This window comes from Cynocephalus volans, chromosome 11, assembly GCF_027409185.1.
Source record: "Cynocephalus volans isolate mCynVol1 chromosome 11, mCynVol1.pri, whole genome shotgun sequence".
Taxonomy (NCBI): Eukaryota; Metazoa; Chordata; class Mammalia; order Dermoptera; family Cynocephalidae; genus Cynocephalus; species Cynocephalus volans.
In genome coordinates, this window is record NC_084470.1 from 124,588,631 (window position 1) to 124,660,238 (window position 71,608).

At 50.9% G+C, this 71,608-nt stretch overlaps 1 protein-coding gene across 1 annotated transcript; it reads left to right on the forward strand.

Annotated features, from left to right (window-relative positions):
• Positions 1-23,357: 23,357 nt before the first annotated feature.
• On the forward strand, positions 23,358-52,102 carry LOC134390262 (immunoglobulin-like and fibronectin type III domain-containing protein 1). The gene is made up of 21 exons (XM_063113476.1): positions 23,358-23,465; positions 26,780-26,905; positions 28,831-28,951; positions 29,186-29,231; positions 29,800-29,977; positions 30,974-31,087; positions 32,616-32,784; positions 33,975-34,247; positions 34,994-35,045; positions 40,172-40,287; positions 40,758-40,882; positions 41,539-41,680; positions 42,026-42,379; positions 42,970-43,269; positions 43,808-43,981; positions 45,031-45,156; positions 46,774-47,076; positions 48,036-48,124; positions 49,655-49,850; positions 50,507-50,806; positions 51,557-52,102. The coding sequence occupies exons 1-21, from the start codon at positions 23,358-23,360 to the stop codon at positions 52,039-52,041; spliced, it is 3,897 nt and encodes a 1,298-aa protein (XP_062969546.1). The 3' UTR covers positions 52,042-52,102.
• The last annotated feature ends 19,506 nt before the right edge of the window (positions 52,103-71,608 follow it).

The window sequence follows — 71,608 nt, forward strand, 5'->3', positions numbered from 1 at the left end:
GGGGCGTCGCGGGGCGGGGCCCGCAGGGGGCACTGGCTCGGGCCTGGAGAGGCGCCTCCAGCGTTGCTAGGAGACGGGGGCGGGGCCTGCCGGGATGAGCAGGAGCCTGGGGAGAAAGAAAAAGAAAACGTGATCAAAAACTGGTAGAGGGGGGCCGACCTCCCGTGGCTCACTCGGGAGAGTGCGGCGCTGGGAGCCCAGCGACCCCGTGTTCGGATCCTATACAGGGACGGCCTGTGCACTCACTGCCTCAGCGCGGTGCGGGCGACAGCAGGCCAACGCTTGCCATCCCCTGGTGGCGATCCCCTTACCGGCGGTCATCTTAAAAATAAATAAATAAAAATAAATACAGAGTGGCTGAGGGCTGGCCCGTGGCTCACTCTGGAGAGTGTGGTGCTGATAACACCAAGGCTGCGGGTTTGGATCCTGTATGGGGATGGCCGGTTCGCTCACTGGCTGATCGTGGTGCTGACAACAGAAAGTCAAGGGTTAAGATCCCCTTACCGGTCATCTTTAACAAAAAAGAAAAGTCTTTGAAATGGTAAACTTTCTATAACAGAAAAAAATAGAATGCTCTTGGATTGGAAGAATCAACACAGTGAAAATGTCCATACTACCCAAAGTGATATACATATTCAATGCAATCCCCATCAAAATTCCAAAGACATTTTTCTCAGAAATGGAAAGAACTATCCAGACATTTATATGGAATAATAAAAGACCACGCATAGCCAAAGCAATGCTGAGCAAAAAAAATAAAGCTGGAGGCATAACACTACCTGACTTTAAGCTATACTACAAAGAACAATAACCAAAACAGTATGGTACTGGCATAAAAACAGACACACTGATCAATGGGATAGAATCCAGAATCCAGAAATCAACCCACACACTTACTGCCATCTCATCTTTGACAAAGGCACCACGCCTATTCACTGGGGAAGGGACTGCCTCTTCAGTAAATGGTGCTGGGATAACTAGATATCCGTATGCAGGAGAATGAAACTAGATCCATACCTCTCACCATATAGTAAAATCAACTCAAAATGGATTAAGGATTGAAATATACACCCTGAAACAATAAAACTTCTTAAAGAAAACATAGGAGAAACACTTCAGGAAATAGCACTGGACACAGACTTCATGAATACGACCCCAAAAGCACGGGCAACCAAAGGAAAAATAAACAAATGGGATTATATCAAACTAAACAGCTTCTGCACAGCAAAAGAAACAATTAACAGAGTTAAAAGACAACCAACAGAATGGGAGAAAATATTTGCAAAATATACATCTGACAAAGGATTAATATCCAGAATATATAAGGAACTCAAACAACTTTACAAGAAAAAACAAGCAACCCAATTAAAAAATGGGCAAAAGAACCAAGTAGGCATTTCTCTCAGGAAGATATACAAATGGCCAACAGACATATGAAAAAGTGCTCAACATCACTCAGCATCCGGGAAATGCAAATCAAAACCACACTGAGATACCATCTCACCCCAGTTAGGATGGCTAAAATCCAAAAGACTCTGAACGATAAATGCTGGCGAGGTTGCGCAGAAAAAGGAACTCTCATACATTGTTGGTGGGACTGCAAAATGGTGCAGCCTCTATGGAAAATGGTACAGAGGTTACTCAAACAATTGCAGATAGATCTACCATACGACCCAGCTATCCCACTGTTGGGAATATACCCAGAGGAATGGAAATCATCAAGTCGAAGGTATACCTGTTCCCCAATGTTCATCGCAGCACTCTTTACAATAGCCAAGAGTTGGAACCAGCCCAAATGTCCATCACTGGATGAGTGGATACGGAAAATGTGGTACATCTACACGATGGAATCCTACTCAGCTATAAAAACGAATGAAATACTGCCATTTGCAACAACATGGATGGACCTTGAGAGAATTATATTAAGTGAAACAAGTCAGGCAGAGAAAGAGAAATACCACATGTTCTCACTTATTGCTGGGAGATAAAAATTAATATATAAATTCACACACACACACACACACACACACACACACACACACACACACACACACACACACACACACAAAATAACGGAGAGGGGAAGAAGATATAACAACCACAATTACTAGAAGTTGATACGACAAGCAAACAGAGGGGACATTGGTGGGGGGAGGGGGGAGGGGGGGAAGTTTTGGTGATGGGGAACAATAATCAGCCACAATGTATATCGACAAAATAAAATTAAAAAAAAAAAAATGAAGTCAGGAGCGAAGGATCTAATAAAAATACCTGGACGGCAGTTAGATTCAGAGAACGAGGAAGTGTCATGGGATGAGCATCCCGTGCAATGTTAGGACAACACCGAGGTCAAGGGTTCGGGTTCGGGTTCCCTACTGGCCAGCAGCCAAAATAATAATAATAACATTAAAAACATATGTAGCGCCCCGTGTCACATCAGTGATGCCCACGGCAAGAAGCCGCTCGGCACGCTGGCAGCTCTGCTCCGCATCGTGTCGGGATCTTCTACCAGGGCTTCGAAGAAGTCTATGGCCTGCACCGGGATGGCCCCCCTGCCTCAGGGGTGACGCACGAGTCCATCTCACTGCTCGGGGCTGGGAAGGCCGGGCTGGCAGGTCGGCTTCCTGGGCCACCTCTTCCTGGCCTTGACCAGGACCTGGCCCGTGGGATCGCACATCTGCCTGTATCGGTACGGCCAGGAGTTCGAGCAGCATCTGCTCAACTCTCTACTGAACTCGCTTCATTCTCGCTTTGGAGTTAGACCTCATGTCTCTACTGAACTTGCATGTGCGTTACACTTGGCGCGAGCCCGGCTTGGGTCTCTGGAGCTAGGCTGCACTCTCTCGATGGAACCTATATTTCTCCTCTGTTCTATTAAACTGGTTCTTTCTACCTGGAGTCTGCCCTTGAATTCCTTCCTGTGGCGGAGTCAAGAACCTGACAAGAGGACTGGGCCGGCTAAAAAGGACTATCTGGCCACCGCCACCCCCCCCCCACCACCCCGCTCAGACCCTACCTCCGACATCAGCTTCACTTAGTCTCATAGCTTAAAGTACCCGCTATATGACAGTGAACCCAAATTTACATCAATGGTCTTAACCCAGACCCCCACCAAAGTGCACCCACAGGCCAAGCCCCCACTGAACTGCACCCACGGGGCCAGTCCCCACCAAACTACCCCACAGGACAAGCCTCCCTCAAAGTAAACCAAAGGACACGTCCTCCCCAAAGTACACCCAAGGGCTCAGCCCCTACACGACTGCACCCACGGCCAGTGCCTCCCCCACTGCACCCACAAGCCCCACCTCCCACCAACTGCACTCACGGGACAAGCCCCCAACAAAGTGAACCCACGGGCCCCGTCCACACACAACTGCGTCAACAGGTCCAGGCCCCAACAACTGCAGCCACATTTCCAGCCCCCACCAAAGTGCACCCATGGGCCCAGCTCCCACCAAAGTGCATCCACAAACCCAACCCACACCAAAATGCACCCAGTACCCAGGCCCCAACCAACTGCACCCATGGGCAACGGCACCATCGGAGCTAGCCTCCGCCATAGAAACCCCACGGGCCCAGCCCCTCCCAACGTGACCCCATGGGTCCAAGCCCCACCAACTACCCGCACGCACCTAGCCCCCTCCCAGGTGCACGCAGGAGACCAGGAGCCCCGCCACCCCCCAGCTACACACCTGAGTCCAACCATCCTAACGGCACCCACGGGCCCAACCTCAGCAGAGTATACCCACTGGCCCGGTCCCCCACAATTACATCCTTGGTCACAGGCCCCTCACTGCCCAGCCTTCTCCAACTGCACCCAAGGTCCCGGCCCCCACCAACTGCACACACGGGAAATGCGCACAGCAAAGGGCCCCCTCCCACCCATCGCACACCCAACTTGCCCGCACGGCCCAAAGCCCCACCAACTGCTCCCACAGGCCCAGCCCCCACCGACTGTCCCCATGGGCCCTGACCCCACCATGGGGCTGACCCTCCACCAACTGCATCCAAGGCCCCCACCCCCCATTAACCGCACTCACGGACTTCGCCCCCAACAAAACCGCACGTACGGCCCACTTCCCAAACCAAAGGGCACCCATGGGCTCACCTCCCCACAACGGTGCCCTCGAGCACAGCCGCCCCCCCAACTCCACCCAAGGGCCTGGCCGGCCCCCAACTCCAACCACGGGCCCAACCCCACAAAACTACACCCACCGCACCAGCCCACCACCCACTGCACCCACGGGTCCAGCCTCCTCAAAGTACCCCCAAGGACAAAACCCCCTGGAGGGGATGGAGTTATGTTCCCCCCAAAACTCCCTGAAGCTTGAATTGTGTCCCCCAAGTTTCATGTATTCGCCCCTCAGCCCCCACTATGACTCTTAAGAGGGTGGGAAATCCTATTTTGGTCATTGAAACGTGGAGCCCTGAACAGGGGATTGGATTGCTGGACCTCGAAGTAGTGAACGAATTAAAGACGGTGCTCAGGGCCTGACTCGAAGGGCGTTCCAAGAAGACGAGAGTCTGCCTTTTGTTCTCTCTGCTCTCTCTGTTTCCATCACCGTCCAGTGTGAGAGCCCTGGGTCACTGTCACCAACACCAGATGGACTTTAGACTTCGCAGCCTCAGAAACGGCAAGCGATAACTTTCGTTTCCTTTAGAAATTACGCAATTCCGAGGATTTTCTGCGAAGCCACGAAAACGGACTAATTCACCACCCTCCAAACTACACCCAAGGGCCCAGGCACCACCCAACAGCACACACGGGCCAGCCAGCCGCAACGGGAACCACGGGCACAGAACCCTCTGGCCCAACCCTCCCCAAAATGCACCCATGGACCCAGCACCCGCCAAACTACCCCCATGGGCCCAGCCCCTCCCAAGGTACCTCCATGGGCTCAGCAACCCAAAAAGGACACCCACAGGCCCAGGCCTAACCAACTACACCCATGGCCTTTACCCCCACACAACTGCACCCACGGGCCCAGCCCCACCCAACTGCACCCTCGGGCCAGCCAGCCACATCTGCAACCACGGGCACAGAACCCTCTGGCCCAACCCACCCCAAAATGCACCCATGGACCCAGCACCCGCCAAACTACCCCCATGGGCCCAGCCCCTCCCAAGGTACCTCCATGGGCTCAGCAACCCAAAAAGGACACCCACAGGCCCAGGCCTAACCAACTACACCCATGGCCTTTACCCCCACACAACTGCACCCACGGGCCCAGCCCCACCCAAATGCACACTCGGGCCAGCCAGCCCCATCTGCAACCACGGGCACAGAACCCTCTGGGGCCCATCCCTCCCCCAAAGGCACCCATGGACCTAGCACCCGCCAACCTACCCCCACGGGCCCAGCCCCTCCCAAGGTACTCCCACAGACCAAGCACCCCCAAAGGTACACCCATGAACCTAAGCCTACTGAAACGCACATACGGTCCCAGACCCCACCCAAATGCCCCCACCGGCCCGGCCCCCACCAACTGTCCCCAAGGGCCCAGCCCTCCCAACTAACCACATGGGCCCAGCCTCCACCCAGCTGCATGTATCTGACCAGGAAGCACCCGAGCTACACACATGAGCCCAACCATCCTAACCACACCCACGGGCCCAGACCCCAGCAAGTACACCCACGGTCAGCCATCCCCAGCTGCACCCAAAGCCACAGAACCCTCTGGCCTAGCCCTCCCTCAAATGCACCCATGGATCCAGCACCCGCCAAACTGCCCCCACGGGTCCAGCCCCTCCCAAGGTACCTCAATGGGCCCGGCAACCGAGAAAGGACACCCACAGGCCCAGGCCTAACCAACTACTCCCATGGCCTTTACCCCCACACAACTGCACCCACGGGCCCAGCCCCCACCCAACGGCATCTGTGGCGACCTCCCCCCACCGAAAGCACCCCATCGGCCTAGACACCCCCAAAGCACACCCACGTTCCCAACCCACACCCAACTGCACCCACTGGCCCAGCCCCCATTGAACTGCACCCATGGGGCCACTCCCCACCAAAGTACCCTCACAGGCCAAGCCTCCCTCAAAGTAAACCCAAGGACACATCCTCCTCAAAGTACAGCCAATGGCTTAGCCCCTATACGTCTGCACCCATGGCCAGGGCCTCCCCCACTGCACCCGCTGGCCCTACCTGCCACCAACTGCACTCACGGGACAAGCCTCCACAGAAGCGCAGCCACAGGCCCAGCCCCACCCAGAGCACACCCATGCGCCTGGCCCCCACTCGAGTGCACGCAGGGGCCCAGCTCCCACCCGACTCTACCTACGTGTCCAGCCCCCACAAAGTACACCTGCGGGTCCAGCACCCCGCAAGTGCTCTCGCGAATCCACCCCGCACCAACTGCACCCACAGGTCCAGACCCCCTCAATGCACGCACACGGGCCCTGCCCCGGCAAAGCACTACCGTGGGCTCAGCCCCCACCAAAGCACTACCACCGGCCCAGCTGCCCCCAACTGCAACCACGGGCCTAGCCCTCAGAAAGGTTCACCAATGGGCCCAGCTCCCACCAAACTGTACCCACAGACTCATATCGCTGAAAATGGAGCCATGGGTCCAGGCCCCCTGAAAATGCACCCATCAACCCAGCCCCACCCTATCTGCACCGACAACATGAGCCAACATCACCTACACCCACCGGTCCTGCACTCACCTCGCCAGGGCTTCTGTGTCTTTCAGAGAGCTGCCTGGCTGCTGGGCAAATGCCCTGCTTGAGAGGCATTTCAGAAAGGACCACTCGAATTACAAGGAAGAGGAGATGGACGTGGCGAAGCTCCTACAAGACGCGGCCCTTCCCTGGTCCTGCGGTTCCCTGCTCAGGACAGCCGACCCGGCTTAGGCCACTCCTACCTCTCCAAGAGCCCCCAGACCTCTGCTTCTACACGTGACTCCCTATGTGTCTGTCCCTAGGAATCTGTAACCAAGAACCAAACTGGGGTCTCAAGAAAGGAAAAAAGTTTCTATCAAGCAGAAGAGACGCTGTCTTACTTTTCGCCTGGGAAAATATACCCCAGTCCATTTTCCCACAACCAGTCTCTATACCACGTGTGCCCTCCCTCAAAACATGGTCCAGTCCTGTGCACAGCACTGAGACCCGGAGGCCATGGGAGTCTGCTAAAAACAGCCCTCCACATTCCCTGCTCTGAACTGGGTGCCCAAGGCGACCTCACTCTGACCTTGAAAAACCTCAACTCCCCTCCCGGGACTCTGTTTCCCCACTTGAAAAAGGATGAGGGTGGACTAGATGCCATCTTACCCTGTGCCCCCAAATGAGACAAAAACAGAGAGAGCAATATGCACCAAACTCTGGGATCTCCCGCCTGCCCGCGCAGCCAGGGCCCTTCACTGGAGCCTAACAAGGGCTTCGCGTTGTGGAGGGAACACAGGGGGCACGTGCATACTGGGGCAAGACGCTAGAGCTGAATCCTCCAAAGGATGATAATCCGGTCCAAGCCCCAGCCAGGCCTGACCCTTTCGGAGGCTGTTTACACACTTGGTCCCAGTCCCAGTGCCCAGTGGAGGACAACGGCCCACTCTTCAAACAGGACCAACCATGCAGGACCCCAGGGAGTCCTGGGGTTGGGGAAGAGTCTCTTGCCCTTACACCCCACAGGCAGGGCGTGCCACCCCTCTTTATCCCTTTCTCGGGTCTCCTCCCCAGGCTATGCAGGACCCAGTCCCCAGGAGGGTGGGTTGAGCAGGTGCTAGACAGGCCTCTGACCCCTGGCTCCAGGCCAAAAGGAAAGTCCAAGGACCCAGGCATGGGGCCTCCCTCCCACCGGCCGCCAAGACAGGCAGGTGGGCCGCCTCCATATGGCCTCACTCAGGGGTCAGGTTAGTTCCTCGACCTCCACCTCAGCCAGGGACCCACACCCCACCAGCAAACCCAGGGCTTCACACTTACAGACACCAAGATAGAAGCACCTCCGGGACACCTGGGGGACAGCTCTGCATGACAACCCACAGAGCCCTCCGACTCTTCGGGGACTTCACTCCCAAGCACTGCCACCAACACCACCAACTCCAGGCTTTCCTCTCACCTCCAGCGCCGTCCCTGCCAAGAAGGCCCCCCCTGGTCAGGGACTGCTCACCCCCAGGATCCTCCAAGTCCAGGCCTTCCATCCCACGGCCTTTGCTCCAGACTCTACGAACCGAACCGTGGCCTCAACCCCTCCTCCCCCGACACCCTGCTCCCCGGCTCCCGGCTCCCAGTCCACCTGGGCCCTGGCTCCCCGGTCCCCCAGACCTCCGGCTACCCGGCTCCCGGCTCCCCGGTGCCCCTAAGCCCCTGCTCCCTGGCTCCCGACTCCCCCCGACACTCGGCTCCGCGGTCCCCGGACCCACGGCTCCCGGCTCCTCTTTCCCCCGAACTCCGTCTACCTGGCTCCCGGCTCCCCGGTACCCCGACCCCCGGCTCCCTGGTGCCCCCCGACCCCCGGCCCCTCCTCACCGGTCGCGGAGTCTCCTCACACACCGGCACCGCAAGCGCCAGCATCACGACCAGTGCAGCCGCCATACCGCCGTCCACGTTCGGCAGCCAGCAGCCGCTGCAAATCTCCGTCCTCCCGCCGCACTGCTGGAAGCATCGGCGGGGGCGCGGCAGGGAGCGCGCACGCAGGGGGGCGTCGCGGGGCGGGGCCCGCAGGGGGCACTGGCTCCCGCCTGGAGGGGCGCCTCCAGCGTTGCTAGGAGACGGGGGGCGGGGCCTGCCGGGATGGGCGGGAGCCTGGGGAGAAAGAAAAAGAAAACGTGATCAAAAAGTGGTAGAGGGGGGCCGACCTCCCGTGGCTCACTCGGGAGAGTGCGGCGCTGGGAGCCCAGCGACCCCGTGTTCGGATCCTATACAGGGATGGCCTGTGCACTCCCTGCCTCAGCGCGGTGCGGGCGACAGCAGGCCAACGCTTGCCATCCCCTGGTGGCGATCCCCTTACCGGCGGTCATCTTAAAAATAAATAAATAAAAATAAATACAGAGTGGCTGAGGGCTGGCCCGTGGCTCACTCTGGAGAGTGCGGTGCTGATAACACCAAGGCTGCGGGTTTGGATCCTGTATAGGGATGGCCGGTTCGCTCACTGGCTGATCGTGGTGCTGACAACAGAAAGTCAAGGGTTAAGATCCCCTTACCGGTCATCTTTAACAACAAAGAAAAGTCTTTGAAATGGTAAACTTTCTATAACAGAAAAAAATACAATGCTCTTGGATTGGAAGAATCAACACAGTGAAAATGTCCATACTACCCAAAGTGATATACATATTCAATGCAATCCCCATCAAAATTCCAAAGACATTTTTCTCAGAAATGGAAAGAACTATCCAGACATTTATATGGAATAATAAAAGACCACGCATAGCCAAAGCAATGCTGAGCAAAAAAAATAAAGCTGGAGGCATAACACTACCTGACTTTAAGCTATACTACAAAGAACAATAACCAAAACAGTATGGTACTGGCATAAAAACAGACACACTGATCAATGGGATAGAATCCAGAATCCAGAAATCAACCCACACACTTACTGCCATCTCATCTTTGACAAAGGCACCACGCCTATTCACTGGGGAAGGGACTGCCTCTTCAGTAAATGGTGCTGGGATAACTAGATATCCGTATGCAGGAGAATGAAACTAGATCCATACCTCTCACCATATAGTAAAATCAACTCAAAATGGATTAAGGATTGAAATATACACCCTGAAACAATAAAACTTCTTAAAGAAAACATAGGAGAAACACTTCAGGAAATAGCACTGGACACAGACTTCATGAATACGACCCCAAAAGCACGGGCAACCAAAGGAAAAATAAACAAATGGGATTATATCAAACTAAACAGCTTCTGCACAGCAAAAGAAACAATTAACAGAGTTAAAAGACAACCAACAGAATGGGAGAAAATATTTGCAAAATATACATCTGACAAAGGATTAATATCCAGAATATATAAGGAACTCAAACAACTTTACAAGAAAAAACAAGCAACCCAATTAAAAAATGGGCAAAAGAACCAAGTAGGCATTTCTCTCAGGAAGATATACAAATGGCCAACAGACATATGAAAAAGTGCTCAACATCACTCAGCATCCGGGAAATGCAAATCAAAACCACACTGAGATACCATCTCACCCCAGTTAGGATGGCTAAAATCCAAAAGACTCTGAACGATAAATGCTGGCGAGGTTGCGCAGAAAAAGGAACTCTCATACATTGTTGGTGGGACTGCAAAATGGTGCAGCCTCTGTGGAAAATGGTACAGAGGTTACTCAAACAATTGCAGATAGATCTACCATACGACCCAGCTATCCCACTGTTGGGAATATACCCAGAGGAATGGAAATCATCAAGTCGAAGGTATACCTGTTCCCCAATGTTCATCGCAGCACTCTTTACAATAGCCAAGAGTTGGAACCAGCCCGAATGTCCATCACTGGATGAGTGGATACGGAAAAATGTGGTACATCTACACGATGGAATACTACTCAGCTATAAAAACGAATGAAATACTGCCATTTGCAACAACATGGATGGACCTTGAGAGAATTATATTAAGTGAAACAAGTCAGGCAGAGAAAGAGAAATACCACGTTCTCACTTATTGCTGGGAGATAAAAATTAATATATAAATTCACAAACACGCACACACACACACACACACACACACACACACACACACACACACACACACACACAAAATAACGGAGAGGGGAAGAAGATATAACAACCACAATTACTAGAAGTTGATACGACAAGCAAACAGAGGGGACATTGGTGGGGGGAGGGGGGAGGGGGGGAAGTTTTGGTGATGGGGAACAATAATCAGCCACAATGTATATCGACAAAATAAAATTAAAAAAAAAAAAAATCTTAAAAAAAAAAAAAAATGAAGTCAGTAGCGAAGGATCTAATAAAAATACCTGGACGGCAGTTAGATTCAGAGAACGAGGAAGTGTCATGGGATGAGCATCCCGTGCAATGTTAGGACAACACCGAGGTCAAGGGTTCGGGTTCGGGTTCCCTACTGGCCAGCAGCCAAAATAATAATAATAACATTAAAAACATATGTAGCGCCCCGTGTCACATCAGTGATGCCCACGGCAAGAAGCCGCTCGGCACGCTGGCAGCTCTGCTCCGCATCGTGTCGGGATCTTCTACCAGGGCTTCGAAGAAGTCTATGGCCTGCACCGGGATGGCCCCCCTGCCTCAGGGGTGACGCACGAGTCCATCTCACTGCTCGGGGCTGGGAAGGCCGGGCTGGCAGGTCGGCTTCCTGGGCCACCTCTTCCTGGCCTTGACCAGGACCTGGCCCGTGGGATCGCACATCTGCCTGTATCGGCACGGCCAGGAGTTCGAGCAGCATCTGCTGAACTCTCTACTGAACTCGCTTCATTCTCGCTTTGGAGTTAGACCTCATGTCTCTACTGAACTTGCATGTGCGTTACACTTGGCGCGAGCCGGGCTTGGGTCTCTGGAGCTAGGCTGCACTCTCTCGATGGAACCTATATTTCTTCTCTGTTCTATTAAACTGGTTCTTTCTACCTGGAGTCTGCCCTTGAATTCCTTCCTGTGGCGGAGTCAAGAACCTGACAAGAGGACTGGGCCGGCTAAAAAGGACTATCAGGCCACCGCCACCCCCCCCCCCACCAACCCGCTAAGACCCTACCTCCGACATCAGCTTCACTTAGTCTCATAGCTTAAAGTACCCGCTATATGACAGTGAACCCAAATTTACATCAATGGTCTTAACCCAGACCCCCACACCAAAGTGCACCCACAGGCCAAGCCCCCACTGAACTGCACCCACGGGGCCAGTCCCCACCAAACTACCCCACAGGACAAGCCTCCCTCAAAGTAAACCAAAGGACACGTCCTCCCCAAAGTACACCCAAGGGCTCAGCCCCTACACGACTGCACCCACGGCCAGTGCCTCCCCCACTGCACCCACAAGCCCCACCTCCCACCAACTGCACTCACGGGACAAGCCCCCAACAAAGTGAACCCACGGGCCCCGTCCACACACAACTGCGTCAACAGGTCCAGGCCCCAACAACTGCAGCCACATTTCCAGCCCCCACCAAAGTGCACCCATGGGCCCAGCTCCCACCAAAGTGCATCCACAAACCCAACCCACACCAAAATGCACCCAGTACCCAGGCCCCAACCAACTGCACCCACGGGCAACGGCACCATCGGAGCTAGCCTCCGCCATAGAAACCCCACGGGCCCAGCCCCTCCCAACGTGACCCCATGGGTCCAAGCCCCACCAACTACCCGCACGCCCCTAGCCCCCTCCCAGGTGCACGCAGGAGACCAGGAGCCCCGCCACCCCCCAGCTACACACCTGAGTCCAACCATCCTAACGGCACCCACGGGCCCAACCTCAGCAGAGTATACCCACTGGCCCGGTCCCCCACAATTACATCCTTGGTCACAGGCCCCTCACTGCCCAGCCTTCTCCAACTGCACCCAAGGTCCCGGCCCCCACCAACTGCACACACGGGACATGCGCACAGCAAAGGGCCCCCTCCCACCCATCGCACACCCAACTTGCCCGCACGGCCCAAAGCCCCACCAACTGCTCCCACAGGCCCAGCCCCCACCGACTGTCCCCATGGGCCCTGACCCCACCATGGGGCTGACCCTCCACCAACTGCATCCAAGGCCCCCACCCCCCATTAACCACACTCACGGACTTAGCCCCCAACAAAACCGCACGTACGGCCCACTTCCCAAACCAAAGGGCACCCATGGGCTCACCTCCCCACAACTGTGCCCTCGAGCACAGCCGCCCCCCCAACTCCACCCAAGGGCCTGGCCGGCCCCCAACTCCAACCACGGGCCCAACCCCACAAAACTACACCCACCGCACCAGCCCACCACCCACTGCACCCACGGGTCCAGCCTCCTCAAAGTACCCCCAAGGACAAAACCCCCTGGTGGGGATGGAGTTATGTTCCCCCCAAAACTCCCTGAAGCTTGAACTGTGTCCCCCAAGTTTCATGTATTCGCCCCTCAGCCCCCACTATGACTCTTAAGAGGGTGGGAAATCCTATTTTGGTCATTGAAACGTGGAGCCCTGAACAGGTGATTGGATTGCTGGACCTCGAAGTAGTGAACGAATTAAAGACGGTGCTCAGGGCCTGACTCGAAGGGCGTTCCAAGAAGACGAGAGTCTGCCTTTTGTTCTCTCTGCTCTCTCTGTTTCCATCACCGTCCAGTGTGAGAGCCCTGGGTCACTGTCACCAACACCAGATGGACTTTAGACTTCGCAGCCTCAGAAACGGCAAGCGATAACTTTCGTTTCCTTTAGAAATGATCCAATTCCGAGGATTTTCTGTGAAGCCACAAAAACGGACTAATTCACCACCCTCCAAACTACACCCAAGGGCCCAGGCCCCACCCAACAGCACACACGGGCCAGCCAGCCGCAACGGGAACCACGGGCACAGAACCCTCTGGCCCAACCCTCCCCCAAATACACCCATGGACCCAGCACCCGCCAAACTACCCCCACGGGCCCAGCCCCTCCCAAGGTACCTCCATGGGCCCAGCAACCCAAAAAGGACACCCACAGGCCCAGGCCTAACCAACTACACCCATGGCCTTTACCCCCACACAACTGCACCCACGGGCCCAGCCCCACCCAACTGCACCCCCGGGCCAGCCAGCCCCATCTGCAACCACGGGCACAGAACCCTCTGGCCCAACCCTCCCCAAAATGCACCCATGGACCCAGCACCCGCCAAACTACCCCCATGGGCCCAGCCCCTCCCAAGGGACCTCAATGGTCCCGGCAAACGAGAAAGGACACCCACAGGCCCAGGCCTAACCCACTACACCCATGGCCTTTACCCCCACACAACTGCACCCACGGGCCCAGCCCCACCCAACTGCACCCTCGGGCCAGCCAGCCCCATCTGCAACCACGGGCACAGAACCCTCTGGGGCCCAACCCTCCCCCAAAGGCACCCATGGACCCAGCACCCGCCAACCTACCCCCACGGGCCCAGCCCCTCCCAAGGTACCCCCACAGACCAAGCACCCCCAAAGGTACACCCATGAACCTAAGGCTACTGAAACGCACATACGGTCGCAGACCCCACCCAAATGCCCCCACCGGCCCGGCCCCCACCAACTGTCCCCACGGGCCCAGCCCTCCCAACTAACCACATGGGCCCAGCCTCCACCCAGCTGCATGTATCTGACCAGGAAACACCCGAGCTACACACATGAGCCCAACCATCCTAACCGCACCCACGGGCCCAGACCCCAGCAAGTACACCCACGGTCAGCCATCCCCAGCTGCACCCAAAGCCACAGAACCCTCTGGCCTAGCCCTCCCTCAAATGCACCCATGGATCCAGCACCCGCCAAACTGCCCCCACGGGTCCAGCCCCCCCCAAGGTACCTCCATGGGCCCAGCAACCGAGAAAGGACACCCACAGGCCCAGGCCTAACCAACTACTCCCATGGCCTTTACCCCCACACAACTGCACCCACGGGCCCAGCCCCCACCCAACGGCATCTGTGGCGACCTCCCCCCACCGAAAGCACCCCATCGGCCTAGACACCCCCAAAGCACACCCACGTTCCCAACCCACACCCAACTGCACCCACTGGCCCAGCCCCCATTGAACTGCACCCATGGGGCCACTCCCCACCAAAGTACCCTCACAGGCCAAGCCTCCCTCAAAGTAAACCCAAGGACACATCCTCCTCAAAGTACAGCCAATGGCTTAGCCCCTATACGTCTGCACCCATGGCCAGGGCCTCCCCCACTGCACCCGCTGGCCCTACCTGCCACCAACTGCACTCACGGGACAAGCCTCCACAGAAGCGCAGCCACAGGCCCAGCCCCACCCAGAGCACACCCATGCGCCCGGCCCCCACTCAAGTGCACGCAGGGGCCCAGCTCCCACCCGACTCTACCTACGTGTCCAGCCCCCACAAAGTACACCTGCGGGTCCAGCACCCAGCAAGTGCACTCGCGAATCCACCCCGCACCAACTGCACCCACAGGTCCAGACCCCCTCAATGCACGCACACGGGCCCTGCCCCGGCAAAGCACTACCGTGGGCTCAGCCCCCACCAAAGCACTACCACCGGCCCAGCTGCCCCCAACTGCAACCACGGGCCTAGCCCTCAGAAAGGTTCACCAATGGGCCCAGCTCCCACCAAACTGTACCCACAGACTCATATCGCTGAAAATGGAGCCATGGGTCCAGGCCCCCTGAAAATGCACCCATCAACCCAGCCCCACCCTATCTGCACCGACAACATGAGCCAACACCACCTACACCCACCGGTCCTGCACTCACCTCGCCAGGGCTTCTGTGTCTTTCAGAGAGCTGCCTGGCTGCTGGGCAAATGCCCTGCTTGAGAGGCATTTCAGAAAGGACCACTCGAATTACAAGGAAGAGGAGATGGACGTGGCGAAGCTCCTACAAGACGCGGCCCTTCCCTGGTCCTGCGGTTCCCTGCTCAGGACAGCTGACCCGGCTTAGGCCACTCCTACCTCTCCAAGAGCCCCCAGACCTCTGCTTCTACACGTGACTCCCTATGTGTCTGTCCCTAGGAATCTGTAACCAAGAACCAAACTGGGGTCTCAATAAAGGAAAAAAGTTTCTATCAAGCAGAAGAGACGCTGTCTTACTTTTCGCCTGGGAAAATGTACCCCAGTCCATTTTCCCACAACCAGTCTCTATACCACGTGTGCCCTCCCTCAAAACATGGTCCAGTCCTGTGCACAGCACTGAGACCCGGAGGCCATGGGAGTCTGCTAAAAACAGCCCTCCACATTCCCTGCTCTGAACTGGGTGCCCAAGGCGACCTCACTCTGACCTTGAAAAACCTCAACACCCCTCCCGGGACTCTGTTTCTCCGCTTGAAAAAGGATGAGGGTGGACTAGATGCCATCTTACCCTGTGCCCCCAAATGAGACAAAAACAGAGAGAGCAATATGCACCAAACTCTGGGATCTCCCGCCTGCCCGCGCAGCCAGGGCCCTTCACTGGAGCCTAACAAGGGCTTCGCGTTGTGGAGGGAACACAGTGGGCACGTGCACACTGGGGCAAGACGCTAGAGCTGAATCCTCCAAAGAATGATAATCCGGTCCAAGCCCCAGCCAGGCCTGACCCTTTCGGAGGCTGTTTACACACTTGGTCCCAGTCCCAGTGCCCAGTGGAGGACAACGGCCCACTCTTCAAACAGGACCAACCATGCAGGACCCCAGGGAGTCCTGGGGTTGGGGAAGAGTCTCTTGCCCTTACACCCCACAGGCAGGGCGTGCCACCCCTCTTTATCCCTTTCTCGGGTCTCCTCCCCAGGCTCTGCAGGACCCAGTCCCCAGGAGGGTGGGTTGAGCAGGTGCTAGACAGGCCTCTGACCCCTGGCTCCAGGCCAAAAGGAAAGTCCAAGGACCCAGGCATGGGGCCTCCCTCCCACCGGCCGCCAAGACGGACAGGTGGGCCGCCTCCATATGGCCTCACTCAGGGGTCAGGTTAGTTCCTCGACCTCCACCTCAGCCAGGGACCCACACCCCACCAGCAAACCCAGGGCTTCACACTTACAGACACCAAGATAGAAGCACCTCCGGGACACCTGGGGGACAGCTCTGCATGACAAGCCACAGAGCCCTGCGACTCTTCGGGGACTTCACTCCCAAGCACTGCCACCAACACCACCAACTCCAGGCTTTCCTCTCACCTCCAGCGCCGTCCCTGCCAAGAAGGCCCCCCCTGGTCAGGGACTGCTCACCCCCAGGATCCTCCAAGTCCAGGCCTTCCATCCCACGGCCTTTGCTCCAGACTCTACGAACCGTGGCCTCAACCCCTCCTCCCCCGACACCCTGCTCCCCGGCTCCCGGCTCCCAGTCCACCTGGGCCCTGGCTCCCCGGTCCCCCAGACCTCCGGCTACCCGGCTCCCGGCTCCCCGGTGCCCCTAAGCCCCTGCTCCCTGGCTCCCGACTCCCCCCAACACTCGGCTCCGCGGTCCCCGGACCCAAGGCTCCCGGCTCCTCTTTCCCCCGAACTCCGTCTACCTGGCTCCCGGCTCCCCGGTACCCCGACCCCCGGCTCCCTGGTGCCCCCCGACCCCCGGCCCCTCCTCACCGGTCGCGGAGTCTCCTCACACACCGGCACCGCAAGCGCCAGCATCACGACCAGTGCAGCCGCCATACCGCCGTCCACGTTCGGCAGCCAGCAGCCGCTGCAAATCTCCGTCCTCCCGCCGCACTGCTGGAAGCATCGGCGGGGGCGCGGCAGGGAGCGCGCACGCAGGGGGGCGTCGCGGGGCGGGGCCCGCAGGGGGCACTGTCTCCGGCCTGGAGGGGCGCCTCCAGCGTTGCTAGGAGACGGGGGCGGGGCCTGCCGGGATGAGCGGGAGCCTGGGGAGAAAGAAAAAGAAAACGTGATCAAAAAGTGGTAGAGGGGGGCCGATAGGACCCTACATGGACCCATAGGTTCTCCCAGCATGACTCGAGCCCCACGATGCCCTCCTGGCCTCCCTCTGGACGGAGGCTTTTTAAACCTTGCAATGTGTTATGATTTCTCACTCTTATCATTTATTTTGAACCTACTTTACAAACACAATATTTTGTATTCTTTTACTTAAAGAGGTCCTCCACAATCGTCTCAATGTCAAGCCTGTGGCCCTGGCTGTGTTCTCAAGCTGTGTGGACATCTGTCCAGGCACTGGGGCCAGCATTGTTAGCCCAGCAGGCACGACCTTGCCCCTGGGTATGGCCAGCACCTGGGACAGACCTGGCACCAGCTAACACCCACTGAACGTTGACCTAAACCCAGTTGCACCCTAGAAGAGTTGGCTTCTCAGGGGGGCTCAGGGCTGACCCAGCAGCACCCGGGTCATGGGGTCAGGCTTTCAGAACCTCCCGAAGCCCTTCAGACAGGCAAGGAGTCCACTCTGGCACCAGCCACCCCTGCGGCATGGAATAATACAGATGCCTCTCTCTCCAGGCCTCAGGAGGAGGGATGGGCCAGCATCCCACAGCTCGGCCCCCAAACAGCTCCCACTGGCCCGTCCCCTATCCTGGAACACTTCCACAGGGACAACTGCTACCATCTGAATGTTTGTGTCCCCAAAACTTCATATGTCGAAACCTAATACCCAAAGTGATAGTCTTAGGAGGTGGGAACTTTGGGAGGTGAGTGGGTCATGAGGGTGGGGCCCTCACGATGGGATTAGTGCCCATAGAAAGGATGCTGAGGGAGCTTGTTTTCCCTGTTGGCCGTGTGAGGATGCAGCAAGAAGGCACTGTCTACGAGAGCAAGTCTTTGCCGGATACCAAATCTGCCATGCCTTGATCTTGGACTTCCAGCCTCCAGAACTGTGAGCAATGAATGTCTGTTGTTTATGAACAACCCAGGTTATGACCAGTTCCATACACATATTCACTTTTATAAAAATTAAGGAAGTCACCTATTGGAAATTAAAACAGCTTCAGGACTGATGTCTAATTAAACAAAGAAGGAAAGCATGTATCGTTGTGTAAACCACAGGGCATAATAGACTTGTGGAAACAATAATTCCATGAATTGGGATTTCAGAGAGGGAGATTTCTAGGGCAGGGTGTTTGCTAATTCTCGGCGGGGACTGATGATCCAGGATACATCTGTGTGGCGAGACACCCATGGCTTGAATTTTCCTGCAAACCCTACCTGCCCTCAGACCACTGACTCCGACTGTCACGGTTGCAGTCTCGGATGTTCTGAATCCCCTCTCTCGATCTTAACATATTTGTATAAGGTCTAATTTTTATGGTGGGCATCTTGCTCTCTTAGTACTTCTAGTGGCTCTGTGACTGTGATTCCACCAAGAAAAAGCTACAATGATCACACTTGGCCCACGTGGGGGACAGAGATGATCACACTTGGCCCATGCAGGGGACAGAGTAACCGGGGAAGTATTGCTTAGTTCCTCAGGACTGGTGCTCGGGTGAGAAATCACACAAATCGAGAAGCTGCGACACGGCCGGTGTTTTGCACAGGACATCGTCTGTGTTCTGGGGATGAACACGGAGGACTGAGGAGCCGGGCAAAGGGTTCCTAAAAGTCAGGGTAAAATCTGCCTGAATCTCAAAGTGCCTGGGAGATAATGTTTCCCCAGAGGACAGGGCCTGCTGATTGGTCCCTCAAGATTTTTGCCACATTTGAAAGCTGCAGGGCGTGGGTGCTAAAGCAGCAAGCTGAAACCTCCACAGGTCACGAGTGGATTTGCTACTTGCTTGACCAGTGACCTGCTAGAATGTTCATCCAAACCCCTGATGGGCCTTCCCTGAAGAAGACAGGAGAAGCAGAGATGGATGAGCCTCATTACAACTGCGTGTGTGTAAGTGGACTCAGTAGGGGACCGAGAGGGGAGAGAGAAGGGGGCAGAAGCCATCCCTGAAGGTGGAATGCCTGAGGGTTTTGCAAAATGGGTATAATACGTCCATCTGCCGATTAAAGAACCAAACCCCAACTGGGAATAAAAAAGAAAAGAGAAAATCACACTAAAGTCCATCGTAGTTAAATTGCTGAAACGAAGGACATAAAGTCAAATTTCTTTTCTAAAGCAAATTCACACCCTTATATGTCATGATGAAATAATAAATATCAAAATATTCTAGAAGTACTTATCAATCATAAGAAAATAACGACAAACCTAAGATTCACAGGAGAATGGATATACTGAACACACACCAAAGAATGAAATCAAATTACCCGGAGAGGGGAAAATGACAGAATTGACAGACTAATACATCTGAAAGCTGTTTATCTGAAAAATAAAAACCAAACAAAAACCATGTATTCACTTTCAGTCTTTATTTTAATGAAATAAATATGACTCAAATAAAAATACACAAATGTGGGAGTGGAAAAAAATGTAAATGTAGATTCTGAAGAAACTACTAAAGTGAAGATAATTATTCAAATAGACATTTTATAAATAAGGTCTATACTTGAATGAAAAAGAAAATTTTCTGGCCAAGTATAAATGATAAAACATTGCTAAGTGCCTCCCCACCCAGCCAACTCCCTGGACTGCCTTTCCACTAAGGACCCACCTTGAATGGCCTACCTCAGGGCCCCCTTGGCTTGATTGGTGCTAAGGGCCCCCTTCTGCTAAGGGCTTGCCAGGCCTGCCCCAGGTGCTTCCTTGACCTGGTCTGGCCACCTAGGGGCCCACTGGCCTGGCACTATGGGCCCCCGTTCTAGCCTACTTGTCGCTCAGGGCCTCCATGGCCAGACCTACTATTCAGGGCCCCCCTGCTGCTAAGGGTCCCCTTCAGCTAAAGGCCTGTCAAGCCTGCCCTGAGTGCTTCCTTGGCCTGGCCCGGGCACCTAGGACCCCTCTGAGCTGGCACTATGGGCCCCCTGGCCTAGCCTACTTGGCGCTAATGGCCTCCGTGGCCAGGCCTACTATTCAGAACCCCCTGCTGGTAAGGGCTTCCTTCCGCTAAGGGCCTGCCAGGCCTGCCCAAAGTGCTTCCTTGGCCTGCCCCAACATTAGGGGCAGTTCTCTTTGGGAGTTCTCTTCTTCTTTGGGGTGTTTTCTTGGTGTTTTCTTCTTTTGGATGTCTACTGGGTGTTGCCTTCTCCTTTTGAGTGTTTTCAGGGCGTTGTCCTCTTGGGTGTTATCTTCTTCTTTTGGGTCTTTTCAGGGCATTGTCCTCTTCTTTTGGGTGTTGTCTTCTTCTTTTGCAAGTTTTCTGGGTGTTTTATACTTTTGGGTGTCTTCTGGGTGCTGTTGTCTTTAGGATATTTTCTGGGTGTTGTCTTCTTTTGAGTGTTTTCTGGGCATTGTCCTCTTAATTGGGTGTTGTCTTCTTTTGGGTGTTTTCTGGGTGCTGTCTTTTTTTTTTTTTTTTCTTTTTTAAGGTTTTTAAAATTTTTTTTCCTTTTTTTGTTTTTTTTGGGATTTTTTGTTTTTTTCTAAAGAACAGGGGTCATAACATGATAAAAAGGTGACTGGGAAGGAGTGGCTGGGACAGGGTGGCAGAAACAGGGTGGCAGAAACAGGGTGGCAGGGACAGGGTGGCGTGGGCAGGGTGGCAGAGACAGGGTGGCAAGGACAGGGTAGCAGGAACTGGGAGGGCGCAGTCCTGGGCCCCACGTCTCAGATGTCCATGATCTTACTCTCACAGCAGTTTTCTGCTCGATAAAACAATGGAAAGCAGGGATTGTTGCTGAAGCCTTGGTTCTCCTGGCATTTCTGTATGTTCTGCGGCAGCTGCATGGTCAGAGGGAAGGGAGCAATGAATAGTCACAGGACCGCAGTGCGTGACTGGGGTCACCTGTCCCCCTCTGTGCTGGCTCTGGAACCCCCCCTCAGAGGCTGGTGCCTGTCTCCTAGCCCTTCCTGAATGGGGCAGGGATTCCCATCTCCTTTAGGTCTCCCAGCTTCTCACATAGCTGGCCCAACTTCTCAGCCAGCTCCATCTACACGTGCTGCCCTGAATGCAGTGCACTGGGGACCTCCATGTTCTAATTGGTCTGGATGGAGAGAAGCAATCGGTGGCCACCTGAGGCAGCCGGAGACCCACGGTACAGGGAAGGGGGCACGGCACAGGCACACAGGGTGCCCTCCCTCTACCATTTCGTGTGAGGTCTCCAGCACCCCATTTTACAGGTGGGGGAACAAAGGCCCAGGGAGTGAGTGCAGAGGACAAGCTGGCAGAATGGGTGACATGCCAGCCTGATGACACGAGCCTGCAGCTCAGCTGGAAGTGTGCACCTGCCCAGAGCACGGTGGCATAAGCCGTGTAAGGAGCGGCGGCAGGAGGGACAGGCTGCCACCCTCCTCTCTACCCCAGCCCCATAAAACCAATCCCCTGGGCTGCAGCCACTCACATGTTTTGGCAGGAGCTTGGATGTTTCGAGCTTTTTCACCTGGACCTGCAAGGCCGCCTTCTCCATTGCAAGGACCCGAATCTTGTCCTTCAGCTGGGCCTGCTGGTACTTGAGGACTTCATAGCTGTTTCTATGGCCAGAGGTGGTGGAGAATGTAAAGAACAAGGAACAGAAAGGACGACTTTAGTCATCAATGCACTGACTTTGCCACACAACCAGAGGACTATGGCATGGGAAGGGGACACCTGGACTCTCAAGTGCCTGTCTAAAGAGAGGACATGAATTGCCTGAGGCCACACAGGAGGCACTGGCACAGCTGCAGCCACAGCTTGGCTCTGCACGTGTCCAAACCTGTGCGCCCACCTCATCGTGCTCACCTCTACCCTCCCACCTCCCACCACATCACCCGTGCCGAGGCCCCCCCAGACCTGCCACCCACCGTCCCCCTCCTACTTGTTGTCCTCCAGCTGAAGGAAGAGGGCATCTCGCTCGCTCTTGAGGTTGCGGTAGGACTGCAAATACAGAAAGGCGAAGTCAGGGTTCGGCAGGGAGAAGATGGAGTCGGGGCACGCGAACACCGACACTTACAGCCACCGTTCAGCAGGGACCTTTCTTCCCGCTGAATCACACTTGACACCTTTTTTGGGGCATTTTCAAGCCCATGTTCTCAGTTGGTTTTCCTAAGACCTCAGTAAGGGTGACAGAGGCAGGGAACGAGATCTGATTGACAGCTGGCTGATGGAGGCCCAGGGATATCCTGTCACGTTGCCATTGTTAGGACTGTCATTACCATCGTCTGACTCTGTATTGAATGTATCACTAGGCACCATGCTAACAATCCATCGAATCCTCACGACGACCATAGGAGGGAGTTACTATCGTTAGCTCCATTTTGTAGATGAAATGCAAGGTATTAGAGGCCAATTGTTAAGATCACTTACAGCTGGGATGGGAACATCCAGGTCTATCTAATGCTCTAAGCCCATTTTTCCCCCTGGGGGTGGAGGCGCAAGCGTGAGGGCAGGTGGCTGACTCACCCTCTCGGCGTCCTCCTGCCCTGTGGAGAAGGCGGTCAGACTCCCCTGCAGCTGTTGGATCTGTCTTTCCCGGGAGTCCAGGCAGGTCCGCAGATGTTGACACTCTCCTGGAATGACAGAGGTCAAGATGGAACCCAAAGGACTCCCCTGAAGGCCTGCCAAGGCACCAGGTTGAGGGAGGAAGGCTGCCCAGATCCACACCTGCTTTCTGTCGGGCTTCCTGACGAGCATCGTCCAGGGCTTTCTCCATCTCTCCATTTTCGGACTTGACGATTTCACTGGTCCGAATCTGAGCCTTTGGGAGAAAAGCCAGACAGGTGGTGAGAGAGGGACAGAAAGGTTCTCTAGGGCACGTGAGGGATGCCATAGAGTCCACTCACCTGCAGTTGTTCCTGCAGGGACTGCACTTGCTGATGCCTCCTCTCCTGCTGTAGGAAGAGGAAAGAAGCATCTCTTACCATGGAGGCAGAGATGCAACAGCCAGGGATGGGCCCCAGGAATGTCACCAATGGCCCAGGACAGGCCCACCAGGGAGACCAGGTCCTCGGGGATCCTGTGGGGCTGAGGGTGGGGCGCAGGGGGAGCCTTCTCCAGGTTGGGAGTGGGCAGGACAAGCCTGCGGCCTCTCCATCTCAGTCTGTCCCCAAACCCATCAGAGATGGAAGGAGCGAACAAAGAAACCATGTTCCTCTTTCCACTTCATCCAGTTCCCTGGTGCCAGATTTTCCATGTGGAGAGTCATGGGAAGGTGACTGAGGTTGTCCCCTCAGCTCCAGTCCCCAGACTGGGAAGTGGTGGGGCCAGGAATGGATTTTCAAGGAAAAGCTCTCAGACCCTATGGGGATGCAAATGGAAAAACTGTCCTTGAACTCCCAAGGAAAGAGAATTGGGGTGTTTGTTGGTTTTAACTCACAGCTACAGAGCTGAACATCTAAATCCTCATTCTCTTTCCATGACAACCACAGAAACCTCTAGAAATGAAGGCTGAGAAAGGAAAGACTACCCTTCTCCCAGCTTGTGATTCACAAGGGTGCATGTATTCACCATGAACCACACAGTAAGGACAGGGACTGATCTTAATAGCAGGGATCCAGGAATGAAAAGGACAGGCAAGATCCCTGTCTCCCTGATGTCTCGTGTGTGCCTAGAAATCTTTCATTCTTAGAGCTGAAAGGGACCTTTGACACCCTCTAATTCTATCTCAGGACACTCAAGCCCAGGCAGGAGAGGTGGCTTGTTCAAAACCAAAGACAAAGCAAAGCAGGAACTAAGTCAGGGTGGGAACACAGGGCTCCTGACAACCGTCAGCCTAGTGTTTCCAGCAGGGGGACAGCCCAGAGCCCATGCGGCAAGGACTCAAACAGGGGTGTCTGGAGAAAACAGAGTGGACAGGCAGGTCAGCAACAGAAAGAGCCATGTTGCATGGTCTGGGTTCCCTCCTGCTGAGAACTAGGCCAGCCAGCACCCCATTCTCCCCTGGCACAGGAACCCCAGCCCCTTTTCTTCAGAGCCCCAACGGGAAATTGGAGCCCAGCATTGGCAGCGTGGAACCGGGGGACCCCACTGGACTCTTACCAATTCCTGCACCACACTCGTTAGATAATTTTTTACTGCATAGGTGGAGTCCAGGGCTGCCTCCAGGACTAGGCACCGGCTCTGCAGCACATGAAGAGAGGAGGAGTTGGAGGAGGGTAGGGGGAGAGGTAGAGAGAGCGATCATGAGGGGTGGTGTCTGCACCTGTTTCAGTTGGCAGCGGGGCCCCCAGCCCCCAGCATGGGAGGTGGTTGGGGGGGCTGGCCTGGAAGGCACTTACCTCCAGCTCCTTAATATAAGTTGAAGTCCTCAAGGCCTCCCCACCGATGGATGACGGGGGCTAGAAGAGATGAGAGCACACATGGAGATGCTCTGCCCCTCAATGGCTAAGCCCTCTGCTGTCCTTTCTTCCTAACCTGGACCAGGCCCTCCTCCTGTAGCCTCTCTGTGCCCACTTCTCAAGGTCTCACTTCCCCATCGTCCCTTCCCTCCCGAGCAGCTCTTATCCTGCACATTTTTTTTTTTTTTTTTTGGTGGTGGCCAGTACAGGGATGGAGCCCTGGGCCCTGGTGTTATCAACATCATCCTGTGCTTTCCTGCAGCAGGATCCAATGAGACAGCCAATCTCATGGTCCATCTTTGTGTGCACAGCTTCAAGGGAGAAGCTCAGAGAAGAGTCCGATGTCATATCCCTAGCAGAGGGAGACGTAGCATTCAAACCCAGACTTCTTACCCAGTCCCTGACACTTCTTCCACGATCGTTACCATTACCCCCTACTGCTCCTGGAGCCCCCTGTTCCCAGGAGCCTGATCAGCCAAGGCTCACCTCCTGAGGTGACTGGCAATCCCCAGTGGTGGGCTGGGGCCTACTGCCAGTTTTGATGGTTTTTTCTGCAGCGGTATCAGCTAGCCTCTTTTTCCGCTGGTATTCTCTTAACTGTTGAAAGGAAAAGCAGTAATATTCAGGAGATGTGTAAGCCCCTATATTTGTCCCCTACTTTACAGTTTTTACAAAATATTCTTACTCGTACCATCTGATTTAATGCCACCAGCAACCCTATAAGGTGTTGTAATGATCACCGAATGGCTGAAGAAATGGACCGATAGCATGATTAGAAAAAGGCAATAATGGAATTGAACTTCAGTCTTCTGGGGCTTTGTCATGAATCAGCAGCTCCCAGGGGGCCAAATACAAATCAGACATCGGGGCCCTCCCTCACAGAGCTTTGAGAGCTGCACCCCAGCACTTCTCAAACGTTTATGTCAATGGGTAATAATGGCAGAAGTCATGAGGGCATGCCCCTAGGGATCTGGGGACCTAACAAAAAGAGGACAACCCAAGCATCATTTCAGAGAGAAGTCCATTATGATCTTACAAATCCAGGCGAATGTCACCCCTATGTACATTAAGAGGTTTCTTCTCTCTCAAAACAATCAAGCAAATCTGATGCTTCAGAAAGAGGCCCCCTGTGAGGCCTGTGGCACCCCAGATTGACATGATCTGGGCAAGATTCATGCTGTGAAGTTCAGTTGCCCAGGATTTATCCCACAGAAGATAAGCACATCTCCCTCCAGAGAGTAGTGACTGAAAGGCGCTCTGGTCCCATAATCCTAGGGAATTCTAAGGTGACATCCAGACTCAGAAATAAACTGACAAGTGTCTCTAGAGAGTAGAAACCCAGGAAAAAACCAAACCAAACCCGTTCTCCCAATGGTCACGCAGAGATATTGTCAACATTTTGAGCTCACTGGTGAAGTGCAGGCTTTTTAGGTAGGCAATGTCTAAGTAAAGGGGGCGAGGGAGCCAGAAACCTCCCAGGCAGCAATGACAGTTCCTGAGGGATTGTGACACTTCCCAGGGGTATTGGGACAGTTTGGAATGGGATTGTGAGGTGACTACATTCCACTCCTTCCTACCAATGCCACAGTCACTGCAACACTGTGGGGAAGGGGAGCCCAGAGCCAGGACCGAGGTCCTCGGAGACAGGAACCCAGGGGACCCAGGGAGCCCAGGAAGGTCTGGTTTGGGGTGGCAGGAGGCCAGGGCAGACTCCAGGTGGGGAGCCCTGGAAGTAAATTTACAGGCCAAAGTCACCAGAGGACAGCTGGCAAGGGCAGGGTCTGGGCAGCTGAGGGGGCAGGGATGGCAGAGAAGACTTTGGTGGGGGGAGTCAAGAGGCACAGAGGGGCAATCTCCATGTGCCTCAGAAGTGACACCGAGTCCTGCCCCTGTCCCACTATAGGAGGGGTCTCGGGCTGGCTGCAGGGCTGCGACCCAGCATGTTATACCTTCTTCTTGGCCCTAGCCAATTTCTCCTGTCGGATTTCCTCCGACATTTCGGGGCAGGGAAAAGGAAAGGGATACCGCCGCCTCATCGCCATCCGAGCACTGGACATCACTCCTTTCAGCTCAGGCGCGGATCAGCGACTGAGCCAGAGCAGCTGGGAGCAGCCTGTGCTAGGCAACAGGGGAGTGGGCGTGGCCTCAGTGCTCACAGCCCATTGGCGGATGAGAAAGATGGAAGGAATGGGGGCGTGGCCAGAACCCAGGGAAGGGTGGAGTCACAATGATACCCGGCCCCGCCCACCCCAGGGAGGGGCCCCTGGGGGAAAGGGGCGGGGCTCTCACTTGGTGCCCATGCAGCTTCTGTGTGACCCTTCAGGGTGGTCGTCACAGAATCTGAGGCACCTGGCAGAGCAGAGAGGCCGTTCTCCAGCCCCCGCCCTGGACCCTTCTGTGCCAGTTCACCCCTGACCTGGGGCCTCAGGCCCCAGGGCTCAGGAGGTGGGCGAGGAATGGACAGCATGGAAAAGTGTGTCACTTCACAGTCCCTTTCCAGACTCCTCGCAGCTCTGCCCCAGACTTTCTCATCCCAGAAACCGCCTCCAAAGACCCCCGTCCAGTCCTCCAGAGGCTTCTCCACTCGCCTCCTTCCTCAAGGGTGTCTTCAGTGATCCCGGGAGCGTAGCTGTCCCCTCTCAGCCGGGTCCCATCGAGGTCACTCCTGCTTGCCAGATGCTCCTCCCCTCACACCCCACGGCGCCCCCTTCCCCCCAGCATGCGCTCTGGGTCCCATCAGCCTTTCCCCCTGGGCTCCTCAAGACCAAACTGGGGTGGGGGCTAAAACTGTAAAACTCTCAGAAGAACACATAAGTGTCAGTCTTCAGGATCTTAGGTTAGGCAATGGTTTTCTAGGCATGACATCAAAAGCACAAGCAATGAAAGAAAAAATGGATAAACTGAACATCATCAAAATTTAAAAAATGTCATCGAGAAAGTGAAAAGTAAACTGAAAGAAAGATAGTGAAAATGAAACCACAGAAATGGAGAAAACTTTTACAAGTCATACATCTTCTAAGGAGCTTGTATCCAGAATCTATATCTCAAACTATCACAACATGATCATAAAAAGATAAGTATCTCATTTTTAAGAATTGGCAAAAAATCTGAACACACAGTTCTCTACAGAAAATATACAAATACCCAATAAGCACATCAAAAGGTGCTTGACATCAGTAGTCGCCAGAGAAATGCACATCAAATCCACAATGAGAGATCACTTCACATCCACTACCTCGGCTATAGTCACAGAGATGCATAAAAACGGTGTGGTAAGGACACCGAGAGATTAAAGCCCTCACACACAGCTGGGAAAACTGGACAGTGGCGCAACCGCTCTGGAAACAGCCTGAAAGTTCCTCAAATGATTCAGTGCGGAGTTACCGTAGGATCCAGGCATTCCACTTCTAGGTATATGCCAAGAGAAATAAAACTACGCATCCACACAAAACCTTGAATTGAAATGGTCACAGCAGCATTATTCCCCGTAGCCCAAAGGTAGAACTAGCCAAGTGTCCGTGAAGGGATGAATGAATAAACAAAAGGTGGGATATGTATGTAAATGCACACGATGCAGTCAGCAGAAGCATCGGAGTGCTGGCACATGCTACAGCTACGCGCGAACCTTGAAAACATTCTGCTAAGTGAGAGAGGCCGGTCACAAAGGACCTCGTCATGGATGATCCCCGGTTTACTAAACGTCCAAAATGGCTGCCTAGGGTTGGAGGGGTGGAGTAATTGGGGATGAGGGCTAAGGGCTCTCGTTTTGGAGTCATGAAAGAGTTCTACAATTGCTGTGATGATTGCAGCTTGTCGTGATTGCCAGTGGCCACTTCTCTCACTTATGCCACCTCCCTGGCCCCTGTGGGCACATGAGGGGGCCTCCCCTGCATGAGATGATACTCAGTTTGCTTCCCCTCGGTCATGCTGAGGCTCTGGGGTATCAAAGCTTATGACGGACAGAACCTCCACCCTGCTCCATCCCTCTTCCTGGGGTGCTACCATGCCTTAGAGGAACGTGGGGAGGACAGGGCTCTGGAGGTCAGTGAGTTTCCCAGGAAGACCATCAATGTGTCTTGCCTCTCTCCCTGCCTGTCCATGTCAACTCCCTCCTCTTCTCCCTGGATGGTCCTGTTGGCTTTCGGAATAACCGGGAGAGGCACAATGAACCCCAGGAGGGTAGGTGGACTTGTCAGAATTCTCCTTGGAGCTTTTGCGGGATAAGCTACTCCTTGCCTGGTGTTCCCTGGGTCACCTGGTCATGCACCCATGCACACCTTGTGGGTCTTAACCAGTCTGCAGGAGAGCCCCTTTTGTAAGCTTGTTTGTCAGCCATGCACCACACAGAAAAGCCCTGCAGTAGCCCCTGGCATCCCACCTGGGATGGGGGCCTCATTTCTGCTCCTTTTCTAGACCTCGGGAAGGAGGTGATGGACTTCCGGATGATGCTGAAAAAGAGGTGGGTCCAGACTTGTCCATGCGGGATTTTGGAGGCTCCCATGGTACCTACCCCTTGCTATTTCCCTAAGCAAGCTGAGCTCAGCCCTTGCCTCCACCCTGCAACACAGGCAGGGGCTAGACTGCCGGTAGCAGGTGGGGAATGGAGAGAGCACTGAACTGGGAATTCTGGATCCAGCTCTGCCACTTTAAGGCTCTGTATTCTTGAGTTTGCATCTTTCCTCTCTTGATCCTGATTTCCTTATTTGCAAAATAGAGTGGTCCACTAGAACGTGATTTAAAACAATTTTTTAAAGCAAAAGAACAATTTAACTCCTTCCCCCGCCCACTGCCATGTCATTTTATTCAGAAATCTATGATACAAGTTGTTAGGAGAAAAGTTTATCCTAAAACCTGGAGCTGTGGGATGAGGGTCTCCCTGTCAGTCCCAACAGTGGTCAGTCCCAGAGATTCCAGTCTCTGTCTATTTCTTCAAGTGCAGACAGGGCAGCTCTTCAGGACTCCTCAGGGCACCAGGTGGCCAACACCTGGGGCTCCTCTGGCCTTTGACCTGCTGGCTCCTTTCCCAGGGCCCTGCCTCCAGCCCCTCCAAAAAAGATTGACCTTGAGCAGGTGTGGCAGTTGCTGATGACAGCAGACCAGAAGGACTACGAGTGGATCTGCATGAAGTATGGCATTGTCGACTTCTGGGGCATGCTGCGCAAGCTGCAGGAGATGAAGAAGGAGAGGGAGGACAAGATGGCGCAGGTACCTTTGCCCTGCTTGCACCCCTCACACCTGGAGCTCAGGCACCTCACAGGGCCTCACACCTGGAGCTGGGCTTAGAGACAAGTCATGGGAAACCAGGTATGGCCAAGGGACCACCTCCATCTAGCCCTGCAGTGGGGTGTTCAGCTAAGGACCCAGGCTTCTATGTTGGTGCCCTGGCTTTGAAACCTGGTTCTGATACTTACTGAACTGTGGGGCTTTGGGAAAGGTAGGGCCTCTGTGTCTTGGTTTTCTCATCCATAAAATGGGGATTATAGTCCTACCTAACTCACAGGGTTATTGAGAGGATGAATGAGAGAATGTACTTAAAACACTTAGCCTAGTGCCTGACAGATAGTAAGGGCTTAATGTCAGCTGTTATCGTCGTCGTCGTCGTCACCACCACCAGACGCGGAGTACCTGTCTTATTTCTAAAGGCTTCCAGAGAAGGTAATGGCACAGTTTCCATTAGCAGTCTGATTCCAGCTTCTTATAAGCTGTATAGGAAGTTCTTTTCTTAACTATAGTGTAAGTCTCAATTTTCTTCTGGAAATGGAAAACAACTAGTTTTTATTATCCTGAACATGGTATTTCATTATCTTGAAGGTGGTTCCTAAAACCTCCCACCTTGAGTCTCAGCTTTCTTTCCTCTAAGCTTTTTTATCTGCTTTAACTCAGGACTCAGCACAGAGCATGGCATACAGTACGTGCTCAGCTAACATTTATTAGATGGAAAAATAGATGAATGGAAAAGACTTGCTGTGTTCTTGGAGCACCTGGACACCTGGGATCCTTTCCTGGTTGCGTTCCTGACCTGAACTCTCATGTTGGAGAATTTCCTTCCTTGTGGGGCTTGTGTCTCCCCACCTGTAAAACAGGGAAATGCATGCTCACTTGGGACATTGTGGGCTTAAGGCAGTATCAGGGCCTAGAAAGGGTTAGTGTCCTGAAGAAAGAGGTCCGAGAGCTCCCCTGATGGGTTTGTCTTGTCTTCAGTACATTAGCATCATCTCCAACTTGAGACACATCAGGGTCACCAAGGAGGGGACTGCAATGTTTGACTTGGAGCTGCATCTCAAGAATTCGGGGAGCAAGATTTACCTGTATAAGGTGAGTCTGGAGGGGCATGGGTGCGCGGAAGGACCTGGCAGGAATGCTACAGGTCCTGGGGAGAAAACTCTGGGCCCCCTGGGTCCCCTTGTGGGAACAACCAGAGTACACAGGTGTGAGCCCCTCATCCCGTGCAGTTCTCGTTGGAGTCAGGTCAAACCATGGTGAAGACAGTCTGCAGGGACTCTTACTTCTCCTTTAACAACCAGGCTCGCCAGCTGGGCCTGTGACTCGGAAAACTGTGTCCAACAGCACAGCGTGGGGGTAAAAAGAGGGCACCGAGAAAGTGCATCCCCTTCCATCTGAGCCCTCTGTCCAGTAGCTTGACATGTCTTTCCATAGGCTCCAGGATTAATTACCTGTCAACCAGGTGGGAGCAGGGACAGTGTGCGTATGTGGGCTGGGGGGGTCACAGCAGAGCCTAGCACTAGTTCTGCAGCCAAACTCATCCCGGTCCCATCACTTACAAGCTGTGTGACCTCAGACAAGATACTTAGCTTCCCTGTGCTTCAGTTTCCTCATCTGCAAAATGGGATAACAGAGGACCTGTCTCATGGAAATGTTAAATGAGATAACACAAGATTTGCCCCTCCCTGACTCCTCTGCTCAGTCCTGCTACTCTTCCCCGTGCTATTCTGTTCCTGTTACCCTAGCCTCAGCCTTGCTCCTTTGCTGCAGCTGCTCCCTTTGCCTGGCACGCTCTTTCCCAATGTCCACACGGCTAATTCCCTCACCACAAGGCGGTGAGCCTTCTCTGACCACCTTGTGCAATTCTGCTTCGTTCCCCCAGCCCCATCCTGACACCCCTGAACCCTTTACCCTCCACCTCCTTTTCCCCCCCTAGTTCTATTTCTTACATAAATTATTACTTATGATGTTTGTTATTTGTCTGTCTCCCCATAGGATTTTCCCTAAGGGAAGGAATCTTTGTTTTATTTATTGATGTGTCCCAAGTACTTAAAACAGTGCCTGGCACACAGTGGGCACCTGATGAGTGTTAGCTTTTGTCAATATTCAGCAAGTCACAAATGTACTGATGATCAGTTAAAGTGTGTGTGTATATAGATTATTGGGTTCTGTAGAGCCTTAAGGATATCTGATGGTATTCTCTGAAAGCTCACCTTGGTGAGTAACCAGCTGGGGTCCCTGGGCCACTGGTGTTGTCCCTGCCTCCCCTGCTAACCTAGCAGGGCTGCTGAGGTAGTAACTACTCATAGCCTGAGCTGGAATCTCAGCAATCTCAGGCGCCTCTTTGCATAACACTTGTGGAGGTTTTACTCCATGCCAAGAGTCTTGTGAATGTGTCAGGGCATGTATTTCCCTCCACTTCACAATCCCTGTCTCCACACTGTCCAGGCCCTGCTCTCCACTATATGCTCTCCATCCCCGTTATGATTCCAGGAATATTTGTCTGGTGCCTGGGCCAATGGAAGCAAACTGCTAGTTTAAGCCAGAATGGATTTGGGGCAGGAGGCTCTGGGGACCCAGTGAGTCCCTGCACTTCCCCCTCTTCCTTTTCTGGTCTCAGGATGGTGAGATGATCCCCTATGGCCATGACAACGAGACCAAGCACTGCCTGCGGCGGCTGGGGAAACGCTACCACTTCCAGATCCGGGACCTGCGGCCTGAGGATGCTGGCATCTACCAGGTCAAGGTGGAGGATGCTGTAGTCTTCTCCACAGAACTGGAGGCCAGCGGTGAGTGGTCTTCACTGCAGAAGGCTGAGTGGGGGAGATCTGTTAGGAGTGGGGTTCATGTCAGTGCCATGTGTGTGTATGTGTTGGGGGGGGTGGGTAAATGTGACATGGCTCCCATTGCAAAAATAACTGTGCAGAGAGATACACACCAGATGGGTAAAGTGTGATGCTCTCTGTTTTCCAAAGGCCTTGGTCCAAGTTCTGCCTTCTTTTGGTGCTGACCTGGGCTCCACTGAGTTACAGTCACAGACATAGAACATAGATGTCCTGTCCCTGCTCACAGACCTTCTATGCAGCAACCAATTATTTTCAGATCAGATCCAAACTGATTTCACAGCTCCTAACCACACCCTCACTCCTTTCTGATGCATGTCCTCAGCTCCCACAACTCCCTAGCAAGAATTGCCACCTGGATTAGGCACGCTTGTGTCCTGTACAGACTTCTTCCTTCCCTGCTTCCTGGGCCCCCTCCCCATCTAGAAACTTCCCTTCTTCCCTCATCAAACTCTGTCCCACACCCCTGAGTACCTGTGTCCACATCACCCCCAGAGCACCTGACAGCTTAAGGAGCTCTTGGAAGGACAAAGAGGGGCCTGGGGGAAGGAAGTTTTGGCAGATATATCACAAAGAACATGGCTGAGTCAAGGTTGAGGAGGAGAGAAGGGAGTGATGTGTCCTAGCAGACTTGGGGAGCCCAGGTACGGCTTTGAAAATCCTGAAAACAATGTGGTATAGGGAAATGACCATGGGCTTTGGAGTCAGCCAGACCTGGGTGTGAATCCTGGCTGGGACCCCTCTCAGCTGCATGAGACTAGGGCAAGTCATTTAACTTTTTAAGTTTCAGTTTCCTTGCCTGTAAAAAGGAAGTAATGACACCTATCTCAGAGATAGTCATAAAGACTAATAAGCCGATATACATAAAGCACTGGCTCTCAGCGTACTGGTTTCCTTGGGTTTAGAATTATAGAATTCCAGAGCTGAAAATAGCCTCACTGATCATAACCTAATTATAACCCCTCACTGTGTGGGGAAGACTGATGCCTTGGGTAAGGAGAGGGCCTGTCCAAGGTGACACAGAGAGTTTGTGGCTGAGCTGGTCTGAACCTGGATTTCTGAGCTCCCAGCTATACTGCATTGAGTCACCAGTGTCGTGCCTTCCAGCTGACATCCCCTTTCCTGTTCCCCCGCAGCCATCCCCCCCAGTGTGGTGGTCCCGCTGGCCGAAGCCCACTGTGAGGAGGAGGGTGAGGCGGTCTTTGAATGTACTCTCTCCAACCCCTGCCCCAATGCTGTCTGGCATTTCCAGCACCGGCCGCTCCGGCCCAGTGAGAGACATGAAGTGTTTATGTCCCCCGATGGGCTGACCCACCGGCTGGTGGTGAGGGAGGCCCGTTTCTCAGATATGGGCCTCTACTCGCTGAGCACTGGGCTGCACGCCTCCAGCGCCTGGCTGGTGGTTGAAGGTAAGCGGTTCATGCCTCTGTCCCTGCCTCCACCAAGGCAAGACCTCGGAGTCAAGAGGTATGAGGAAGGCCTGCGGTCAGTCATTTGCTGTGCAATGACCCCCTCACTCAGAGAGACTGAGGACGGCTTGTAGACCTGTTCCTGACCCACAGCTGTGCAGACTCTACAGGCCAGCCCGGCCCTCAGCTATATCTGCCCTGGGGTCTCTGGGAAGTGCTTAGAGACACAGATCCATGATGGCCTTTGCGTCCTGGACAGGGCATGGGACAGTGGCCCAGATTCAGTGTGGATGAGATGCCTCTGGGCCAGACCAGAGAACACCCTTAAACCCTCCTGGGGATTGGCATTTGGGTTCAAGATGACCCCAGGAAACTTTAAATTGGACATATGTAATGCAGGTGGTAGGGCAAGTTGATCTTTTAAAAACCACACAATGGCTTGTGGTATTTTGATAAGCAAAAGACTTTAGGTGTATGTATTTTCACTAAAATACTCATGAGCCACATACCAGGATGACCTTTGGGTAGGACTGGGGGAAGTGGTGATGGGATTTATTCCCAATATGCTGGAACATCCTGGCTTCCTTCCCAGATGCTCAGCTTGCTTCTCTGTGGGGAAACTGAGGGTCAGGCAAAGCATGTGGGATCAGGCAGCTGCTCCAGCCTGGCTTAACTGGGGTTTTGATCTTTTCTCTTGTTTCTCCATGGGGGCATTGACCTCCCACATAAATAATACCTCACTGAAGCTGGGAAGGATAAAAGCCTTCAGACTGCAAGTTTGGACCACCAGCCACGGGCGCATGGAGCCTCAGAAGCAGAAGACTCTGGGAGCATCAGTCGTGAGGGAGGGAAACCCAGAGAGCAGGGCTTTATGAGACACTCCCTTGAGGGGGCTGGGCTGGCTTCTGGGCTCCAGCTCACAGCTGGCCCAGACAGGGGTGGCCTTGGCAGGCATGGCTACTCCTCCATAGGAGATGAAGAAGCAGCTGACCCAGCCTGGGGCCCTGAGCAGGAGAGAAAGGCCTTTCTAGAAGCAGAGGGAGGCAGAGGCACTCCTGGGGAAAATCAGCCCCACAGAGGGGGAGGCTGGGGTGCAAGCCTTCCAGAGAAGTCCCATCTACAGGGAAAGGGCCCAGAACCAGGACTGGTCCTCACAGAGAGACAACAGCAAGATCACGGCAGGGACAGCGATGGTGGTAGATGCTGGGGGACAGCAGGAGGCTGGGAGGCTGGGTCCAGTGGGCCTCAGGTTGGAGGACCGGGGAGCAGCAGAGAAGGAAAGGATCACAGTGAAGGCCACAGACGTCAACTGGATAGGCATGGCCAGGAACAGCTCTGGGATGCTCAGCTGGGGCCTGGGATAGGAAAGAGGGCCCTGCGGGGACCCCAGTCTGGTCGTGGGTCTTGGCTGAAAGGGGAAGAGAAGGAGAACATTCCTCAGGGTCATAATTTGGATGAGGTGGAAGGAGGGGACAGTCTGAGTAGGGAAAGGGAGAGAAGAGCAGCAAGGGCAGTGTGGGGTAGCAGGGCTGGCCTGGGGGGAGCTGGAGATAGCAGTGGGGTAGGAAGTTCTGACACCCTGGAGTTTCCTGGAGGAAGAGGTTCTAGCTCCAAGGCAGGCGTGGGCCCTGAGTCCTGGGACTCTCAGGGAGGTAGAGATACTGATCACGGGGAAGCCAGGGGCTACAGGGGGCCGGGGGGTATGTAGGACAGACATCTGGAGGAAAGGACTTCCAGGAATCACCAATATCCAGAAAATTTCTCCAGGGCGGTGGAAGGTCTGGGGCCAAAGCTGAGGGCTCACTGCAGGAGGCAGATGACCAAGAGCTGAGGGGGTCTGTGGTTGTGGGAAGAGGCTGTAAAACAGGCCCTGGAGGCCCAGGAGGTCCCAGGGACTGGGAAAGCAGCTTACAGGAGCTCAGGGGAAGGGATGGCCAGGAGACAGCTGGGGCCTTGGGCAGGGCAAGGGATAGTTCCAGAAGCTACCAGTCTTCCCAGGACTGGACAGAGGGCCAGAGGGGAGCAGGGGGGCCCAGCAGAACACAGTCTGAGAGCACAGGTCCTAGGGGTGACACATGGTCCAGCCTCAGAAAAACAGGGGCCCACCATGCGCCTGAAGTGCTGGGGTCCAGTGGAGGGAAAGGGGGTGTGGTTGGTGCCCAGGTGGCTGGGCCGACAGAATCTGGTCAGGGAGTGGATGCCAGAAGCCACAGTCTAATTGGGTCTCCAGAGCTGAATGCTCAGGGCTCTGGGAGGACACGAGGAGACACAGAAGGATTAAGAGGTCCTGGGGCAACAGAGTCTGAACCAGATTTCTGGAATGGGTCGGGGAACTCCGGAGAAAAAGGACCCAGAGGAGACATGGGCCATAAGGATGGCTTAGGAGGTCTGGGGAGGATGAAGTCTAGGTATGGAGATGGCTTAAATTATTCCCGGGAAAAAGGTCCTGAAAAAAGGGCTGGTTATAGTGATGGCTCAGGGGTGCCAGGAGAAACGGGCTCTGGTCATTGTGCTGGTAGAGTCACCTCTAGGGCACCTGTGGAAACAGAGTCTGAGAAAGGGGGTACTTACAGGCATGGCTCAGGGGTGCCTGGGGGAATGCAGTCTGGAAACAAAGATGGTTATGGGCCTGCAGGAAGGGGGCCTGGAGCTACCAGTCTCAAGAATGGCTCAGGTGTGCCTGATGGAGGGCCCGTGGGTGAAGCTGGGAATTGGGAATTATCCAGAGGCCAGGGGGAAATGGGCCCTGGGGGAGGGCATCATTCTGATGATGACCTAGGTAGTCCTGGGACAGTGGGGTTTGCAGGTAGAGGTGGCCTCAAGTCCTCTAGAACAGTGGAAACTGCTGGGGAGGAACATGTGGAAGCAGGAGCAGGCGGCTCTGGAAGAATAAAGCCTTGGGGTCAGACGGGAGATTACAGGGGCTTCCGCGCTTCAGGGGCGCTGGGGGCCTTTGGAGAAAGAGGCTATGAAGATGGCTCTGGGCATCCAGGAACCATGGAGCCTGGGTGTCTGAGGGCAGAAGGCATAGTGGGGGATGGGGATGGGACCAGGTACCTTGGTGCCAGGGCATCCGCAGCTGGAACTGGGCATTGGGACAATGCCAGGCACCCTGAGGCACTAGCTCCTCATGCTGGGGCTGGCTCTGGGAGCCAGTGGGCTTATGGGTCTGGCAATGTGCTGGGTCATGAGGATGGGTCACAAATGCCAGGGCCTCAGGGAACTGGGGGCAGAACAGCTTATGGAGGAGGGTCGAGGGATCTTGGGCCTGGGGGAGTGGAGCCAGGGAGTAAGGCTGGCTGTAGAGATGGTTCAGGGGGCCTCAGAGGGATGGGGTCAGCGGAGGGGGCAGGTTATAGGAGTGGCGTCGGGGGTTCTGGGGAAATGGGGTCAGTGGACGGGGCAGGTTATAGGAGTGGCGTCGGGGGTTCTGGGGAAATGGGGTCAGTGGACGGGGCATGTTATAGGAGTGGCGTCGGGGGTTCTGGGGAAATGGGGTCAGTGGACGGGGCATGTTGTAGGAGTGGCGTCGGGGGTTCTGGGGAAATGGGGTCAGTGGACGGGGCAGGTTGTAGGAGTGGCGTCAGGGGTTCTGGGGAAATGGGGTCAGTGGAGGGGGCAGGTTGTAGGAGTGGCATTGGGGGTTCTGGGGAAATGGGGTCAGTGGACAGGGCAGGTTATAGGAGTGGCGTCGGAGGTTCTGGGGAAATGGGGTCAGTGGAGGGGGCAGGTTATAGGAGTGGCGTCGGAGGTTCTGGGGAAATGAGGTCTGCAGACGGGGCAGGTTATAGGAGTGGCGTTGGAGGTTCTGGGAAATTGGGGTCAGACAGGGCAGGTTATAGGAGTGGCGTCGGGGGTTCTGGGGAAATGGGGTCAGTGGACGGGGCATGTTATAGGAGTGGCGTTGGGGGTTCTGGGGAAATGGGGTCAGCGAACAGGGCAGGTTATAGGAGTGGCGTCGGGGGTTCTGGGGAAATGGGGTCAGCAGACGGGGCAGGTTATAGGAGTGGCATCGGGGGTTCTTTGGAAATGGGGTCAGTGGATGGAGCAGATTATAAGATAGGTTTGGGGGCTCCTGAAGGGGTGAGTTCAGGGAGCAAGCCAGATTATAGCGATGGTTTAGGGGGTTCTGGAAAAATCAGGTCAGGGGGTGAGGCTGGTTATAGGAACGTTTTAGGGAGTTCTGGGAGAGTTCTGTTAGGAAGTGAGGCAGGTTATAGGGATGGTCTGGAGGATTCTGGGGGCACATTGCCATTGAATAAGGCAGGTTATAAGGATGGCTTGGGGGGGCCTGGGGGAATGGAGTCAGGGAGTGGGGTCAATTATAGTGGAGTCTCGGGAGGGACTGGTGAAATGAGGCCAGAGGATGAGATGGGCTATGGAGATGGTTCAGCGAGGTTTGGAGCTCCAGGCTCACTGGCTGGAGCAGGACATGAGGCTGGACCCAGAGGCCATGCAGCCATGCGGCACAGGCCAGGATACTGGGTAGCATCAGAGGGTAGTAGAAACTCTGAGGATCATCCAGAGAGGGGCAGAGGGAAGGGGCTTGTGGATGCAGCAGGTCCTGGGGTGGGCTCTGGGATGGCCAGAATGCTTGGCAGTGCAGACAGCATAGCACATAGGGACAGCCCCAGGGGCCCAGGGATGTTGGGGACTCAGGGAGGACCACAGACTCTCTCAGATGGGCGGGATTCCACAACTGGTCTTGGGGGCTATGAAACCTTGGGGATCCCTGAGGCCTTGGGGGCTGTTGGCTGCAAGGGAATATCAAGCATCAGAGAGTGGCAAGATGGTTCTGGAATCCCAGGGTCTTCTACTGACAGACGGGCTTTCACGGGAGAGGGTGGGTCTGCAGACCAAGTAGGGGGTATGGGGATTTCTGGGTTTCTTGATGGTAAGGAGGCAGTGGAGGGTGAGATCTGGGAAGGGACAGCTGCTCTGGAGTCTGGACACGAAGGGGACTTCTGGAAAGTAGGCCCAAGGACAGCAAACGGGGGCAGAGTTGCTCGCCAGAAGGGGTTGGCTCCTCAGGGACATGGGCACACGCTGCTGGGAGGCAGAAGAATTCAGGGAGCAGGTTCAGGGAGCTCGGCAGGGACAGACCAGGTTCTGGACAGCAGCTCCATGCCTGGTGGAAGGAGCAAATCAATGTCAGGGTCAGGGCCTGCCGATGGGCGAGGGGTGAGTAATGCTTGGGCTCCAGGCCGGGAAGACCATGGGTTTGGCCATGACACCATCGGTGATGTGCACCAACCCCCAGGCTCCAAGGATTCCAGTTCTCTGCAGGAGAAAGATATCACTTCCAGTGGGACCCATGAAGGGCCAGGGGGCTCTAGGGGCAGGAAAGGTACATCAGGCCAAGAGGTGGCTGGTGGATGTCAAGGTTCAGGCCTCGGAAGGGACAGATCTGGTGGCCCAGAGGACGCAGGAGTCCTGGGCAAAGGGAATTCCACTGAGTGGAGGAATGGACTCACCCCTACTGGGGAGTCAGGACCTCGGGGGGCCTGGAATGGCTTAGATAGTCCCTTTGGCAGAAAAGGCTCTGGAGACAGATCTGGAGGGAGCCAGGGCTTGGGCCTTCAGCTAGGCAAAGGACAGAGAGGGGGCAGGGGTTCCCTCAGAAAGCAAGAATCATTCTGGAAGCAGGGGTCCCTGGAGGCTGAGAATGGCAAGGCCCAGGGTTCTGGGGCCCTAAGCGAGTATGAGAGATGGGAAGCAGAAGGGTCTGGTGGGTCAGATGGGAGGCCTGGTCCACTCAGGAGTAGGTCTCAAGCACAGGCAGGGGATGAGTTTGGAGTAGCAAAGAGAAGGGGAGTGGATGAGGCCAGATGCCTGGGACAGTCACCCAGACATGAGAACAGAGGGTGCCTGGGGGCAACTCCGAGTGAAGACCAGAGCAGGGAGCCCCCAAGTCATCTCAGCAGCAGGAGAGGTGGCAAAGAGGGCAGGTCAGACGTCCATGGCGAGGGGAGGGATGTCACCCAGAGTCCCAGATCCAGATCCAAGCCTGGTACCAGCAGTTTCTCCAAGGAGGCCCGAGGTAGGTATTTCTCAGCTGGGCGGGCTCCTATGGGGTAGAACCAAGGGGGATCTCCCTGGACACTGACATGCCCGTGTTGGTCCCAATTCTGCCTCCAGCCCAGGAGTTTGTCCCTGCCAGCACCCCCATTTTCAGGAACCCCTTTCAAATTCAGGAAGCAACCTCTTCCTCGTGCAAGTAGGATCCACGCTGCGTGAGGCTCAGAGGTTTCCTGAGCATCTGGTCTTGAAACTCTATGTCCAAATTACCAGAGTTGTTGGCTTAACTCTTACCTAGACCTCCCACTGTGTCACTTGGGGGGGGCCCTTCATCTGCTTTGCACCCCAGATCTCCTGTACCAGCCTAGGTCCTGCTGAGAAAAATAGGAGCTTGGGTTTGCTGGCACCAGCTGAGCCCAGTTGGCAGGACACTGAAGTGCAGGCCATGGCCTTGGAGGCTAGGTCTTGAGGACTCCCTGTGTGTCTCTCCAGGCCCCATAGACCACTTCTCCCAGGGCCTGGCTGACATGGAGGTACAGCAGGGGGAGGCCGTCACGCTCTCCTGTATCCTCACCAGTGACCTGGGACCCGGCACCTGGTTTAAGGATGGAGTCAAGGTACTGCCCCTCAGCCCTTCTCTTTACCAGGGGGAGGGATGGGTAAAGCCGAGAGAAGCAGAGGGTAGAGGCTGTGCAAGAAAAGATGTTTCACTCTTCGGTTTACTAACATACCCACCCTGGGAGAAGTCGAAGTAGCCAACAACTTGGTGTGTTTAAGACAAAATTGAACTTTTTGAATGGGTGTGTATCCTACTCACTCCTCTCTCTACACGCCCTTGTTCTTCCACCATCCAAAGGCCTCGTACAGATGCCGCCTTGCCATCCCAGCACATGGGACCTCTCGTCTCTCTGCAGAGCCCCTCTGTCCTCCATCACCTCTCAGGAGGTGATGCGTTACAGTGACAGGGCAGTGGCGTCAGCTGGATCAGGCCTGAGGTACCAGCTCTGCCACTACCAGTTATGTGACCTTGGGCAAGAGGCTGAGCATTCTGGTTTCCTTATCTATAAAATGGGACTAATAATAGCACCTGCTTCATGGGGTTGTTGTGACAATTAAGGCACTAAGCATGGAGAGCATTAGCTCATGCCTGGTGCAGGATAGGCATCAATTCACGCGGCTGTTATGGTTCCAGTAGAGGGCTCTGGTTAACTCACACGGAGGAGCCAGGGTGGGGGTGGGGGTGACCATCTCCTGCTATGGCCCTTGTCTCCAGCTCACCACCCAGGATGGAGTCATCTTTGAGCAAGATGGTCTCATGCACAAACTCCTCATCACCCACGTGCAGGGAACCCAGGCTGGGAAGTACACCTTTGTAGCCGGCAACCAGCAGAGTGAGGCCACCCTGACGGTCCATGGTGAGGCCCTGCCCTGTCCCAGTCTCTTTGCAACAGGTGATATCTCCACTTCTAAACACCTGAATTTGTGGTGAGTCTGCACACAGTGTCTAATCTCATCCTCAGTCTGAGAAGATGCTTTAAAAAGCCAACCCACACCCTCCCTATTCCAGCACATGATCTTGTCTGGAAGTCCTTGGTGAGGTCTAACCCCAGTCCCTCCTGCTGCAGATGTAGCCCATTCCCCTTTTTAGTGCTCATGAGGTGGGGCAGCCCAAACTCCCTTCTCTGGGTCCTTCTTTCTGGACTTCCCAGGGGACCAATACCCTGGTCTTCTTTGACTTCCTTGCCCTGTTTTATCCCCAGATCCCCCCACCATTGCTCCAGATGTGACAGAGAAACTGAGAGAGCCACTGGTGGTCAAGGCTGGGAAGCCGGTGACAATGAAGATCCCCTTCCAGAGCCGCCACCCTGTTCAAGCAGTCTGGAGGAAGGACGGGGCCGAGGTGGTGGGCGGCAGCAGCGGCAGCGGCAGCAGCAGCAGCAGCAGCAGCAGCAGCAGCAGCAGCAGCAGCAGCAATGGGCCACAGGTGGCCCTGGGGGACAGCTACACACGGCTGTGCCTCCCCAGCGCGGGCAGGAAGGATGGTGGCCAGTACAGCGTGACGCTGAGGAGTGAGGGAGGCTCTGTGCAGGCTGAGCTCACCCTGCAAGTCATAGGTGCAGCCCCAGCCTTCTTTCTCCCCAACCAAGGCCTGGGGGCCCCCAGGGTTCTGGGCTCTCCCTGCCAGTAAGGGCAGGTCCAAGTGTGGTCTCTGCTGGCTCTGACCCTCATCTGCATGCTGCTTCAGAGGCAAACCTATCTCCACCGATCTGCTCTCTCTTCCTCAGACTGGTTAGGAAGAAGCAGTTTAGACAGACAAAGGGCTGTATGCCTCCTGGGGGAGGAAATGGTTGTGCTTCTCAGAGCCCTGACATACTGGGCCCTAGGAAGCTGCTGAGGTGGCCCCAGCCTCGAGCGGTGCCAATATCCAGAGGGCCAAGCAGGCACCCACACCAGCCACTGAATGGCAGGGCTGGGTGCAGGGCTGCTGTGTTCCAAGGCACACCCCTGGGTGTGTGTGTGTTGGGGGATGGAGACCAGGACACCTGGCTGTGTCAGGGAATGTGTGACCTTTGGGTGATGCCCAAGGCTCTCTGGGCAGTCCACTCCATTGCAGCCTTATCTGCAGATGAGGGGGGAGACCAGCATCGCTCTCCATCAGCTCCTCTGACCCCCTCTCTTCCTGCCCCTTTCGGTGGGTCTGCAGATAAGCCTCAGCCCCCTCAGGGCCCCCTGGAGGTGCACGATTGCCACAGGGCTGGTGTCTGTCTCCACTGGCAGCCCCCGAGGGACGACGGGGGCCGTGCTGTAGAGCACTACATGGTGGAGAGGCGGCAGGCTGGCAGAAGCACTTGGTTGAAAGTGGGCGAGTCCCCCACAGACAGCACCACCTTCACCGACACCCACGTGGAGCAGGGCAAGAAGTATGCCTTCCGCGTGCGCACTGTGACCGCAGAGGGAGCTGGGGAGGCCCTGGAGTCTGAGGAGGTGCTGGTGGCTCCTGAGGGTGAGAGAAAAGGCTGGGGGTGAGGTGTGGGCACTGCCAGGCTCCCCACTGTGCCCAGAGGATGGGCAGGTCTGTCCCAAAGGCTGGAGGACTCCATCCTGTGCCTGGAGGTCTTGAGGCACTTGTAGAGCACTATGAGACTCCCAATCTCAGCTGCATTTGGGGTCTGGAAGCCCAATCAGGAAATGAGGTTGATGGGGTCTCTGGGAATGAGAGGGTGGGCAAGCAAAGCTCACTGTCTAAGGCCTTCTCTACCAGATGCCCCTGGTCTGGGGCCTCCTATCAGGGAACTCGAGGCTGAGGGGCCTCAGACTGGCTCTAGACTCCAAGGCCACAGTGCCTTCTCTGTCCCATCACCCCTGGCCCTGAACAACCCAAACAATGTCCCAGAGCAGTCTGGCTCAGCCCTCCAAACTCTGCAGGAAAGGACAGAGTGTGGTCCTGTCCCAGATGTCCCATGCCTTCTACCCTCAGGACCTCCCCATGAGCTGGCATCTTTCCTCGGCCTCTGACTGACCAGTACATTCTCTCTCCCCAGCTCTCCCTGGGCCACCTTCCACCCCAGCCATCCTGTCGGCCTCCAGCCGGGGCATCACATTAACATGGACGGCACCTCGGGGCCCTGGCAGTGCCCACATCCTGGGCTACCTGATTGAGAAGCGCAAGAAGGGGAGCAACACCTGGATAGCAGTGAACGAGCAGCCCGTGCCTGGTGAGCCTGAGCAGGTCCTCGTCCTTGTCCTGGCTTCCCTCCTGGCTCCAGCATCCTTTGGCTTTATCAGTCCAGATTGATTCAATGTAGTGACTCTTACTAACCCTGAGCGGCTTTGTCCCCTAAGAGGCATTCGGCATTGTCTGGAGACCCTTTTCATTGTCACAGTTGGGTGGTGCATGGATGCTACTGGCCCCTGGTGTAAAGATGGCAGGAATGCTGTTAATACACAGAGCAGAGCCCGAAGAATTATCTGGCAAGGAATATCAATATTGCTGAGGTTGAGAAGCCCTGGTTTATTAGAAGTCCCGCTGGGAGCCAGAGATGAGACTGTTAGCTCTGACCCCTCTATATCTGGCATTGACCTTGGGCAGCTCACTTCCTCTCTAGAACTCAGTTTCCGCATCCATAAAGTGCAGAGAAGTGTTCCCTGCTTCATTAAGTAGTTTTTTAAGAAACTAACTGCTTTCTGAGGTCAGAAAGAACTTGGAAAAGACAGAGGGTTGGATTTTACCTTTTAAAGAGAAACTCTTTTTCAAAGAGTTTTGCAAGACAACCCTTTGCATTTCTGTGTTCTACATGTATGCTGTGGAAGCCAAGGTTTGTGGAGGAAGGAACAGGCTCAGAACAGGTTGTCAGGAGACCTGGTTTCTGGTCGTTGCTGTGCTACTTACAACTCTCTCAGGGCCTCAGTTTCCTCATCTCTGGAAAGAGGGAGATGAACTAAGGCATCCTTCCAACTTCACAACTGAGTGATTCTGCTTTATGTGAATAAGACAATAACTCTCTAAGGCAGAGAGAACCAGAGAAATTAAGGCACTTGCCCAAAACTACCCAGCAAGTTAGTGGCAGAACCAGACAGGGATTTAGGCCCCCCCCCCCGAGAAGTGCTCTTTTCACCTCAGAGAGTCACACCTGGCTGACTGGGTTGGCGGAGGGATGTGTTAGGACCCCGGGCTTGGTCTTCTCCAGAACTTGGACGCACTGAGCTATCTCTCCATCACCTGGTCCCCTCAGGGTGGGACTAATGGGTCATGGGCTATTCACAGATAGGTGGACCATGGTGGACTTGCGGCAGGGCTGTCAGTATGAGTTCCGGGTCACGGCTATGACTCCCTCAGGACCCGGAGAACCTGGTCCCCCATCAAATGCTGTCTTTGCTCGGGACCCCATGAGTAAGTAGAGCATCGACCCAGGATGGGGGAGGCAGTGGTGAGCATGGGACAGCTCTGAAGCTGGGCAGGTCAGGACAGGAGGCCACAGGTCAGGGGCAGTCCTGAAAGAAAGGGCCAGGAGAGCTGGAAGATAAGGGTCAAAAGGCCAGTTGGGTGAGGCATATCTTAGGGGCCCTAAATTGAGGTCAAACAGGCCCAGAGCCAGGCAGTGGGGATTAGAAGACTCCTTCCCAAAATCACTTCATTCAGTCATTGGCCTGGTCAGGTCAGTCCCCAAGCTGGCCCACCTGTCCCAATCTTTTTTTTTTTTTTTTTTTTTTTAAGATGACCGGTAAGGGGATCTTAACCCTTGACTTGGTGTTGTCAGCACCACGCTCACCCAGTGAGCGAAGTAGGATCCGAACCCGTGGCCTTGGTGTTATCAGCACCGTACTCTCCCAAGTGAGCCACAGGCCGGGCCTCACCTGTCCCAATCTTATAACCATCCAGTCACCCCACAGGGCCTGGCACACTGTAGGTGGTCAGGCTGTTCAATGATTCCAGTAAGAATAGAACTGTCTACAAGTTTAATTGTTCAAGGGCATCTAAGTTTTAGTCCTTTCTAGGGCAGAGGGTGAAGTGGAGGGATGGGGAACAAACTGGCTTAGGCACTGTATTCCTTGCAAGTGGATCAAACTTGTCCTATGTTTTCTCTTATCAGTGATGGGGAGTGGAGACAGCAGGTGGGATAAGCAGTGTCTGATAGTAGCCATAGCAACGACTACATTTCCTAGATTCTTGCTGCTGAGCAAGGTCCACTGACTGGCATCATCTACTGGGAACTTATTAGAAATGCAGAATCTCAGGCCTCACCCTAGACTACTGAGGCAGGATCTGTATTTTTTAACAAAATCCCCAGGTGATTTTTATACAAATTAAAGTTTGAGAAGCACTGCTCTAGATCAGATGTTTTCCAACTTTATTGTGTATTTAGAAATACCTGGGGAGCCCTTACAAACCCTGATGCCCAGGCTGTACCCCAGACTAGTTAAATCAGACTCTCTGGGGGTGGCATCGAGGTACCAGTATTTTTAAGCTTCCCAGGTGATTCCAACATGTGTCTAGGCTTGAGAGCCAGAGCCCTAGACTGTTGCGTGATTTCCAAGCCCTTTCACATGCACGGTGCCTTTTGCTTGTTCCCAAACCCCCAAGGGTAGGTAGGGCTGTTATTATCGTTCCCATTTAATACGTGAAGAACAAGCTGCACTAAGTGTCCAAAAGGCAGAGTCTTGATCAAGAGCTTAGAGTTCAGAGTAAACAAAGAATTCTAGTCTTCGAGGATAATGGAGCCCAAGAGGTCATCAACTAAAGTATCAGTTTTCAGGAATTATGGAAGGATATTTAGGCAGGTGGTGAATGAGTGGGATGAGCTGGGGAGGCTTCCTGGAGGAGGTGGCCTGGCATCTGTGGGCATAACTGAGGCAAGGTGCTAGATAGAGCAAGGATTTGGTTCCAGGCAGGCGCTTCAGGAAGTCCTAGAGGCAGAATCACTAAGTGAAGGCTAATGAATACCCACCCTGAGTGGCCTCCCTCAGCAGAGGGCGGTGCCATTCTGACATTCCCATGGTGCCTGGCCAGGACCCCCTGGGCCTGTGCGGGATCTCCGAGTCACAGACACATCGCACACCAGCATCACCCTGAGCTGGGCAGGGCCAGATGCCCAGGATGGGGACGAAGCCCAAGGATATGTGGTGGAGCTGTGTGGCTCAGACAGTCTGCAATGGAACCCGTGCCATGCGGGCACAGTGCCAGTCACCACCTACACAGCCAAGGGGCTTCGGCCCCAAGCGGGCTACTTCGTGCGGGTGACAGCAGTTAACGACGGGGGCCGTGGTGAGCCCACTGCCCTGGACACATTAGTGCAAGCCATGCCTGTCACTGGTGAGTGCCACCTCCTCCCCCTGCCCCTGAGCCCTGCAGACCCTTTCTGAGAGGGGCCCTGGAGCAGCAGCCATGCACTTGCTGAGCCAGGATCCCCTTCTCCACTTTCATGAAGTAACATTTATTGAGCACCTACTATGTGCTAGGCACTAGGCTAGGCAGGCGCTTTTTAGAAATGTTTTCTCATTACAGCTCTTAACAACGCTACAAGGTTAATGTTTTTATGCCAAATTATAGAAGAAAACTAAGGTCCAAGGTGCTTTGCCCAAGGCTTCATCACAGGTAGGTGATGGAGCCAGAATTTAAAGCAGGTGACTCCAAAGTCAGTGATCTCTCCAGGATTCCTCGCTGCTTCCCAGGCAGGGCCTGAGAAGGCATAAGGGCAGCTCAGCTCAGGAGGTTTATCTTCAGAATGGAACATGCCCCAGCTCCTCACCGTCAAAAGCAGGATTGTCTTTCCCTTTGGGCTTTAATCACTAGAAGCACTGACCTGTCTTTGACTCAAGCTGACACTGGACCATCCCAACTGACCCTAGTTTTCACTGTGACAATGAGAGAAACAGGTACAGTGAAAGGCACACAGCACCTGGAGTCCAGAATCCTAGAATCTTGTCCCTAACTCAGTTATTTCCTGTCTCAGATGGTGGTTATCTCATCTGCAAAACAAGACTTGGATTGTTTTTCATGTCCTCTGTTCCAGCCTAAACCTAACCCTAACCCTCTCCCTGTGGCTTCCCTTTCTCAGCTCCTGTCCCTCTAGCATCTCCCCACCAGCTCCTGGGACATTCCCCACAGGATTCGCCTGGCAACTCCCCTTCAGTTCCTTTAGAGCCCCCGGTCCTTGGGATCTCAGCATCCATTAGACTGGCCCAGCCTTCCCCTCCAGCCCTGCCTTGTTGGTGACCTGGGGCTGGGGCCCAACGGCTGCGGGAGGTGACGAGCTATCTTGTGTGTTCCAGTCTGTCCCAAGTTCCTCATGGACTCCAGCACAAAGGACTCGCTGATGGTCCGGGTGGGGGACACCATTCGCGTGCCTGTCTCCTTTGAAGTGAGTGTACCTGGTGGGAGGTTGGGAGGGGAGCCCAGAGCAGCCAAGGGAGCCAGACCTGTGGTTCTTTTTCTTCCCTGCTCCTTTGTGGCCCCAGTCTATGACCTGGGATTGTGTTGGAAAGCAGGCCACACGTGAGGAAGGACGGGGGTCCTCCTGGAAGGCGCAGCCCTCACCTGGCCACCTGGTGCCCATTCTGCTGTGTCTACAAGTCCCTCTAGTGGTAGATTTTGGTACTACACCTCCAAGCTAGGGCTCCCGCTTTTCTCCACCTCTCCTTAGGCTGGGAATTTGGGGGGCTGCTCTGTGGATAATCCCCTTTGACTTCTGAATGTACTTTTGTGCAAGCACATGACCTGCATTTGACTCAGGATGATTCTGCACCAACATTAACATACCTGACTCAGTTTGTACCATGTAACAGTAGTGTGGTGGTTAAAAGCACAAATTGCCTGGGTTCAAATTCTGCTGTCATCACCCACTAGCTGTTTGACTTTGGACTAGCATCTTAAACTCTGTGTGTCTCAACTTCCTTGTCTGTCAAATGGGGATAATAATAGTAAGCTATCTCAAAGGGTCATTCTAAGGATTCAAGGAATTTATACACCAAAAGCACATAAAGAGTGCCTGGCACATGTCAAGCACCCAGTATGTGTTGTTGTTGCTATTATTATTATGACTGTCAAAATCTGCATCGCCATCTAGGTTGCAGACTCAAACCCAGATCTGTCCTACCCTGAATAACATGCTCTTAACTATTAGACCATAGTAATGTCACTGGTAATGGTGACAAAAATATTTTACACACACAGTGTTTACATCCTAGGCCTGTTCTCTGTGCTTTCCATGTATTATTAACTCCTTAAATCCTCAGGACAATCCTATGAGGCACGTTGCTGTTAGGGTCCCCATTTGACCCTGTTGTCCAGTGTGCCCAGTACCAATACCAAGGGTCCCTCAGGGAGGAGTTCATCAACTGTCAAAAAGCAGCTGGACTGGCTGCTCTCTGTCCCCCAACTCTGTCAGGGTCACCACTGTTCTGAGCCAGGCCACCATAATCTCCCTCCTAGACTACTGCATGGATTCCCAAGTCATCCCCTACTTGGTCGTGGTCACCAGGGTGGTTAACACTCCCCTCCCCATGAGTCCTTTCTCACTCTCGTTCAGTCCCTCACCCTACCATGCGAATCCAGAACTAATTATGTTTTCCTGCTCAAATTTTTACAACGGCAGTTTATCGCATACAGAATAAAATGCAGATGTCTGTATGGGTGTGACACAGAGGGCACTTAACATTTTGTCTAACCTCCAACCCAGCTTCCTTTCCTGTCCCGCCATTCCTACCACACCCACCTGCCAACCCTACCCTTCATCATCGCCTCTCCACCAGCTCGTCCCTAGTCAGGCACTTTCCCAGCTCTGTGTTCTCCCTGAATGCTCTTCTCACCACTTCTATCTTAGTCCCAGCTTAAATGCCATCACTTCCACAAAACTTCCCTTTCTCAACCTTTCCTTGCTTTTGTTTCCCAGGCTGTTCCCATGCCTGAAGTGACCTGGCTGAAGGATGACTTGCCTTTGCCCAAAAGAAGTGTAACCACCACCAAGGATGGCCTCACCCAGCTTCTGATTCCTGCGGCCAGCCTCTCGGACAGTGGCCTCTATACTGTGGTGCTGAGGAACCTTCCCGGCAAGGAGGCTGCCCACAACTTCCTCATCAAGGTGGCAGGTGAGGCAGGCATGGCCCCGGGCTCTGGACTCTGGCTTGGCCACTCGCCAGGCGTGGAGGTTTCCATCCTGCTTGATCACGGGTCTCCGCCAATCGACCATGGCTGGGTGTGCAAGGTGACCGCACCATGCACCCTTCCTATGTGCTTGAAGATAGAAAGAACACAGGGACAGTTATGTCACATCCCCCTCCTGGAGCCTCAGTTATTCTCCATTTCGGGTCAGTGAGCAAAGGCTCTTATCACCATTACACGGCTCAAAAGAGTTGGTGGGAAGAATTGTCTGTGGCCCATGTAAACGATAAAGGTTGTCCTCTCCTGACGGTGACTCCTACACAGCCCTTGTGCTGGAGGAGTTTCTGGATACAAAGAAATGATGAAACAGACTAACGGTGGGGGCTCTGTAACTTGGTTTTGTGAAAGCCCCTATCTCTGTCCAAAAAAGCACTCCATGACCTGTGTCATCTTACTTAAAAGCTAAAGCGAATTAAAGTTATTCCTTTCCACCCTCCTGAGAGCCCTGTCTGGCTCTAACTACCTTCCTGGCAAGACGGCATCCCCCGGGGCCCCCTGAGGACTTGGGCAGCTGAGGAAGGGCCATAGCAGAAGCCCCGCTGTGTCCCCTCGAGCCCGGGCTCCCTCTGCCCTCTCCTTGCAGCCTGCCCGCAGGCGCCCGGGCCCATCCGCCTGCAGGAGAACATGCCTGGGACGGTGACGGCCGAGTGGGAGCCCTCCCCGGACGAGGCCCAGGGCCTCCTGCTGCACTACGCGGTGCTGACCCGCTCCTTGGCACACGGTCCCTGGCGCGAGGCGGCCGACCGCGTCCACACCAACCGCTTCACGCTCCTGGGCGTCCTGCCGGGCCACGAGTACCACTTCCGGGTGGTGGCCAAGAATGAGCTGGGGGCCAGCAAACCCTCGGACACCAGCCAGCCCTGGTGCATCCCCCGGCAGCGCGGTGAGTGGGACCCCGGGGACAGAGGAGCCGGGGCCCTGTGCTGAGGCAGAACCCAGGGCAGTGGGTGCACGGCTGGGGGCCGAAGGGCAGCCACCGCAGAGGTGGGGAGCAGGTCCCAGTGGCCAGCTGGTCCTGAGTCCAGCTGTTGCCCTTCCCACCTTCTGCCTGATGTACACCTGTACTGATGTCCTCTGTGTCCCTGATGCAGGGCGGGTGCCACCTCCTGGAGAGAAAGCGAGGGGCAGTAGGTATTTGGGTGTCTGGGATGCCTTTGGGTGGATTCTCAAAAGCAGTGGCAGGTAATAAGATATGTAGAGGTTAACGTCTCCCCAAAAACAAAGTGCATTTTACAGACAAATAGATGTGGATCTTAAAAGCAGTCACTAGAAAAAGCAGGTTTTTAAATTGGATGGAGAATTTCATTTTTATAAAATACACGAATGTCTGGAAGTTTCCACACCAAAATGTTAACTTCAGTCATATCTGTAGGTAGTGAGATTACGACTGGTTTTTTGTCTTTCTCGTTTTGATTCTCTGTATATTTTGATTGCTAGTTTGTAATAAAAAAAAAATTTGCAAAGATAATTTTAGGAAAAGGATTCGAGCCTTGGGGTCCGGATTTGCAGGTAAATGTGGCAGGAAGGCCCAGATAATGCCTAAGTAGCATCATGAACTTTCTACCAGACTCGGCCTCAGCCAGGCCTTCCTCACTTTCTCCCTCCTCTCTCTGGCCCCTGGTTTGCACCACAGACAGGTTCACAGTGAAGGCTCCAAGCTACCGGGAACCCGACCTGAGGCAGAAGCCCCGCTTCCTGGTGGGCCTGCGGTCCCACCTGTTGCCACAGGGCTGCGAGTGCTGCATGAGCTGCGCCGTGCAGGGCTGGCCCCAGCCCCGTGTCACCTGGTTCAGGAACGACCAGAGCCTGGAAGGAAACCCCACCGTGTATAGCACGGATGTGCTGGGCGTGTGCTCCCTCGTCATCCCCAGTGTCACCCCTGAGGACAGCGGCGAGTACAAGGCTGTGGCTGAGAACACGCTGGGCCAGGCTGTGAGCACTGCCATCCTCATTGTTATAGGTACTGGTGGCTGCCCGGACAGCGGACCAGACTGGCAGCGGGACGAGAAGGGGAACCAGAGGCACAGCCACCTGCCTGCCTTCCGGGAGCCCTCAGGGGGCCCATCCCCCTCTAGAGTAATTGGGCCAGGGGTCAGGAGACCAGGGTTCTCTGCCTGACTCTACACGAACTCTCCGTAATTTAAGCTGGCCTCACTGGCCCTCCTGGAGTCTTGATTTGCCCATTGTGAAATGAGTTATTTGGAGTGGGTGAGCAACTCTTGATTTAAGGGTCTACGTACCACCCACCAAAGCTTCCCAGTATGGCCTTGCAACATTTCAAGGTAAAAGACTAAGGCTGGCCAGTTGGCTCATTTGGTTAGAGCACAGTGTTGTTAACATCAAGGTCAAGGGTTTGGATCCTTGTAGTGGCCAGCCAACAACAAAAAAAAGAAGAGATTAAGAGGCTTGTTCTGTGTTGCTCTTTCATAAATATGCCCAGATATGGACATTTAGTGCCTAAAAAGCCATGCTCATTCTCTCATTGGTAGTCTCCTTTTCAGTAAAGCAAAAGATTTATGTTAATAAGAAAACATTTTTCCTCAATACTAGTTAAAATATCTCATATTTTGAATAGCAATAAAATAAGATAAAATAACCTGTAAACACGTGTAGTTATTCAGAATTCACCTCTGTGCAGAAATGGCCCTTCAACACTGGACCAGAACATTTCTCTGTAGCATGTATGCTGCGGCACTCAGCAAGCCACTGTTGGTGTGCCCAGCTTGTGTACACATATGGTCCTGGAAAGAAGCTGGTGTTTGTGGGTGGCTATGGTTGCCTGGGGCACTAGGAAAGGACTTTGCCCAAGCTCAGAGAGCACATGGTGGCTCTGGATTTGAACCCATACTCCTTGATGGCAGTGCCTAACCCCCATGCTGTATGGCTTTCACCCCTGAACAGGTATGTGGTGTGTGGGTAGGGGGGTTGGGGGGGTGGAGCAGCCCCTTCCCAACCAGCTGGAATAGCCTATGTTGCAGAATCCAACTCCTAGTTCTGCCTCACCCTGGGATGGCCCTGCGTGGTCCCACAGCCACAGGATGAATGACAGATCCCTGAAACTTCACTCCCGACAACCATGCTGGCCTGGAGAACCAGTCTCAAAAGATGGAGGCCATGTCCAGAGCCCCTGGGAGACAGAAATGAGGGGGCTCCTGGGAGGTTTAGCCAGGAGGGCATGGAGTCCTTCGGGAAGAAAAACAAGAGGCGGGGGACATTCAGCCTCCCAGCCCCAGGTCAAGTGACTGAACAGAATGACAACAAACCTCCTAGACCTTCATCACGTGAGTTTCTTTTTTTTTTTCCACTTCAGGAGATCCAGAGAGAACCCTCTGTAGGATAGAGGCCAGCTCCTTGTATTCCTAGGCTGGGCCCCTCCGAGGGAGGGTAGGAACAGCCAAACCTGCTGGGACTACAGGGAAGGAAGAATAAGTGAGGTCAGAGGACCTTGATGAGGACTAGGGTATTGAGGGCATTGTGTGTGTGTGTGTGTGTGCGTGCGTGCGTGCGTGCGTGCGTGCGTGCGTGCGCGCGCGCTGGGCAGGGGGTATTTTCTGTACTTCCTTCATTAGAACATTAGGCTGATGTAGACAAATCACTTGCAAGTTAACTTGGGGTTGGTATGTTGGAGAAAAGATTCCCCAAGCAAAAGCTTTTATACCAGGCTCCAGTTGGGAGTTTGGGTGGGTTCTGGCTGGAGGGAAGAATGGGGTCAGAGTTGGGCTCTCGTCCTGCAGCCCAGGCCTGCACCGTGGATTGCAAGGGTGGGAAAGCCGAGAAAGGCTAGAGGGTCTACGTGGCAGAGAGGCCTCCCTTACTACTGGCCCATGTCTCCTGCACTCCTCTGTCTGGCAAAAAATCCTGTGAGCAGCAGGGCTAGAGGTTTCCCTGGTGTGATACGTGTAGGAACCATATGTTGGGGTTGCCTAGGACTGCCATATGCCTGTCACTCCCTGGGGCCAGAAAGAGTCTGGGCTGGAGAGAATCCCGCTCTAGGATCTGCTCTGTGCGTCCCTGTCAGAGAAACCACCATGTGCCTGAGGATTTGACTCCCACTCAAGGCTCTGTGAGCCTGGTCACTGTATCTGCAGTCCCCACTGCCCCATGCTACAGGTGGGTTGGGACACCTCCCTTTTCTAGAAGCACCTAGGTGTAAGCTACCACCATCTCCAGAACTTTCACCTTCCCTCACCCTCAAAGCATGGACCCTGCATCTCTCAGACTGCCAGGAAATATCCCAGGGTTCCCAGGGGCCAGAAGGCAGGAGGGAGCACTGGGGAAGGCCGGTGTCAGTTTGGAGGCCTAGCAGGTCACCCGACAAGCTGGGACATGGTCCGCCCTTCACTCCTGTACTAGTCCATTTCTGTTGCTTATAACAAAATACATGGAACTTAATAATTTATAAAGAAAACAAAATTTATTGCTTACAGTTTTGGAGGCTGAGAATTCCAAAGTCCAGGGAACACTGCTGGTGATGGCAACAGCGAACCAGGATCTCACATGACAGAAAATGGCAGAGCAGAGAGAGACTAACCTCTCCTGTGCTCTTCTTTTTAAGCCCTCAGAACCATGTCCCTGACCACCATTTTTAATCCATTCACTACAGCATGATCCTACAATCTAATCCCCTCTTCAAGGCCCCACCTTTTAATTACCTTAAAATAGGATTTCCCATCCTCAACAGTTACAGTGGAGATTTGAGCTTCAATGCGGTTGAGAGGGCATCTAGTCTACAACATTCCACCCCTGACCCCCCAAACTCATGTCCTTTTCACATACAAATAAATTTATTTCGTCTCCAAAGTCTTGTTTCAACTCAAAAGTCTAAAGTTCAAAATCCAGGCTGTAAAAACAATACAAGTTATTTACTGCCAAGATACAATGGTGGGAGAACATAGGGTACATATTCTAACTCCAAAAGGGAGAAATAGACCAAAAGAATCAAGTAACAGGTCCTAAGAAAGTCCCCAAACCAGCAGGTCAGTCATCAAATCTTAAAGCTGGTGAATTGTGTACCTTGACTCCATGTTCAACGTCCTCTGCACATTGGTACGGGGGTTGGGTCCCCAAGTCCTCAGGCAGCTCTGCTTCTATGGCTTTCCTACTCTGAGGCCATCTTCAGCTCTCCCAGGCTGGCACTACACGCTGGTAGCTCCACAATTCTGGGGTCTCCCTGGTGGTCCCACTCCCACGGCTCCACTAGGCGTGGCACTGGTGGGGATTTTCTGCTGCAACTCTGACCCCACATTTCCTCTTGGCATTGCTCTAACAAAGGCTCTATGTGGTGAATACACCCATGTAACAGCTCTATTCCTGGGTCCCCAGGCTTTTCCATACATCCATTGAAATTGGGGTGGAGGCTCCCAAGCTTCCACAGCTCTGGCATTCTGTGGGCATGCAGACCTAACATCTATTGGATGCCGCCCAGGCTTATGGCTTATAGTTTCCAAACCTGTGGGTACAGCCACACCTGGGGCCAGTTTTGCTACAGCTGGAGCAGCCAAAGCAGCTGGGGTGCTGGTGTGGGGAGCAGCATCCCGAGGTGGCCCTTGGCAGCGAGCTGGTGAAGGGCACCTAGGGCCTGTTCCCCAAGACCATTCTGTCTCCCTAAGCATCTGAGCCTGTAATGGAGCCACAGCCCCCAAGATCTCTGAAATGCTTCCAAGGTCCTTTTTCCCTTCTCTTGACAATCCCTTTCATCTGCACTAATCTCCTTAGCCAACAGTCCTATACCATTGAATTGTTCTCCTGGAAGCGCTCTCTGCTTCTCTACCACATGGACAGGCTGCACATTTTCCAAATCTTTATGCTCTGCTTTCCTTTTAATTATAAATTCTGGCTTTACATCATGACTTTGCCACCTTAACTCAGCATAGGCTGTTGTAAGTAGCCATGCAACTTCCTGAATGTTTTGCTGCTTAGAAATTTCTTCTGTCAAATGCACTGGGTCAGCACACTGAAGTTCCACATTCCATCAAAATGTGGGGCATGAACAGAACGCAGCCAAGTCCCTTGCCAGTTCGTACCAAAGGTGATCTTTGCCCCAGTTTCCAATAAATCCCTTCTCGTTTACATCTGAGATTTTTCACAGAATGGCCTTCACCGTCTGTATTTCCATAAGCATTCTGCTCACCACCACGTAACCCTTCTCTAAGACATTCTCAACTTTCCCTGGTTTTCTTGTCTTCTAAACTTTCACTAGCAGCTAGGCTTTTCTAGCCTGCTACTTCAAATTCTTGTAGTCTCTCCTCAATACCCAGTTCTGAAGCCAGTTCCACATTTTCAAGTATTTGTTATAAGCAACATCCCATTTCTCTGGTACCAATTTTCTGAATTAGTCTGTTTCTGTTGTTTAAAATAAAATACATGGAACTCAGTAATTTATAAAGAAAACGAAATTTATTGCCTACAGTTTCAGAGGCTGGGAAGTCCAAAATCCAGGGAACACATCTTGTGGTGGCAACAGTGACCCAGGGGTCTCACATGGCAGAAAATGGCAGAGCAGAGAGAGACTAACCTCTCATGTGTTCTTCTTTTTAAGCCCTCAGAACCATGCCCCTGACCACCATTATTAAGCAATGCACTACAGCATGGTCCTACAATCTAATCACCTCTTTCAAGGCCCCACCTTTCGATTACCATAATAGGACTTCCACCCTCAACAGTTACAGTGGGGATTTAAGCTTCACTGTAGTTGGGTGGGGGGTAGGGGCATCCAGTCTACAGCAACTCCCACTGTTCAGATCCTGGCTTCTGCTTTCCATGGCCTCCTCTCACACCCGATGGCCAGTCAGATGCAGGAAAGAAAGAGCACACAGATCATAGGAAGAGGGATTGAAGATGGATGTCAAAAACTTCTTTTTGAGAAGCCAGAATATGAGACATAGGGAGAGCTTTCTGAATTGGAGAGATAATTGTCCACCCAAAATAGATCGAGTGTCCTCAAGAGGCAGGGATATGGCCCAGATGACCTTTGTCTATATAGGCTATGGTTCATTCCTGCCCCCACCAAGGAAATTTGCAAGAGCCATTTGCCTTGGAATTTCTCTTGCATCTGTACCCTGCTACCACGGCAGGCCCAAACAGGGGCCACAGGAAAAGAAGGAAGTTCTTGGAAACTGAGAGGCCATGGCTGGAAACCTCAGCCTATATGGGGCTGTTCTCATCAGTGCTTCCCATGCTGCAGGGTCTGGAGTAGAGGAAGAGCAGGGCTTCAGGCCTATAGTCTGCAGTGTCAGAAATGAGAAGAAGAGGGGGTTTGCACAGAGGGGGTGACCCAATGCTCATGGCATGCCTGGCCCTGAGTAGAGGCTCATACAGCAAGGATGAGAGGAAAACCAATTCTGCACTTCTAAGGGTAGATGGGGGTACAAGGACAAAAGACTGTAACCCATGATGGCTTCCCAAGACACATTCATTCATTTGATGAGCCTTGAACAGGCACTGTAGGAAGAGATTCAAAGATGACTCGGACATGGGTCCAACCCTCAAGGAACCAATGGTAGGGAGGAAAGACTTATACACCAAGAGTCATAATCCAGGGTAGCAAGTGATACCCACTCTAAGAAACGCACCAAAAAAGTCCCAAGGAGCTCAGAGGAGAGATGCTACATGCTGAGAGCCTCAAGGAAGGCTTCCTAAAGCAGTAACATCCTTGAAGGATAAGTAGGGACAGGACAGATGAATAGGTGAGGATGTTTCAGGCAGGGAGCACACCATGAATAAAGTCAAGGAGGAAGGAAAGCACAGATTGGGTTCAAGAGCAGGCAAGTGGTTTTGTTGGACAACTCAGGATGACCTATGTAGCTGTCACAGCTCTTTGGTCTAATGTAAAAGGAAACATTCCTGGAACAAATTTTCAGGTGTTCGTGTCCTCTGCAAGATATTTAATATTTAATCTCTCAGGGGTTCAGTTTCCTTATCTATAAAGATGAAGATAATAATAGTACCTTCTTCATAGGTGTGTTGTGAGGATTAAAATAATTTATATATGTAAAGTATTAGAACAATCCTTGTATGTGAACACGTTTGCTGTTATTATATTAGTGATTTAAAAAAAAAAAAAAGCTTTAGCAAACTAGGAAAAGAAGAAAATGTCCATAACTTTAAGAAAGGGCTTTTACAAAGACCTGCAGCAAACATCATAATTAACGTTGAAATGTTGAAAACATTCTCTTTAAAATCAGAAGCAAGACAAAATATCTACTGTCATAATTTACAGAAATCGTTTCTGGAAATCATCATTGTTTTGCAGCTCCAAACCAGTGAAAGAAAAATAGATAAATAAATATATAAGAATCAGAAAGAAGGAAACACAGCTGGCCTTACTTGCTGATGATATAGTTGCCTATATAGAAAATACAAAATAATCTGTGGAATTATGCAAATTGTTAAAAGAATTTAACAAGAGTTCTGGATAAAATCATTAATATGCAAAAATTATATGTATTTCTATGAACAGCTAAAATCAATTAGAAAATGTTACTTTAAAAAGATATCATTTTGGATAGCAACAAATATATGAAACACCTAGAAATAGATCTAATAGAAGATGTACAAAGCCCACATGGAGAAACTATAAAATTTTATTGAAAGAAGTTTTAAAAGGCATAAATAAATGAACATACTATGTTCCTGGATCGAAAGATAATATTAGAAAGATGGCAATTCCTCCCAAATTCATATATAGATACAATGCATTTCAACAAAAATCCTAATACAGCTTTTTTATGCAAATTGACAGTGATTCTAGAATTTATGTGGATGAGCAAAGAGCCAAAAATAGTGAAGACATTCCTGAAGGAGAAGGAAAAGGAAAGGAGAAAACTTGCCCTATCAGATATCAAGACTTATTGTCTTTGTAGTAACTAAAACAGTACGCTTTTTGTATATCGATAGACATATGGAATAGTAGACAAGAACAGACCCATGCCTATGTGGAAAACTGATGTACGACACAGTAGGCATTACAGATTAATGGGTTGAGGATAAACTATTTATTAAGTTGTTCTAGGACAGCTGGTTATAGAAGTGAAATGGAATCCCTACCTTACACCATACACAGAAATGAATTCCGAATGTATTAAAATTTATACATAAGTGGCAAAACTATAAATCTTAGGAGATGCTATAGGGAAATATCTATATTACTCTGATGTAGGAAAAGATTTCTTAAACAACGTGCCAAAAGCAAAGCCATAAAAGAAAAAATTTCAAATTTGACTATATTAAAATTATGCGTGTGTTTTCATCAAAAGACAAGAATATGAAAGGATAAGCCACAGAGTGGGAGAAATATTTGCTACACAAATATCTGTCAAATAATTATTGCCTGTCATTAGTACTCATAAAGAATCCTTCAAATCTTCAAATCTCCTCCAAAGACAGAGGTGGTGAAAAAAATAAAACAAAACAAACCACCACCACCCCTTCAAATCAATGAGAAAAACATCTCAAGAGAAAAACTGGCAAAATATATAAGCAGACATTTAAAACAAGAGGCGATACAAATATTGGCCCATAAATATATGAAAAGATGTTCAACCTCACTTGTAACCCTAGAAATGCACATTTAAAGCACAATTGTATGACATTTCTCCTGTATCAGACTGACAAAAATTAGCAGTCTATGACAAGTGTTGGTGAGACTGTGAAGCAATGGGAACCCTCACCCACGGCTGATAGGAGCGTAAATTGGGGAAACAGCCTGCCATTCCCCGATCAAGTTGACCATCAGAATTACACCCTACGACCCAGCAATTCCACTCCTAGGTATACAGGTTCGATAAGAAACTTTTGCACACGTGCCCCGTGTAAAAGAATGTTCATAGCAGTATTGTGGCTATTACAGTATCCCCAAACTGTAAACAACCTAATATCCATCAACAGTAGAACAGATTCAAAAATAAAATATAACAATATAATTAAGCTTTGAAAAAGAATGAACAACGGTTTTATTCATCAGCATGGACATATGGCAAAACAATGTGAAAGAAACGAATTACACAGAGTACACGCAGTACAAGTCCATTACATAAAGATCGAAACTAAGCAAAACCAAACGCTATGTTACCTAAGAATACACACGCACACGGTACGAAAACCAGCGAGTAATTAACGAAAGCGTCAGGATGGCGATTACTCTTAGGGGTAAGACTGGGAGGGACTAAGGGGAGGTCTTTCAGGCACTAGGAAATGGGCTATTTCTTAATTTGAGTACTGGTAACATGGAGTTTTATTCTTTAAACAAACAAAAACCTAATACATTCTTGCATGTACGATATATTTAACAATAAAAATAAGTAAAAGTAATAAACTATTGCACAAAACATTTGAATCTCTTCTCTCTCCCCTCACCTCCCCTGGTTCTCCTTAACTGATTTTGATACGCAACAGAAAGTAGTTCGAGCGTTGTTGAATGCATTCATTAACAAACCTAAATTTTTAGGTTTGAATGCGGGTTTATTCAACTGAGTTGCGTGTTCTCTGTTCTTAATTTTAAGGTGTGTGAGATGTTTCACTTGTCCATGTTTAAAGCTACATGAACATTGCCTTTTACTTGTACATTATACCTGAAGTGCAATGACCCCGGGGGCAGAAAAAAATATTCCCACGCCTGCAGTGAGTTGTAAGAGCTATATAGCGTCATTGGGGACTGACTGCTGTGGTGACAGTAAAGGAACCACGAAGACTTCATCCCATGGAACGCGCCTGGAGCGTGCGCAGACCAGGTGAGGCCGCCTGGCGCCCCGCCCACCACGCGCAGCCTGGCCGGTCCCACTCGGCCTCCACCCGGCCTTCCCTCTCTTTCCTCCCATTGGCTGTGGGAGCACGCCAGCAGCCAAGCAGAAGCCGGTTGCTCTGCCGACCCTCGCCCCGCCTTCCGGGGCTTCGCAGCCGAAGCACCGGCTTTCTCTAAGGCGGATGTGCAGTGCGCCCGGGCCTGAGCTGGAGGCTCAGCGCTGCTGGGTGGTCGCAGCCCAGCCAGGCGCGGCGCGGACACCGTGGCGAGGCACTGCCGGGAGACGGCCAACGGGAGCCCCACGGACTCCCCGCCAAGGCCCCGCGCCAGAGCCCTGGGCTGTGGCCGCAGAGGCCGGCTGCTCTTGGCGGTACTGTTGCTGCTGCTGGCGGTGGGCAGCGTGGGGCTGCAGGGCTGGCTGCTCTCCGTCCAGCTGGAGGCGCTGCGGTCGCTGGCGTCCACGGTGCAGGGGCTGCAGGAAGATATGGCTGAGCTCACAGAGCAGGTAGCCAGTGGGCAGGCCCTGAGGCTCTGCAGCGGGTGGTGAGGGTGTAAGGCAGTGTGTGCGTGCAAGACTCACCGGGGCCTGCTTCTCCCCCATCTTGCCTGTCTCCTAGCCCTGCTCCATTCTGTCCTCTCCCCCACCCCCATGCAAGGGAGGAGGCATCCAGGCTGGGCCATTTTGACAGCTCCCTGGAGGGTTTGGTAATGGGGTCCTTCAGGAGATAAACACTGGCTTCTGGAATTAAAACTTCACTCACAGCTGAGTAAAGGAGAAGTATTAACGACAATTTTCTCATTCCAAATAATGGGGTGGGGGAGGTTGTCTTCAAATTAAATGACCCAAGTTTTGTGGCTATTAGGTTATCCTATTAATGCCATCGAGTTTGGCTGTAGAAGCAGTGGGAATCTGTTCTTTGCCCCTGTAAAGCTAGGGCTAGGTCTCACAGACCCCTTGAGCCCATTGTCCAGACTGGGCCACAAACCCTTCACACGCAGGTCTACGAGCCGGATAACAGGAAAAGGTCCTTCAAGCCTTGGGTGAAGAAACAGTAGGCTTTTTTTTTAGACAGGAGCTCTGCTGATAAGCAGTTCAGAGCTGCTGCCTCACATACCGAAGAACACACAAAAATAGATTAAACTACTCTATTTTCCTCACAGCCCCCTTCACTCCCAGCTGCCCCTTTGCTCTAGCCCCCTGCTGGGTCAACCCTGGTGACTCGGCTGAGGAAGGGCCATGCACATGCAGGGTGTCGTTATGTGAGTTGGAACACCCCACCTTTCATCAAGTCCTTGGAACCCTTTGCTTAGCATGGAGGTGAGCATGCAGGAGGCGCAGTGGTGGGGATGGAAGGTGGTGATTGGTAGAGTCTTGGGTTGGGTGGAGGCAGGGCAGGCGGTGGCTGCAGAGTCCCTGCTTAGAAAGGCCCCTCATTTGGTTGAATGCTCTGCTGTTGTCATCTTGAAATTCCTAGTAATTTTTTTTTTTTTAACAAAAAGAGGCCCCACGTTTTCATTTGCACTGGACACAGAAATTATGTAGTTAGTCCTGAATGAGAGTAGGGACACCACTGAGCAGTAGTGGTGCACAAATTTCGATGCACATCAAAATTACTCCAGGTGCTTAACACTAACCTTATTACTGATAACAATAATCCTCTGGAAAATACTTATTAGTTCCAAGTGAGACTAGAGAATCTAATTTTAACAACTCCCCCCGTTGCCCCCCCCGGGAGTGATTCTGAAAGGGCCAGGACCATTATTTGGGAATCACCTCCTTAAGCAGTCCCTTACTCTGGTTTCACAGAGTTGTACACCGAGACCCAGAGGTGAAAGGGCCTTGCCCAAGTTGCACATCTAGTTTAGTGGTAGAGCCTGGGTCCTAGAACTTGGGTCCTGGACCCTTCCCAAGGCTCCTGGCAAACCCCCTGTGAATGTCAAGGGCAAGGACAACAGGACCTCACTAACATCTCTCCTCAGCCCAGATTTTGCCCTGCCACCCTGAAAAGACACTGGTTCTCAGATACTGGACAACAGGCAGTGCAGCACAATGATTCACATAAATCAAGCTCCACAATTCCTGCTGTCTGCCTGGGTACAACTGGAGTCCAAGTAAAAGACCACAGACCCACTGAGCTGAGAAGGCAGAGGTCAGAGTTCAGAGCAGTTAAAGACGCTAAAACATTAAGCACAAGGGCACTAGAGAGGTCTGAGCTGCCCAGCAGAATCCTCTACCAGTGCTTGACCATAGGCTGATGGGCTGGGATGTGTGTGCATTTGATGAATAACAAAGCATGGCTGCTACAAGGTAGAGTATGTAACAGATACTACAGATTAAACAATGCTCAGAGATATCAAAGGCCCTACCCAGCCAGAGTGAAGGTACCTTCCTAACAGCTTGTGAACACCTGGATCTAGCAGAATCTCCATAAAGGGAACAGCTTAGTCCTACCCTAAACCTGCCTAAGAAAGGCTAGAATCAAGTTACTATAAGATCCTCAGAGAGACTGTTTGTAGGTTGGGTCACATCATGTTGAAGGGGTTTGGTTAATATCTTCGCCTTTCCACAGACTTGTTATAACAGAATGTAAAACTAAGTCTACACAACTTAAAGGTGATTGACTCATAACTGAACAGCCTACAAGAACAGAAGAAAATCAATATTCTATGAGGAAAAACAACAGAATCCAGAGTCTGTATAATGTATCACCCACAATGTCCTTTACACAGAAATTAATAAACATGAACAAAAAAGAATAAAAATAAAATAAAATTTTGTTTGCAGGCAAAAATAAAATAAATAAATAAAAGGAGTTAATAAGACCCAAGATGACATTATTTAGCACAAAAATATTTAAAGCAGTTAATACAAATACCTTCAAAGAATTAAAGAAAAATATTATTTTAATGAGAGAACAAATCTCAGCAGAGAAGTAAAACTTATATGAAACAAATAAAATTTCAGTACTGAGAATTACAATAATTGAAAGGAAAAAATACACTATATTAGCTTAACGGAAGATTTAACATAGCAGAAGAAAGGGTCTTTAAATTTGATGACAGGCCAATAGAAATTACCAAGTCCAAACTCCTGAGAGAAACAAGATTGAAGAATCAGTAAAAAATAAGCAATACTTTAGGAACCCGTGGCACAAAATTAAAGAGTCTAATATACATGTAATTGGAGCACTTATAGAAGAATAAGACTAGGGAAAGGAAATATTTTTTAAAATAATGACCAAATAATTTCTCCAGTTTGATAAAAAATAAAAAATACTTAGAGAACAAGATGCTCAGTGAACTCTATGCAAGATAAATACAAAGAAAACTACTCCTAGGATATCACAATCAAACTGTGAAATCCAAAGATAAAGACAAAATATTAAAAGCAGCCAGAGGATGAGAGATATGACATACAAGGGAATATAGTAAGAATGACTGCTTGCTCCCCATCAGAAACAGTGGAGACCAGAGGACAAATAATATCTTAGAAGTGCTGAAAGAAAAAAAAAAAAAGGATAAAAGAAACATTGACATATCGCCAGAAGTACACTAAAAGAAATTATAAAATATGTTAAGGATAAAAGGAAATTGTACCAGATGGAAACTTATATATGAAGGAAAGAAGAGTGCCAGAAATAGTGAATAAGTGGAGAAATATAGAAGACCATTTTTATCTTCTCATAATTTCCTCAAAAGACAACTGAGTATTTAAAGAAAATATAATGACACTGAAAAATGGGGTTTATAATGTACATAGAACTATGACAACAATAGCAGCACAGACAAAGATGAGATTAAATTGGATTGTACTATATTAAAATTAGGATTTGTAAAGTGGGAATTAGAAAGTGGGAAAAGTTCTGTGCAAGTGGTACAATACTGACATTACATAGACCTTAATAAGGTTAAGGATATATATTTTTAGCCCTAGAAAAACAAAGAAAATATATAAGCTCTCTCTGTTCCACCATTTCGCAATGTGATACCCTGCCATCACTGAAGTCACCACCAAAGAAAGCCTTCACCATATGGGTTCCCTGGACTTTGGACTTACAGCCTCGGAAACTGCAAGCAACATAGACAGCGGACACCTGGCAGTATTAAGACTAGGCCACGGGCCTTAGCCCCACCTCTGCCCCACATCCAGGCAAGCAATGCAGCCAGCCAACACCCAGGGTCCTGTGACAGGGGCCAGGCCAGCCCCACCCACACCTACAAACAGATCTCAGAATGTACTTATTAACCATGTGTGTTTCTTTGGGGTGTGTGACTTATCTACTCATGTCCTTCACCAAATTTCAGCTTAGATTTTTCTAATTCTAATAAGTTTTTAAGAGGTTTTTTTGCAATAAGGATGTTAATCTTTGTGGTTTTTTTTTTTTTCAAAGTAGAGAGTAGAATAATGCTTACCAGAGGCTGGGCGGGAGGGAATAATGAGGGGGACAAAATAATAACTAAAGGGACAAAACTGTTATCTACCCTAAGTGAATCATTGTGCAGTATATGCATTTATTGAAACAACACTGTACCCATAAAAATATAAATATAATTTAATTTTTTTTAAAAAGAAAATATATAAAAAGATATACAGCTAACTAGTCAATAAAAAATTAAAATGGAATAATTTTAAAAAGAATAACTAAAAATAAGGCAAAAACAGAGTAACAGAGGAATGAAAAAGAAAAAGAGAAGATGGTACCAGTGGAAACAAATACCAAAATGGTAGATTTAAACCCAACCATATCAAACAATAATTACGTTAAATTTAAAGGGACTAAACACTCCAACTAAAAGACAGAGATTGTTAGACAAAATTTTTTTAAATAACCCCACTATAAGCTATCTACAAATAATCCTTTTTAAATAAAAAAGACATACCAAGCATATCTCATCAGGATGGTGAAAGATATCCTAAATATGCTCTGCCTAAGAGCAAAGTTTTCATTGTATCCAGAAGAGAAAAAATAATTTGTATCCAGAATATGAAAAGAACTCTTAAAATTCAATATTAAGATGACAATTTGTTTTAAAGTGTTCAGCAAGACATGAACTTAACCTAAAAAGATATATAAATTGCCAATAAGCACATGAAAATATGCTCAATATCCTTAGCCATCAGGAAATACAAATTGAAACAATCATAAGATCAAGCCATGAAAAGACATGAGAAACTTCAAATGCAATTGCTAAGTGAAAGAAGCCAGTCTAAAAAAGTCAACAACATGACATTCTAGAAAAGGCAAAATTACAGACAGTAAAAAGATCAGTGGTTACCAGAGATTCAGGTGAAGCAGGAAGGAATGAAAAGGTGAAGCATAGAGGATTTTAATGGCAGTGATACCGTATGGTACTATAATAGTGGATACATGCCATTGTGCATTTTTCAAAGCCTATAGAATGGTAAAACGCAGAGTGAACCTTAGTGTAAACTATGGGCTGTAGTTAACAATATTGTAATAAATGCACCACATTAATGCAAGATGTTACTAACAGGACAAACTGTAGGGGGAAAACGGAGAGCTACATGCAAATTCCCTGTACCTTCTGCTCAATTTTTCAGTAAACCTAAAACCATTCTTTAACAAAATCAAATAATTTTTTTTCAAACTACAAGATACTACTTCACACCACTATGATTGCTAAAATAATTTTTTAACTGACATTATCAAGTGTTGGTGAAGATATGGAGCAACTTGAACTCTCATACATTGCTTGTAGGAGGACAAAATGGTACAACTACTTGGAAATTAGTTTAGCAGTTTTATCCAAGAGAAATTAAAACATAAATCAACCGAAAACCTTGTACACACTAATTTTCATAGCAGCCTTAGTCCTCGAGCCAAAATTGAAAACAAACCAAACGTTGTGTAACAGATTAATGGATAAACAAATTATGGTAGTCATACAATAGCACATTACTCCACAATATTAAAATTTCTTTCCAAAAAAATGCTGATGCACACAACAGCGATGAATTTCAAATACATTATGTTAGACAAATGAAGCTAGACACCAAAAGAGTAAATAATGTATGATTCCATTTACCTTTCATTTATTGCTTTTCTAGACAATTTCATAAATTAATTATCTTTCCCTCTCTTCCCATTCTTCAAATCCTGCTTCCTCTTTCCCTGGTTTCTCTAATATGGTCTATTATCTCTGACCAATAATGAATATAGAACATTAAAAATCTACACACATATACCACATATGTATTTGAGACAATTTTTTTATGGTAGAAAAAGGAATAGCTATAAAACTTATGTAATTTAGGGATAGAAAAAGTATATTCAATACAGGCAGCTGCATGAAGTGTCTGACAACATTAAAGGCAATAAATTACAGCTTTATACCCTTAACTTGAACTTTAAAAAAAATTCTCTGGGATCCATGTAAAATTCAGAGAAAAGTTAATATTTTAAACCATTATCAGCCATTAACCACCAAATTTAAATTACCTATAAAATTAGCAGGAATTTGATTGGAACAGAAGACAAATAAGTTTTGAAAGGTAAAGAGGGAGTTGGGTGAAGCATACAGTAATTGGAATAATACAGAGTGAGATAGAGGTACATATAGAAAGATAGAAAAAATACTATTAATAGCCATTCAAAGACAAAAATCCTTAGTTAAATGATTAAGAGATGCCATTACAATAAAGACAAAACATAATGTAAACCATCCTCTCTAAACAGTGTAAGACAGTAGTAGTAGTAGCAGTAGCAGTAGTTTTCATCATTGTCGTAGCAGTAGTAGCAGAAGGAGAAGCAACAGAATCAGCAGCAGCAGTAGTTATTGTTGAAATAGTAGCAGTAGCAATAGCAGCAGCCACAGTAACAGCAGCAAGAAGGAGCGGAATGAAGAAAAAATTGCAGAAGAAGAAAAACAACAATATTTCATTGATGACAGACTGCATGCAAAGCACTGTTCCTAGCAATTTACATGCATTATTTCCTTTAATCCTCATAATCCTTTATTGTTCTGGTTTACAGATCAGAAAACTAAGACACAAAAAAAGTACCTGTCAACATCAGACTGCCAGGAAGGTATAAAACCTGGATTCACACTCAGGAGTTTGTCCACTTAATAAACTAAAGTTACATACAACTGAGTAGCTTTTAAAATATGAGGGTTCACCAATTTTAAACAGCTCAATACATAAACAGATCTCAATCTAGGAAAAGAAGATATATTCTCTAAATAAATAATCTTATGGTTTTAATAAGAAATGTTTGCCTAGGACAGAAAATCTGGCACAACTGTGGAGGGAGGAAGAGACAGGCACATAACACATAAACAGTACATTCTTCTAAAACATGCTGTGGTTTAACTTTTGTTCCCTAAAGGCATCTTTTAATTTTTGTGATTAATTAAGGGCTCCTACATCTTTAAGGCACATTGTTTGAAGCTATATTTTGCCTTGCTGTTTATTTAATAAACTTCATCAAATACCATTTAAGAGTTACCCGGCAGAATTTGCTACTTAAATATTTGAGCTTTCACCACAAAATACCATTTTTTCTTATTATTTTTAACTAATAAACTTTTAAATATTTCATACTTTCTGCTTCCTTTTCTTCCTTTGCCTTCATAATTTGCCTTTCACCCTTTATTAAAACTGCATTCTCAGAGGTTACAATGACATCATTCCCATTTCTCATCCAAAGGCCCTTCGATCACCAAATCTTTGGGCGGACTACATGTTTTTCTCTTCAGCAACTTGCACTGTGATCACCCTTCTTTCTTTCCTTGGTTTCTGTGACAGTCTTCCTATTCTGGTTCTCCTCTCACTTTGGGGGATGTTTCTCTATATCCTTTGCATTGTTCAGTTCTTCCAGTTGCTTGGGCACTCTCCCAGATTTAGCACCACAGTCATCTTCACTATGTATAAACATCTGCCTTTGGTAATCTTATTTGGATTTAACTCTAACCTCTCATGTGGATGAATCACAAATCTCCATCTGTAGGCCTCAAGTCTTTCCTATTTTCCAACTGCCTCCTAGACAGCTCTAGTTGGATGTTCCTCTAGCATATCGAATTCTACAATCGGTAAAAATAGTACCTACTATGTGCAAATAAGTCCCTTATCTTTGACTCTTCCTTTTCCCTCGCCCTCAACATCCAATGAGTCACCAAGTTTAATCCCAGCATGGAGTGCCTTATTTCCTACTGTTACCAATTTAGTAGACAGAGTTCCTCATTAACCCTCACCTCAACTGCTAGAACAACCTCTCCACTAGTGATTCCCCACCTCCAATCTTTGGCCTTATTAATCCATCTGAGAAACTACTGCCAATTGACTTTCCCAAAACACAGTTATGAAAATATTCAAAACTTGAATGGCTCCCTCTGTCTTGTTGACAGCAACATACGTTTGATTTTACCACTGTCCCCTCCTTTTCTCTTCCCTTAAAGCTACACTAGCCAAGTGGTCTATGAGCTCCAGCTAACACAAGCTCTGGTTTTTTGTTTCCACGTTTTCTCTGCCTATTGAAGTCTCACACATGATTCAACCCCTGGCACAAATGCCACTTCCTCCATGAAGTCCTCCTCAAGCAACCCAGACAAAAGCAATTTCTCCGTTCTCAGTATACCTTACAACCCTTCATATTCTATATTGCCTTATAGTTGGTTTGTACTATGCTCTTTCTTTCTCTCCTGGAAATGAAATAGAAGTTTTAGGGGACTTTCTCATAATGTTTGTTGAATAAAATAACTTAATTCTGTTGTCTCATTTGTATTCCCTTTATATTGTACATATGTACACTTACATGTCCACATATATTAAAATTAAATTTTATAACTGAGCCTAAATTATAGAGCCTTTAATGTCAGGCTAAGGCAGAGTGAGCCACTAAGGAGTATAAGCAGAAAAGCCCTCTTTAAAACAATGCATGAGAAAAGTGAGTGCTCTCTTATGCCATTACTAAAATCAGACATTGTTTGACTTCTCACCTACCAATTCCCTCACGTTAAAGAAGTTTTGTTTGGAAATGTAATACTCCTCTAAGCCATTTGTCCCCATCAGAAAAGTTCTATGGTGAGAATCAGTTGGGATAAATAGACGTCTCACCTCATTTGACCAATTCCTTAGGCAACGTGACCAGAAGAATCTCCTCAGACAACTACTTGAACCAGCCCAGGGCTAAACAACCCACTTCTAGAAAAAGAAATAGAGAGCCAGGAAGAGATCGGGACTAACTTCACAGTAACAAGAGCACATGTCAAGCCATTGTATTAATAAAGTTCTGCTAAAGCAAAGGAACTGACATTGGATGGCTTCACTTTCTAGAGAACTTTCCCACGATATTTTCCAAAGAATTTCTGACATTTCTAGCTAGAACTTAAGAAAATTTATTTAGAAAGTCCATTAGTTCCAATTTCTCTGAAGTATTTACTTCAAAGAATTTACTTCAAAGCTCTGAGGTTGAACATTCCTACCACATGAATAAAGCTGATGAAATGCTCACTTATTTAGTATGAAAGTATCTCCTTGGGAATAAACTCATCCTACTTACAGTATAATTGGTTAAATTCTGGGACAATTACCAATGTCATCTGTTCATTTTATTCAACTGAATATTTACAAACTTTGAACTAAGGGTTTTCTAAAACGAACATATTCAATGTTCTATTCACTCAGCTATTCAACATTCATTCCTACAGAAGAGCAGATTTCTTATTCAAAATGCTACTTTTTACTGTTAGCAGTTTGACATGTGCAAATTTTGTTTAACATATGGTACTGGAATTAGCAGAATACCAAAATTAAATATCCATAATAACCATTAATGACTCTATAAGGAAAAAAAAATAAAGTTATTTAGACAGGCATCATCTACACATTTTAAAATAGTAAGGAACTCCCTTTAATGTTGATCAACTACCTCAATCATGTCAAAAGGAACAAAATGTACCAGAAAAGCAAAATTTATTTTGATGTAGTGAATAATTCTACAAACTTGAAGATTTCAAAGAAGTGTAATATGTACCATTGTAATATTACTGACATATTTTTTGTTTGTCTTCATTTATTGTGCCTATGTAGCAATTAAATCGTAAGGTATAAAAGGTCTAAAACATTACTGATGTCAACCCTCTGTAATGCCCAGCTACTTCCAAAGCATTATCAGCAACAACTAGGAGATGCATTTGCTTAGTCACATGTTCCTTTTACGTTTCAACACTCACTCATCAAATTGCAAAAGAAGTGCTTCATAAAATAATCATCACGCAACTTACTCAGATACCTAATTGTTAAAATCATCTTTCTAGAGAATTCTCTTAGTTACTTGTCAGAGGAAATTACCATTTGTTAGTAAATAAGATTCTTCCTGATGAACATCTCCACTGTACCCTACTCTCAAAATATTAATTAGTGGAGTGCAGAACAAGATGGCCGACTAGGGTTGTCTGGGGCTCACCATTCTGCAACAAAAAGAAACCAAAACAACAAACAAACATATATATTTTGAATGAAATGACTGAAGAAATATGCTACAGAGCACCAGGGGAGTGATGAAATCCTTTCGGAGCATGGAAAACCAGATAGCACCATACAGAGCAGAGCGAGGCATCCTGCCTCTCTCTCACTGTCTCCTCTAAAGGACTGGCTTGGAATCAGGTGGAAAAAAGGTAAGCTGGAAAAGCCCCAGCTCTTCCCACTGCTGCCACAAACGCCAAAAATCCCTGCCAGAAGAGAGAAACCCCAGTCCTCACAGGCCCCAAACCAGTTTGGAGATTAGTTAGGAGTTTGTGCAGCTGCACAGCCTCATAGTAGAAGCCCAGGGACAGCAACTCCCAGCCTTTCAACCTAAGTGGCTATGGCACAGCACCATCTTAAAACCAAACCTGCTGCTAGAGTGCATGCTCCCCGAGGAGCTGGTGAAAACTAACTCCCTCTCTCCTAAGGGCTCACATTCATTCTACCATGTTCACACTGTC

What these genes read in the sequence shown, in the direction of transcription:
- LOC134390262 (XM_063113476.1), top strand. Translation starts at nt 23,358, where the DNA reads ATGGAGGCAGAGATGCAACAGCCAGGGATGGGCCCCAGGAATGTCACC. An exon ending in GGTGCTGGTGGCTCCTGAGG is followed by an intron (nt 43,270 to 43,807) that starts GTGAGAGAAAAG and finishes CTCTCTCCCCAG; the next exon opens with CTCTCCCTGGGCCACCTTCC. An exon ending in GCAAGCCATGCCTGTCACTG is followed by an intron (nt 47,077 to 48,035) that starts GTGAGTGCCACC and finishes TGTGTGTTCCAG; the next exon opens with TCTGTCCCAAGTTCCTCATG.